The 72089-nt window shown below is 46.2% G+C and overlaps 1 protein-coding gene across 2 annotated transcripts; it reads left to right on the top strand.

Moving 5' to 3' along the window:
- The first annotated feature begins 12554 nt into the window (after positions 1 to 12554).
- Positions 12555 to 67224, top strand: CERS1 (ceramide synthase 1). Of its 2 annotated transcripts, none has more exons than XM_088460294.1 (7): positions 12555 to 13416; positions 49340 to 49499; positions 53314 to 53494; positions 60986 to 61147; positions 61265 to 61412; positions 64645 to 64787; positions 66913 to 67224. In XM_088460294.1, exons 1-7 carry the CDS (start codon positions 13171 to 13173, stop codon positions 66953 to 66955), a joined length of 1083 nt encoding a protein of 360 aa, XP_088316420.1. In that variant the 5' UTR covers positions 12555 to 13170; the 3' UTR covers positions 66956 to 67224. The 2 variants fall into 2 exon arrangements, with proteins under 2 accessions (XP_088316420.1, XP_088316421.1); XM_088460295.1 differs by lacking the exon at positions 12555 to 13416 and adding an exon at positions 45327 to 45669 and having other exon boundaries at positions 66913 to 67220.
- The last annotated feature ends 4865 nt before the right edge of the window (positions 67225 to 72089 follow it).

Here is a 72089-nt window from a genome sequence, read left to right as displayed (position 1 = left end):
AAGCAAGCTAACCTGCGGGCCTGCTCACCCAAGTATGAGACACTCAACCCTAACTAAACCCAGCATAAATCAGCCATTTTCAGTTGCAAGCCCTAATGAGCCTGCTACCAGGCTGAAAGGCCCAACACCTGGAGTGGCCTGTGGATGGAGCCCTCCCTCTCCTCACATCCACACCCCCAGGACCCATTCTGGCTTTTCACAGAAGCTGACATTACTAGTCTGCTTTATCCAACAGACTTCTCCTGGGGATTTTATAAGACATAAGACAGGAATCTGGGACAGAAATAGAAGCCATTCCACACTTCTCCAGTGCTTCTATCCCAATATATATATATATATATATATATATATATATATATCCTCGACCCAGCACTCAGAAGGTAAACAGCAAAGTTGCTAGCCCGGGTGCCCTCCACAGAAGTACTTTCACAACAAGCACTCTGATCCATATACACACCAGTGGAAGCACTCCGGATAAATGATGTAACTACCACACGGCTATGTTGGCAATGTTTCAGTGCCTTTATTAAGCGCTTTTATCAAGCCTATATCAAATAACAAACATGCACTTACCACATTTATAGGGCAAATACCAACAAGAACGCTGGCCGCCAGTTCACGTGTCCGACGCCCGTAGGCAGTCACGCCGGAAAGAGCGTCAGCTAACAACCCCCCGTAACCATGGTGATAAACAACAAACACACAAATATATTACAAACAACAAATAATGACAGGGAAACAACTGAGATGTTACATATATACAACCTGACAAAGATGCAGGTAATGGCATATTAATGTCAAACATTCAAATGGTATACTAATGCTATAACTCATGTCTCATTGTATAGCCACCGTCGTAACATCTTCAGAATATGTCATATCATAAAACATTTAAAAAGACATATATAATAGCAGCTCCAATACATGGCAATAAACATCAATCGTTAAATCAACTTATGTTGCAGCATAAAAATAGAAAACTATGTATATGTAGTTATAATTAGTCAGTGCTGATTGTAGAATCATAGAGGGATAGGTAACCATGTTACATGATCCTACAAATAATGAAAATATAGAGGAAAGAAAGTTGGCACAAGGCTACATTAATAAAGCGATAGAACACCACTCTATTTAGACACAACTAGTGTAGCTGGACTAAAAAAACTTTCTTGTTGGTATTTGCCCTATAAATGTGGTAAGTGCATGTTTGTTATTTGATATAGGCTTGATAAAAGCGCTGAAACATTGCTAACATAGCCGTGTGGTAGTTACATCATTTATCCGGAGTGCCACCATTGGTGTGTATATATATATATCCAATTGTAAAGCACAATGGAATATGCTGCGCTATATAAGAAACTGTTAATAAATAAATTATATATATATATATATATATATATATATATATACACGGTATACATAAAATTAAAAATTACCCTTAACTCGCGCTAAAGTTAGAAGCACCTAACCTCAAAGCGGAACCTCTGTTAGTAGGATCCAAACAAATGATTATTACCACAATAAAAGCTTGAGGTCGCTAGGATGTGAAATATAATTATAATTATATTATAATATATATAATTATAATAATAAGTCAATCATCATTTGCATAAATACATTGGTATAAACAATAATTCTTATCGGAAGTATAGATGGTTCTTAAAGTCTCTTTAATAATAATAATAATAAATTTATTTTTATAGCGCTTTCCTCCCGTAGGACTCAAAGTCACTTTACAGATATCAGAAAACATGGTACATTGTACAAGGATTTGGTTTTGCAAAAAATAGAAAACCACACAGAGATAATTAAAATCAACCGAAACCTAGAGAGCACAATTAGCATATTGCAGGGTTGGTGCAGACCTTTTGGGAATTAACTTCCATGGGTTATATATTCCACCCACAAAAGGTACCAAAAGAGTCAGCCGTCTTGGGCGCACTACGTAGGATTACCCTGGGTGGAATAGGTTATGCCTAGAAGAGATGATACAAAATGGGTGTGGTTGCAGCATCCTGATGCTAGGAGTAGATCATACTTGCCGACATTATTAGTGAGATTTCCGGGAGCAGCAGGAGGGAATCTGCTGCTCTCCTCTTTGGGGGGGTGGGGCCAGACGTTAGACAACATTAAGCCCCGCCCCTTTACAGAAAACCCCCATGATTCAGGGGTCCGTGAGGAGGGGCGGGGCTAAATGACGCAATTTGCGCCATTTAGCTTCACCCCTTCCCTACGGACCCAAAAATTTAAAGTAAAATCTCCCCATCCTGCCCACTTCACTAGGAAGTGGGGGGGATGTGGGAGATATGCCTACTCTTCCGGGGGTGCGGGGGGTTACCCGAAAAATCGGGAAACTCCCTCGATTCCCGGGAGAGTAGGCATGTATGGAGTAGGGTCCCTCCACAATAGTCAGGTCCATGTATTTTTCATCCCATCCGCGAGTGTACCAGGTGAGGCAGCCATGGTGGGTGCACTACGAAGGTTGCCCTGTGGGAGATAAGCCATACAAGGACCCAAAGCATATATGGGAAAACTGACACATGTGGCAGTATGATATACCCTGTGTGCAGGGGCTGGCTGGCAACTTTTAGCCTGGGGGGCAAATGCATGCAGGCGGCCCTGGCAGAGGAGTAGCGTGTAGCCAGGGTGTCTGAAGAATATGCGTGCTACGGCGCCCCCCCCTCAAGTGTTCCAGGGAGGAGGCGGGTCCATATGGGATTAATGTAAGGTCAAAATAAAGATTAGGGCAGCCCCCTGTCGAAGTGCCCATATGCAGTGCCCCCGTGTGCCACAGGAGAGAACACCATTAAGCAGGCCTCCAGTAGTGCCCCCAGTAGCAGTCCCCCCTTGTAGTGCCCCCAGTAGTAGTAGTCCCCCCCTTTGCAGTGCCCCCAGTAGTAGTAGTCCCCCCCTTTGTAGTGCCCCCATTAGTAGTAGTCCCCCCCTTGTAGTGCCCCCAGTAGTAGTAGTAGTCCCCTTGTAGTGCCCCCAGTAGTAGTAGTCCCCAGTAGTAGTAGTCCCCCCCTTGTAGTGCCCCCAGTAGTAGTAGTCCCCAGTAGTAGTAGTCCCCCCCTTGTAGTGTCCCCAGTAGTAGTCCCCCACCCCCCTTGTAGTGCCCTCAGCAGTAGTAGTAGTCCCCTTATAGTGCCCCCAGTAGTAGTAGTCCCCTCCCCCTTGTAGTGCCCCCAGTAGTAGTAGTCCCCCACCTCCCTTGTAATGCCCCCAGTAGTAGTAGTCTCCCCCTTTGTAGTGACCCCAGTAGTGCCAGACCCCCCCCCCCCAGTAGACACACATAATATGAAAAACAAAATAAAAAAACCCACTAACCTGAATCCCCGCTCCCGCCGCCGCCATCTGCTCCTCCGTCTGTCCTCCCAGGCCGGGCCGCTCTGCATTATGGGAGAGACGTCATATGACATCATGACGTCTCTCCCATTGCCCACTGCGGGAGCCGGAAGATGGAGCGGCTCCCGCAGTGGGCGCAGCAGCAGCAGCTAATGAGAGTCTGACAGACTCTCATTAGCTGCTGCTTACAACAAACACACAGCTGCCAGAGCCGGCTGCTGTGTGTTTGTCAGTGTAGCGCTGACCGAACTCCGTACGGTCAGCGCTACACACGCGGTGCAGTCTGTGTCACAGTGACACAGACTGCACCGGCCCCCGGCCCGCATGACGCTGCGGCCCGGGGGGCACATGGCACCCTGCCCCCTGGCCCAGCCCGCCACTGCCTGTGTGAATAGATCCACGTTCAGTGGAGGTATAGCATACCAGTATATCATACAGTGGGGTGGAAGTACACTTTACAAAACAGGGAATAGTAACTACAGCAAACAGTGCTGCAGATCGGGCATGACATATATGGGTGACTGAAACATTTGAAATATGAAATGCACTGAATTAATAGATCCACGTGTTTGTTCATCCTGCCCAAGAAAGAACCCAACTGAGCCAGCCATCTGGGATGCACTGTGTAGGTTACATCTGTCAGGGTGTGCAAGTAGCGGAAGTATAACGTCTAGGTGGAGAAAAAATAAATAATTAAATGCTGACCGCATTATATGTTAAACTTAATCAGACATTAATAAATGATAGAGTGTTCTGCAAAAGGCCACAGCATCTCCTTCGCTCGAGTGTGTGGTCTTGTAGCATCCAGCAGTTTGTGGAGTTCTATTTGGCTGCAGCATGAGATGGCACCTGAACCCAGTCTCAGGGGAGTTGAAATGAAGGTGGAGTGGCAGCATTCCTGTGCTGCTGTGTTTGGGAAATGGTTTAATTTTTGGTTAGAAAGTAGTCAAAAGTCCAAATCCAGTTCAAACTCCGGTTCTAACTCCATGCTTCAGATGGCATGCTTAAGATGACATGCTTAAGATGCAGGCTATCAATTCGTAATTTTTCTCTTCACATGTCGGATCGAAGAATCAAGTATTAAGGTATTCTGGAAAATACACCCACTCACCAATAAAATCACACCAGAGAGACGGCCAAATGGCCCTTCTTTAGTAGATTTAAAAAAATATTTATTTTTAATAAAATATGCACAGAGGATCCACAGGGCAACAACCACCATAGATAGAGGTACCAATGGTATTGTGAGTAGTGAGTCTCAGAGTAGGTCAGGCGCTGCAATGCTGAGTAAAAACAGTATAATACAGGTCAGGCATAAGGTAAAAAATATATATAAAAAAGGATAGCACCAATGGGCCTATCCCAGACCCAAAAGACACGTCACTTCTGGATAAATATAAAAAGCTATTTATTGTGTTATAAAACTCAGATGTAAATAGAAATCTGAATGAGCAATCAATGAACAAAATTGCAAGGTATATACATTGCAAAGTACAGTATATGAATAATCTTATAATTAACTCATATAAAAACAGACTAGAGGTGATAAATCAGATTTCTCAAATAAACAATGTACAGTCTTATCCAGGATTATATATAAGGAGGACCAGCTGTGTGTTCCAATAATATATAATTGAAGTTGTTTTTAAGTATCAGTCAATCTTTGAGTATAAAAAATATAAAAGTAGCATTTGCATATGATAATGTGTCAATGTATCACTTTCACTGGTGTAATATTGCCAGCTCTGACCCACTTTTTATAATTCCTTAAAGGGATTCCAATTATTGATTTAATATTTATAACTCAGCTGCTGCTTCACAAAGAATTCAAGCGAATGCAAGTGTATAAGAGATGGTTGAATAAATAGATTTCATATCTCTGGGCTCGATTCAGACCCGGACGCTAAGAAGCGTCTGCTAGTAGCTGCAGATGGTTTGCGTTGTGCACATGCATTGCAGTGCGCGTGCGCGTGCGCGAACCACTGCGAAAGATCGGTAAGCGTTCGCTCGCCCAGCATAGACAGCCTAGCTGAATGAGTGACAGGTCAAGCCATTTGTGGGTGGTAACTGCGGCTGGCCACTAGAAACGGGGGAGTGGAGGTGTGAACGCAGGCGTGTCTGAGAGTCAACGCCGTTGCAGTGGCGTGCATAATTAAGACGGAGCGTCATAGTACACGTCACCTGGTTGAATTTGACACTGAAGTGCTCACATTGCTTGCGGTAGGGTATAGTCAACCTCAAGCACTGCAAATGCTCTTGATGGTACACGATGTACCAATGGTTACATACAATTCCTGGAGATGACGTGCGCAAGTGGGCGTCTTAAGACAGGCTGGTGGGTGTCTGCATACACAAAGCGATCACACACCGAGACATAGTGGGCGTGCTTATGCCTTGCCGTGCGTTCGCCTACCTTGCAGTCACTTATCAAAATTTGCATAATCTGAGAACGTGCTTACGCATCTAGCGACCGGGACTGAATTGCCCTCTGTGCACTGATTGTGAGAGGGGAGAGGGACACAAAAAATGGACTTATAGGTCACCATCATGACCGCTTTTGTTAGCAATAACCAGGCAGTGTGTACAGTTGTACTGCTCACCTGGTGTCAGTCCTCGGCCCTCCAGAGTTAAGTCCCCCCGCTTCACCTTCGTGTGTGAGGATGACTGCACACGATAACAGCAGTACCCTGGGTGAGGGCGGCAGGAGGTAAATGCCGGGTTCCAGCTGCTGCGAACGATGTAGCAGTCCTCTTATTCATGGCGGCAGGCAGTTAATGCTGGATCCTGGTCATAGATAATGATCGCACTGCTATGGGCACTCGTCAAGGCAAACAGCTTCAGAGAGCCGACAGCGGTAACAAGATGTTCAGGACAGCAGGCAGTTATTGCCGGATCCCGGCCATAGCTGATGATCGCACTTCTAGGGGCATGTCAGGTTTGGCATTCTGGAATCCCCTACTGAGGGATTGTGATCTTGAGCTCGGAGGAATTCGGAGTGAGAGGCCTGGATATCAGAACTCCTCATCCACAGGTCTTGGATGTTTACGAGACCAAGGTGCGGAGTCTAACCTGCAGGGAGGTGTTCGCCAGTGACCCCTCCAAGCGAGATATGGGCTTAGCTGTACCCTGCAGGCAAGTCGCGGTCCTTTGACCAGGTATCCAAGCCCTGTGGGAATAGAGACTCAAATATCAGTGGCCCAGAGGAAGTGCCTAGCAAAGGCACTACTACACAAGGGGTTATACCAGGATCTGATACTTTGAGAGATGCTTTGGAATTGGCACTTGAGAGGTACAATAGAATTAGTACTTGAGAGGCATACTAGAATTGGTACTTGAGAGAGACACAAGAATTGGTACTTGAGAGAGACACAGGGAATTTGTACTTGAGAGAGACACAGGGAATTGGTACTTGAGAGAGACACAGGGAATAGTGTGACAACGCATCTTTGCACCACGGGGTGGCATTTGAGGGGAACACAGGTAATGGCGTGCAGATGTACTTTTGCACAACGAGGTGGCAATCGAGGAGATCACAGGTAATGGCATACAGACGCACTTTTGCACAACGAGGTGCCACTCGAGGGAATCACAGGTAATGGCGTGCAGACGCACTTTTGCACACTGAGGTGGCACTCGAGGGAATCACAGGTAATGGCGTGTAGGCGCACTTTTGCACAACGAGGTGCACTCAAGGGAATCACAGGTAATGGTGTGCAGATGCACTTTTGCACAACGAGGTGGCACTCGAGGGAAGCACAGGCAATGGTGTGCGGACGCACTTTTGCACAACGAGGTGGCACAGACAGTGCACACTGGTAGAGTTGTAATAGCACTGTCGCTGGAGGTAAAGCACTCAGGCAGAAGATGTTTAGTCGCACTGTTGCTCCAGGAGACACTGGCAATAATACACAGGCAGAGATGTAAACGCACTGTGGCTCAAAGGAAACACTGGAGACTCTGGAAACAAACGAGAGAACCAAGGGAACCTGGAACAAGACTCTACTAGCACACTAGGAGTAACAATTGTTGATCAGGCAACTTCCTGGAGTTCTGGAGCCGGATATATACCCAGGGGTAGCAGATGATTGGAGCACAGCATCAGCTGACCGAGATCATGCTACCATTGGTTGGAAGGCTGTCACATGATAGGAACTGTCTTGGCGGCATCCATGCTAGGAACTCCGCCCATGCTAACACACACAACCGACCATGGAAGTTCACAAGCACCTAAGGCAGAATGCTCAGCACTTCGCCCATCACTGCACCAGACGTCTGACCGAATGAGAAGTCAGGGGAAGCCGGCGCAGAGGTGAGAGATAGCCGATCCTAGGCTGAACCCTGACAGGGCACTTGTCCAGGCAAGCAGCTTCAGAGAGCCGGCAGCAGCAAATAGATGTTCCGTCTCCCCTATGTGGATACAAAAATGAAGCAAGTGCAGCTACAATCCAGAGGGGTTTGCAAAAGGATAAAAAGGGTCAAGAGTGCAGGAATAATCCGGGAACACCTTAACGCGTTTCTTTCTCATTTGAGAATTTCTTCAGGCATAAACTGAAGTGCATTTGAAACTGAAATGAACAGGAGAGATGTACTGAGAGGATTTACTAGTAGATGAGGTCACTGTGGCAGAAGACTTCACAGTGGAAGCACTAGGAGAGTCTTGAGGTGCCCAGGAGACTTCAGAATACAAGTAGGATGGAATTGAAGAATAATTTGAAGACTTGCACTGTAGATGAACCAGATCAGTAAAGGAGGTTGCAGACGTGGAATCTAAATGGAACTGGAGACTTGAACCAGACTGAGATTGGAGGGAGCAGCAGCCAGCCTGAGTAGAACTACAGGCTTGAACCAGACTGGAATGGGAGGTAACAGCAGAGTAGCCAGAGTGGAACCAAAGGTTTATACCAGACTGGAAAAGGAGGTAACAGTATAGTAGCCAGAGCAGAATCAAAGGCTTGTACCAGACTGGGACCGGAGGTAACTGCAGAGGAGCCTGAATGGAATCGGAGGCTTGTACTGAACTGGGACTGGAGGTAACTGCAGAGTATCCAGAATGGAACCGGAGGCTTATACTGGGCTGGAACCGGAGGTAACTGCAGAGTAACCTGAGTGAAACCGGTGGCTTTTCCTGGCTTGGGACCGGAGGTAACTGCAGAGTAGCTTGAGTGGAATGAGAGGCTTGTACCAGACTGGGACTGGAGGTAATTGCAGAGTAGCCTGAGTGGAACTGGAGGCTTGTACTGGGCTGGAACCAAGGTAACTGCAGAGTAGCCGAAGTGGAACCGAAGGCTTATACTGGGATGGGACCGGAGACAGCAGCAGCCAGCCCGAGTGGAACCACAGGCTTATTTTATATACCATTGGATCAGCAAATACATATGAGGGTTGCATTAGACACCAGAACAAATACGTTCCTCCCAATATGTTCTAAGTCCCTAGAGATTTGCAGTCGGCATGTGTCTGGTTCCCCTGATGACCATGAAGTGCTTGCGGTCCATTACTCCAGGTTGATACATTCCTCCGGGATGACTACTTCCGTTCTGGATCGAATGCTCTATATTACTGGCGTCACATCATGGCGCATGGTTATTGTGCGACGTAAGAAGAACGGAACTTTCAGGACTTAATACTCCGGGGAAGATTAACCAGAAGCACATACTTCCAATTCCCGATATTATAATAGAGTCGGAGGGACTCTGAATATATGTACTGGACTTTCCAGATAATTCCGGCTAATAGTAGGGTTAATTTAAAGGGGGAAGGAATGTTCCGGTGTTTTATAGTTATTCTCATATTAAATTTTTTCTGCATTGAGAGGATCTTTGTAATTTTATGGATTTATGTGTAATAATACTAATAATCATAATATGTTGTACCATTGAATGTCTTACTTACTGGCATATGGATGTTTTTGTTTGTTTAGGGTTAACTGTGGAGTCACTCTATAATTAGAGTGATCATTAGGAGTTCATTATTGGATCATTGATAGGGATATAAATTTATCTTCCTGTGCAAGTCTGACCACATCCTGAGGAAGGACTGAGGTCCGAAATGCATTGATGGTGGATGACTGCAGATGTGGCTGATGGATTGATCTTCCTTATATCTGGTTTACTTCTAAGCTTTTTACTCCCAGTGATCCAGAGTTTTAGCAAAAGAGTTCAGCTTGCGGTACATAGGACCCAGTGGAAAACGCAGGATTTCTAGAAGGGGGTTTCCAAATGCTTGATTTTAGAGCGAGTGTGGCCAGTCCATGAAGAGGGCAGAATTAGTACTGAACCAGTTTTAATATGCGTCATACAAAGTGTATTGTATATCCAGCATATACAGGACCAGTGATCACAATAAGCCATTAGATGCGCCAGTAGTGCCATCCTGCCTGAGCTGAACGTATTTATTTATGATGTGGGCACCATTCAAGACTATTGGAGCAAGTCCGGGAGCCTGGAGTAGCAGCAGAAGAACCTAGCACTGCCCTGGATATATATGTACATAATGGGCTCTATAGTAGTGCATCCCTAATAGTGCATGTTTTCCAGATCTCCTAGTTGGTGCACAGGTTATTTATTACTGTCTGATACATGTTAAAAGATCCATAGGTGGTGCTAATTATTTAATTTGTGATACTTAGAAGAACATGCAGCACTAGTAACAATCTATTATATTACTATTTCTATTGTGGTCATGTGTGTGCTGGGGAGGGGGATTTCCAGGCAGACGGAAATTCCCCCTGCGTTCGCCTATGGGACCATCCATCTGCCTTTTATTGACTGTTTGTGGATTTTATTGGTGTCGTTTTTATGGAAGTGCCTTCTGGTAGATGAATAAGGATACTACTGATCATACTTATCCTCAAAGATACCTTTATGTGAACGGTTTATGAATTTTGAGGTGAGACTGGTTCCATAAGACAAGTTATTGAGAGGGATTGAATGGATACTGATTTGGTGTTATAAAGAAATCTTTCAGTGAACATATTTTTATCTATTTGGTGAGTGGTATCCATATTATACATCTCATGTGTTTGAAGGGACCAAACTACCCAGTACCAAGATAAAGCTCAAGGTGTTGTCTTGCAAAAGAGAAATTTGTGAACATCCACTAGACATTATTGTTCATTATATTAGAAAGGGTTTGGGATAACTCCATACATTTTTATTATTACAATTTAGGAGTGGTGTCCCTAGGAGTAAGACCAAGCTGTAACCTATAGGCGCGAGTTACTTCCGATCTTGTCATTATTGTACCGGAGTGAGACCGGAGGTAGCAGCAACCAGCCGGAGTGGGACCGCAGGCTTGGACCAGAGAGAGCAGCAGCTAGTCGGAGTGGAACTGCAGAATTGAAGAGGAGTGGGACCGGGAATAACAGAAGCCAGCCGAAGTGGGACTGGAGATAGTAGCAGCCAGTTGGAGTGGGATCGCAGGCTTGGACCAGAGTAAGACCGGTGAAAGTATCAGTAGTAGAGTTGGACTGGAACCGGTACTTGAACATAGGCTAGTAGGTGCAGGCTTGGAAGCAGCATGAAGCACAGGACTGCGGAGTTAATGTAATAACTCAGAGACAGCAGCTTGCAGAAATCCAGCAGCGCAGGTTCAGGTAGTGGATGAGAGTGAGCACTTACTTACTAGTGAGTAAGATTACTGGGAGGAAAAGAACCACATTGTTCTGACAAGGTGCTAATGTCAGGTGCAGACTTAAATAGGGCGCTCTTGTCAGAGATACACTGAAGGGTCTAAATACTCTTGTTCCCTGCTGCCATTTAATCAATGACTTGTGATACAAGGTAAATCACTCTCATATATTATATTATATATACACCAACAATTGTTTTCTTATTGTATGCTGATTGCAACATTTACGTTGTTTACGTTTGTTCACTACATGTATTTGTTTTACATGTGAGTTACCTAACTGAATTTATCCTCGTGTATATAAACTGAGTGCTTTCCTTAGTCTTGATTGTAACATCTGTGCTCTTTATCCATGTTTATACATAATTCTTACTGGCAGCGGATTTACACTGATTGATGTACTTGGCACATATAGGGTCTAAATAATCTTGTTCCCTGCTGCCATTCAATCAATGACTTGTGATACAAGGTAAATCACTCTAAGATATTATATTATATATACCAATAATTGTTTTCTTACTGTATGCTGATTGCAACATTTATGTTGTTTACATTTGTTCACTATATGTATTTGTAATTTTCATTACATTTCTTTTATAAGAGTGCCCCAACAAAGGCTTATTTGTCTTTTTTCTATTTTTTGCTATCTATTGTAACAATGAGTTAAGCTGCATACACACGCAACGATTTTGTTACCAATGATTTTCTGAACGATTTTCTAAACAATTTTCTGTCAGATTTTTTAAAGTGTAATGAACGATTTTTTTGAACTACAAACGATTTTTGCATATTCCCTTAATGAAAATCATTCAGTTGACAAGTCTGACTGAACTACAAACGTGAACGCACATGAACGATAATCGTTCATCGTTTGACTCAGACAGTGAACGATTTTTTCAAACGATTATCGTTAAACTATATTGTTTAACGATAATCGTTCAAAAAATCGTTGTGTATGTATGTAGCTTTAGGGTTAGGCACTAGGGAGAGGGTTAGGGTTAAAAATAACAAAAAAGTCAACCTTTTCTGTGTTGACCCTTTGGCCCTGTTGATCATTTTACCCTGTCAACCTTAATTCATGTCGACAATTTAGCAGTCATCCATTTGACCATGTCGACCATTTGATCCTTTCGACCTATTGCCTTTAGACCTTGTGACTGTCTATCTATACACTGTCGAACTTTTATACCACACCAAATAATAATATACATTAGAACAATAAAATGATAAGCAGGCAGGAACAATAAAAGGGATGGATGGGGCTGTGGGGGATACATTACTTCTACATGCAAAAACATCAAGGAAAACACATCCCATCTACAAATATACATAGTACTCATGTCTTCTCAGTAGGCAAATATGATCTGACAGTTACACATTCTCTTTACTGAATACAGCTGACCCATTCAGACGAGCTACTTAAAGGATCTGACATCACACAGGCTCTCTCCCCTTCTCTTGCTCTCTAATGGAAGCGATTGGTTGCAGGACAATCCTTCTCTTTTCTCCCTCCCCTCCATTCAAACGCGTTCTGAATACATATATAGGCTGGCTGTATTTTCCTGATAAGCAGTCTGTCTGACTGGAAACACCGTTTTCTCCAGTGCTGGGTTCTTGTGCTGTGCCAAGCTATCCTGTCTGCTCAGATATGCTATATAGGATCTGATTGCCTACTGTCTGCTTATTGAACTAGCAGCCGCAGCAGCCTCTCCTAGTCCTCCCTCCTAGAACCTGCCTTGCTACACTGGATCCTTCCAATCAGGAAAAGGGAGAGTCACTGCACCACCTGCCCCCTCCTCACCCCAACAAGAGAAAGAAGACACAGGGGATGCTGAGACTCTTCCTCCCATATGCATCACCCCTTCTACAGTTTGCTGTGTCCCGTTTACCTCTAATTATATTATGCATCACTTCTGCTGCCATTAGATTTGAAGAAGATAAGGTCAGGAAAGAGGGGGCCTTAGACCTGCCTACCTCTCTGCATCATTTACTGTACTCTGCATGAGGTGTCAAATGGACCAAGCTTGTAACAGGTAACTTATGTCAGTGCACCTCTGTCAGCTGTGTGCAAGAGTAGGTTTTTATGGAGAACTTGCTTTATATGTTCACGTCCTTCCAATCCAATAAAGTGTTGCGATCCAATTTGTACTCTAGACACATTTAAGGAGAACAAAGTCCTACATTTCCTCTTGCGTCATGGAACAAGAACATAGAATACAAAATCTTGAGATCCCATCACCTTTGGGGTACATGGACCTCATGATTCAAAGTGGAAGACAATTCCTGGGTACCCTAAAAGAATGCAAAGACTGTGGCTTGGTATCATCATACGCCACATTACAAGCACATGCCAAGTTTACCTGGATGGAGTTGTTGTGCATTGTATTGTGTTCTCTGGGACTGACTGGGCTTCGAATGACAACTACTACATGGATCTTCCAGGTCAGTGACACTCCCCTATATGTGTACACTGGGCCATATGCACAGGAGCAGAGTGGGAATGGATGAGGAAAGGACTAGTTGTAAGACACAGAGCACTTGTCACTGCAAAACAAATAGATAAAAAAATCAGTTTCTCTCATCCCCTAATACAGAGGAATCAAATGCACTCTCTTCTTACCTGTTCATAATAATATGAACTCATTCTAATACACAGACCTACAGTATGATCATGTAAATTTAAAAAAAGGCATATAAATAGTAATACACAGACAAAAGCATTAATAATCCATATGGTAAGCAGACTTCAGTAGTTAATTATTCTTGATATACAGTGATAAAGATGCATACTTTAAATACACAGATATCAGGAAACAACCTCCTTCTAATACAAATGAGAACTTTATGACATGATACATGAAAACTCTAACTTCCTCATAAAACACAGAAATGCAATGCATCCCATCTCATCCTAATATAAAGACAACATGACATGCCCATCCACTTCCTAATACACAGGCAGCAGCACACATATATATCTCACCTCCTAATATACAGACATCAGGACACATATATCTCACCTCCTCCTAATACAGAGACATCAGGATACATACATCACACCTCCTCCTAATACAGAGACATCAGGATACATATAACTCACCTCCTCCTAATATACAGACACCAGGACACATATATCACACCTCCTCCTAATATACAGACAACAGGACACATCCATCTATCTGCTCCTAATGTAGAGACATCATGAGACATTTATCCCACCTCCTCTTAATATACAGACATCAGGACACATCCACCTACCTCCTCCTATTATAGAAACATTCGGACCATATCTCACCTCTTCCTAATATACAGACATCAGGACACATCCACCTACATCCTCCTAATACACAGACGTAAGTATACATATATCACACCTCCTCCTAATACAGAGACATCAGGATACATACACACCTCCTATTCAGACATCAGGATACATACAGTACATCACACCTCCTCCTAAAACACAGACATCAGGATACATACATCACATCTCCTCCTAATACAGATACATCAGGATACATACATCACACCTCCTTCTAATACAGAGACATCAGGATACATATAACTCACCTCCTCCTAATATACAGACAACAGGACACATCCATCTATCTGCTCCTAATGTAGAGACATCATGAGACATTTATCCCACCTCCTCTTAATATACAGACATCAGGACACATCCACCTACATCCTCCTAATACAGAGAGATCAGGATACATACATCATACCTCCTCCTAATACAGAGACATCAAGATACATACATCACACCTCCTCCTAATACACAGACATCAGGATACATACATCACACCTCCTCCTAATACACAGAGATCAAGATACATCCATCTACCTCCTCTTAATATAGAGAGATACAGGGGCCTATTCATCAAACGATAAATGCCCAGTAACCATGCGGAAACGCTAGTTTCCGCATATTTAAGTTACCGGGCCATTCATCATAAGGGGTCCAATAGGACCCCCTTGGTATTCAGCAAACTCTGAAAACTGAAAGTTTTTGGAGTTTGCTGCCGAGAACAAGCGCCATCTTCAGACGGCGCTTGCTCTCGTAGCCCTGCTCCTTCCTATTAGAAGGAGTTCCGGGGATGCGCCGCCTCCTCACTACCTCCACGGCGGCTGTGCGCATGTGTGACCCGAGGTCACGCATGCGTAGCCGGGATGACAGGGAGCAGGTAAGTAACACAGCTACATTTGTAGCTGCGATAATAACTGAGGGGACAGCTGCTTTTCGGAGCAGTTGTCCCCTACCTGGAGCAATGATGAATTACTCCGGTGTAATCTATCCCAGCTGCGAGTTGGATACTTAAGTAACCCTCGCAACGAATTCAATACTTTATCATACTTACCGACTTTTAACTCCCCCTTTCCGGAAGGGAGCTGTCGGTCTTTCACACCAGGGAAAGGGGGGGGAGGGGTGTCGCAGCAAAAGAGGGTGATTAACAGCAATGTAAAGCAGGGGGCAGGGCCACGCTGATGCGATTCAGTGCAAATTGCGTCATGAGTCCCCCCCTGCTGCCGGGGTTTATCATGGAACCGCGGAGAGGTGGGGAAGGTCGCCAGGGCCTGGAGGCTTGCCTGCCTTTCCCGGGTGCTGGGAGCTGCACCCGATTTTCCGGAGGCTTCCGGCCGAATTGGGAGGGTAGGCAAGTATGTACTTCATCATCGGAGGCCATACGGCCTTCGATGATGAATAAGTCACATATCCCACCTCCTTCTAATACACAGACATCAGGACACATATATCCCACCTCCTCCCAATGTAGAGACATCAGGTCATATGCATACTACCTTCTCTGTCCTAATATACATACATTAGGATACAAACATCATACCACCTTCACAAAGACATCAGGATACATACATATTTTACACCACCTCCTAATACAGAGACATCAGATACATACATCACATCACCTCACCTCCTAATACACAGACATCAGGATACATACATCACATCTCATCCTAATACACATACATTAGGCATGCTTGCCGACTATCTGGCTGCCCCTTCCGGGAGGGAGCAGCCAGATCGGCTTTACTGGGGGGGGGTGGCCAGCAAATGGGCGGGGCCGGCCAGACTAAAAGAGTATGTGGGCGGAGCGTGGGCGGAGCCACCTGATCGCGTCTCTTTGGCCCCGCCCCCGCTACACACTGCCGATATTACAGGCAGCGTGAAGCAGGGGGCGGGGCCAAAATGACGCGATTCGACGTGAATCGCGTCACAGGCCCCCCGCTGCCGAGGATTTTGCTGTAATTGCGGTGGGGGGCAGGAGGGGTTTGCAGCCGCCGGGAGACTTGCCTGCCTTCCCAGGAGGTCGGGAGCGGCACCCGATTTTCGGGAGGCTTCCGACCAAATCGGGAGGGTAGGCAAGTATGACATTAGGGCACATATATCCCACCTCCTCCCAATGTAGAGACATCAGGTCATATACATCCCACTTCTTCGGTCCTAATACACAGACATCAGGATACATACATCACATCACCTTCTAATACACAGACATCAGGATAAATACATACATCACATAGGCAAATGCAGGGGGTTTCCAGTTGCCTGGAAACCCCCCTCCCCAGCCCACACCATGACCACAAATAGAAATAGTAATATAATAGAATTTTACTAGCACTACATGTTTGTCTCAGTATCACAAATTAAATAATTAGCACCACCTGTGGATCTTTTAACATGTGTCAGCCAGTAATAAGGCCCTCATTCAGAGGCGGTCGGAGGATGCAAGTGGTCGCTCAGAAACTGGGCGGCCGCTTGCATCCTGACCGCCCGCCTCTGTTTCGGTCGTTAGGCTGTGGGTTTACACCCACAGCTCTAACGACCACTAGGGTGATGGTCGCGATGGTGATAGACCATCGCGACCATCGGCGCTTACGACGAGACCCTAGGGTAGGGTCTCACTTGTCGTAAGCCCCGGAGAGCTTCTGGCTCTGTCAGAGCCAGAAGCTCTCCACTGACATCAGTGGATGTCAGTGGGGCCTCCCCCAAACGGCAGACGTTCCCATGGGAACGCCTCCGTTTGGGCTGCGGCCCGCCTTCCAAATGGGGCGAGCTGTCAATCAACATCGACAGCTCGCCCCCTTTGGAAAGAGACCGACAGCACCGGTCGTAGCGGGTCTCACGCATGCGCACGAAGGAGCCGGCTCCCTCGTGCGCATGCGCACTGGACAAACATTGAGGCGGCCGTGCGGTCGTAGACCGTACGGCCGCCTCTGAATAAAGCCCTAAATACACCTATGTACCAACTAGGAGATCTGTAAAACATGCACTGTTAGGGGTGCACTCCTGTAAACCATCTATAGGCTTAATTATTTATTTATACTGGATAATAATACACTATCCAGTGCATAACAAGACCAATATTTACATATATGTCCATGGCAGTGCTAGGTTCTTTTGCTGCTCCCCCAGACTGGTGACCACATCTGAAATTAAAACTTGCAGCTCAGACAGGATGGTCCTACTGCCGCATGTAATGGCTTGCTGTGATCGCTGGTCCTGTATGTGCTGTAATTATGATACATAATACACTTTGTATGACGCAAAGATGGATAAGTCCTAATTATGCCCTCTTCATGGACTGGTCACACTCACTCTAAAATCAAGCATTTGGAAACCCCCCTCAAGAAATCCTGCGTTTGCCACTGCGATCACATCTCCTCCTAATACACACACATCAGGGCACATATATCCCACCTCCTCCCAATGTAGAGGCATCAGGTCATATGCATCCCACCTATTCTGTCCTAATACACAGACATCAGGATACATACATCATACCACCTCCCAATACAAAGACATCAGGATACATACATCATACCACTTCCTGATACACACAGACATCAGGATACATACATCACACCCCCTCCTAATACAGAGACATCAGAATACATACGTACATTACACCACCTCATACACAGACATCAGGATACATACATCATACCACCTCCTAATACAGAGACATCAAGATACATACATAACACCTCCTCCTGATACACAGACATCAGGATACATACATTACACCTCCTCCTAATATACAGACATCAGGATACATACATTACACCTCCTCCTAATATACAGACATCAGGATACATACATCACACCACCCCGATACACAGATGGAATCGGTATGTAATGCCACCAGACTATACCGATGCTGGAAGCCCGAACTGTCAGGATCCCAACCGGGGCTGGTAAGTACCCTAACCCTCCCCTCTCCCCTACCTATCCCTAACCCTCCCTTAGTGGTGCCTAACGTCAGTATTTAGTACAGAGTCGGGCTTCCAGCGTTGGGATTCTGACGTCCGGCATTCCGGACGCCAGTAAATAAACTGCATCCCACACAGACATCAGGATACATACATTACACCTCCTCTTAATACACAGACATCAGAATAGATACATTACACCTCCTCTTAATACACAGACATCAGGATACATTTATCACACCTCCTCCTAATACACAGACATCAGGATACAAACATCACACCTCCTCTTAATACAGAGACATCAGGATACATACAGTCAGGTGCATAAATATTGGGACATTGACAGAATTTTCATATTTTGGCCTCTATTCACCACCACAATGGCTTTGAAATGAAACACACAAGATGTGCTTTAACTGCAGACTTTCCGATTTAATTTGAGGGTAATTACATCGAAATCAGGTGAAAGGTGTAGGAATTAAAAAGGTTTCTATATGTGCCTCCCACTTTTTAAAGGGCCAAAAGTAATGGGACAAACTAAACAATCCTAAATCTAACTTTCACTGTTTAATACTTTGAGGGGTATTCAATATGAAAGGTTAACTTCCCTGGCGAAGTTAACGTTTCATATCGGAGTTTTTTCTGCGTAAAGGTATGGTGCGCGCTCCCGCTTATCCCCGTATTCATAATAAAATTAACGAAAACGGGAAACTCTGAAGTTGGATTTGCGTAAAGTTACGAATTTTTCCTTAAAATAATTGTAAGACCCCCCTAAAGTTGTAAAGACATGGGGGAACACTATGGATACCCCCGTTTTAGACTTTAATTGAAAGTCGGGGATTTAAATAGCCGCAGCAGGTGCTTTTTTCCCCGACATTGAAGAAGTGATGCAGAAGAGCACTTAGGTTATTTTTTTCATTTTTTTAAGTGGTCCCATCAAATTTGGGGTACATGAAAATGGGTACTAGCATATTTTTAAGTCCCTAAAGTCAGTTTTTAAAAATTCTGCATTTGTGCACCTGCCGCTATAATTCTATTCTAGAAAACACCTGCCACATACATGCAGAATAGCCCTGAACCTATTTCCCTATTGTTTAACAATTTTTTCCCATTTTTTTTTACACCCCAATTTTTTTATTAATTTTTTGGGGTGTCCCTATTTTTTTTTTTTTACTTTTTTTGAAACAGTTCTTTTTTAAATGTCAATCTCAGGGGTGCAGGCTATTTTTTTTAAGCCTGCACCCCTAAACCCCAATTCTGCACTTTTTTTCGACACCTATTCAATGGTGAAAAGTTATCACCGTTTTTTATCAAAGACTTTTCAAAACTGCGATAAGTCTTTGAAATTGAATACGGTGTAAAACTAAAACAAGTGATATTAACGCAAAACCGTTAAAAAGTGCGATATTAACGCAAAAAACGATGTTATCGCACCCATATTGAATACCCCTATTTGTTGCAAATCCTTTGCAGGCAATTACAGCCTGAAGTCTGGAACGCATAGACATCACCAGACGCTGGGTTTCATCCCTGTGATGCTCTGCCAGGCCTCTACTGCAAATGTCTTCAGTTCCTGCTTGTTGTTGGGGCATTTTCCCTCCAGTTTTGTCTTCATCAAGTGAAATGCATGCTCAATCGGATTCAAGTCAGGATATTGACTTGGCCATTGTATAACATTCCACTTTTTAGCCTTAAAAACTCTTTGGTTGCTTTTGCAGTATGCTTCGGGTCATTGTCCATCTGCACTGTGAAGCGCCGTCCAATGAGTTCTGAAGCATTTGACTGAATATGAGCATATAATATTGCCCGAAACACTTCAGAATTCATTCTGCTGCTTTTGTCAGCACTCACATCATCAATAAATACAAGGGAACAAGTTCCATTGGCAGCCATACATGCCCATGCCATGACACTACCACCACCATGCTTCAATGATGAGGTGGTATGTTTTGGATCATGAGCAGTTCCTTTCCTTCTCCATACTCTTCTCTTCCCATCACTCTGGTACAAGTTGATCTTTGTCTCATCTGTCCATAGGATGTTGTTCCAGAACTGTAATGGCTTTTTTAGATGTTGTTTGGCAAACTCTAATCTGGTCTTCCTGTTTTTGTGGCTCACCAATGGTTTACATCTTGTGGTGAACCCTCTATATTCACTCTTGTGAAGTCTTCTCTTGATTGTTGACTTTGACACATATACACCTACCTCCTGGAGAGTGGTCTTGATTTGGCCAACTGTTGTGAAGGGGTTTTTCTTCACCAGGGAAATAATTCTTCTGTCATCCACCACAGTTATTTTCCGTGGTCTTCCGGGTCTTTTGGTGTTGCTAAGCTCTCCGGTGCGTTCTTTCTTTTTAAGAATGTTCCAAACAGTTGATTTGGCCACACCTAATGTTTTTGCTATCTCTCTGATGGGTTTGGTTTGATTTTTCAGCCTAATGATGGCTTGCTTCACTGATAGTGACAGCTCTTTGGATCTCATATTGAGAGTCGACAGCAACTAATTCCAAATGCAAATGTCACATCTAGAATCAACTCCAGACCTTTTACCTGCTTAATTGATAATGAAATAACGAGGGAATAGCCCACACTTGTCCATGAAATAGCTTTTGAGTTGATAGTCCCATTACTTTTGTCCCCTTAAAAAGTGGGATGCACATATAGAAACCACCTCCTCCCAATGTAGAGGCATCAGGTCATATGCATCCCACCTATTCTGTCCTAATACACAGACATCAGGATACATACATCATACCACCTCCCAATATAAAGACATCAGGATACATACATCATACCACTTCCTGATACACAGACATCAGGATACATACATCACACCCCCTCCTAATACAGAGATATCAGAATACATACGTACATTACACCACCACATACACAGACATCAGGATACATACAACAAACCTCCTCTTTATACACAGACATCAGGATACATATATCACACCTCCTCCTAATACAGAGACAGCAGGATACATACATCACACCAACTTCTAATACAGAGACATCAGGATACATACATCACATCATCTCACCTCCTAATACACAGACATCAGGATACATACATCACACCTCCTCTTAATACACAGACATCAGGATACATTTATCCCACCTCCTCTTAATATACAGACATAAGGACACATCCACCTACATCCTTCTATTATAGAAACATTAGGACCATATCTCACCTCCTCCTAATATACAGACATCAGGACACATCCACCTACATCCTCCTAATACACAGACGTAATGTAAGGATACATATATCACACCTCCTAATACAGAGACATCAGGATACATACAGTACATCACACCTCCTCCTAATACACAGACATCAGGATACATACATCACACCTCCTCTTAATACACATACATCAGGATACATATATCTCACCTCCTCCTAATATACAGACATCAGGACACATTCATCTATCTGCTCCTAATATAGAGACATCATGAGACATTTATCCCACCTCCTCTTAATATACAAACATCAGGACACATCCACCTACATCCTCCTAATACACAAACATCAGGATACATACATCACACCTCCTTTTAATACACAGACATCAGGATACATATATCACACCTCCTCCTAATGCACAGACATCAGGATACATTGGCCCTCATTCAGAGCCGCTCGCTATTTGCGGTCGTTCGTTCACAAACAAGGGGTGGCTATTCAAATGATCCATTCGCTCATTGCGGTCTGTTCACGCCTCTAAGTCTGAACGAGCGAGCAAAACTTGCGGTTGTAATTTTGAAAAATACACCCCCTTGCCGCTCGCACCATACGTCATGTCCGCTATTTATTAGATTAATCGAGTACATCGAACAGCGTATGAACTGCTCGCTATTCTTGTGGTTGGTTTTTTCAACCGCTATTTTGCGAGCAGTTCTGAGTAAAAAAAAACCAAGTGACGTGGTCAATGACGCTGCTGGATTAATTATGCACTCCCTTAAAACGCCCGTTTTGACCTTTAAGCACGCCTGCGATCTGATTTCCACTCCCCGTTTTCAAGCACCTTCCCCTGTTACCACCCACATACGCCTCCTCCTGTCACTCAAAGTAGCAGGCATTCGCTATTTAGCGAACAAACGATTTTCGGCCGCACTGACTGGTTCGCGCATGCGTATTACAATCCGTACGCATGCGCAGATGAGCGAACATCGCTCATAACGAACGAGCGGCCGCTTACGAGCGGCTCTGAATGAGGGCCATACATCACACCTCCTCTTAATACACAGACATCAGGATACATATATCTCACCTCATGATACACAATACACTTTGTATGACGCAAAGATGGATAAGTCCTAATTATGCCCTCTTCATGGACTGGCCACACTCCCTCTAAAATCAAGCCTTTGGAAACCCCCCTTAAGAAATCCTGCGTTTGCCACTGCGATCACATCTCCTCCTAATACACACACATCAGGGCACATATATCCCACCTCCTCCCAATGTAGAGGCATCAGGTCATATGCATCCCACCTATTCTGTCCTAATACACAGACATCAGGATACATACATCATACCACCTCCCAATATAAAGACATCAGGATACATACATCATACCACTTCCTGATACACAGACATCAGGATACATACATCACACCCCCTCCTAATACAGAGACATCAGAATACATACGTACATTACACCACCACATACACAGACATCAGGATACATACAACAAACCTTCTCTTTATACACAGACATCAGGATACATACATCATACCACCTCCTAATACAGAGACATCAGGATAAATACATAACACCTCCTCCTGATACACAGACATCAGGATACATACATTACACCTCCTCCTAATACACAGACATCAGGATACATACATCACACCACCCCCTGATACACAGATGGAATCGGTATGTAATGCCACCAGACTAAATACCGATGCTGGAAGCCCGAACTGTCAGGATCCCGACTGGGGCTGGTAAGTACCCTAACCCTCCGCTCTCCCCTACCTATCCCTAACCCTCCCTTAGTGGTGCCTAACGCATACTTGCCTACCTTTCAGAATCTCTTCCCGGGAGAAGCCCGGGTAAGAGAAGCAGCAGGGGGCCAATGGGGGCGGGGCCTAACGAAGCGCGTCATTAAGCCCCGCCCCCTCATGGTAAAACTGCCGCGATTGGGTGAAATTTACATAGGGGGCGGGGCCAAATGCTGTGATTCATGCCGAATCACATCTTAAGCCCCGCCCCCTTCATGGAGACCCACGAATGCCGCGGGTATTCTGCTCATTCTGCCCACTTCACTAGGAAGTGGGCAGAATGCGGGAGAAATGCCTACCCTTCCGGGGGTGCGGGGGGTTACCCGAAAAATCGTGAGCCTCCCGCGAAAACCGGGAGGGTAGGCATGTATGGCCTAACGTCAGTATTTAGACGCCTATCTTTAGTACAGAGTCGGGCTTCCAGCGTTGAGGTTCTGACGTCCGGCATTGCGGACGCCAGTAAATAAACTGCATCCCACACAGACATCAGGATACATACATTATACCTCCTCTTAATACACAGACATCAGGATACATACATTATACCTCCTCTTAATACACAGACATCAGGATACATTTATCACACCTCCTCCTAATACACAGACATCAGGATACAGTTATCACACCTCCTCCTAATACACAGACATCGGGATACATACATCACACCTCCTCTTAATACAGAGACATCAGGATACATATATCACACCTCCTCCTAATACACTGACATCACAATACATTTATCACACCTCCTCCTAATACACAGACATCAAGATACATACATTACACCTCCTCGTAATACACAGACATCAGGATACACACATTACACCTCCTCGTAATACACAGACATCAGGATACAAACATCACACCTCCTCTTAATACAGAGACATCAGGATACATATATCACACCTCCTCCTAGTGCACAGACATCAGGATACATACAACAAACCTCCTCTTTATACACAGACATCAGGATACATACATCACACCTCCTAATACAGAGACATCAGGATACATACATCACATCATCTCACCTCCTAATACACAGACATCAGGATACATACATCACACCTCCTCTTAATACACAGACATCAGGATACATTTATCCCACCTCCTCTTAATATACAGACATAAGGACACATCCACCTACATCCTCCTATTATAGAAACATTCGGACCATATCTCACCTCCTCCTAATATACAGACATCAGGACACATCCACCTACATCCTCCTAATACACAGACGTAATGTAAGGATACATATATCACACCTCCTCCTAATACAGAGACATCAGGATACATACATCACACCAACTTCTAATACAGAGACATCAGGATACATACATCACATGACCTCCTAATACAGAGACATCAGGATACATACATCACACCCAGTGGCGTAACTAGGGTATTTGGAGCCCAGGGCAAATTTGAAAATGGAGCCCTCTAGCCCCCCATGTGCGCGCGCGTCAAAAAATGGGCGTGGTCACTTAAAAATGGGGCGTGTCAACATGACACACCCCTTTATTTTCAAACTGAACATTTCTATCCATATGCACCTTAACCCCAGTAGTACCCCTTATACAGTACCCCCAGTATGCAGTTGTGGTCCCTCTCATGCAGGCCCATAGTAGTGCCCCTTATACAGTATCCCCAGTAGTGGTCCCTCTTATACAGCCCCCAATTAGTTCCCCTTACTCAGTACCCCCAGTAGTGACCCCCCAAATGCAGTGCCCCACGTAGTGTTCCCCCTTATGCAGTGCCCCCAGTAGCAGTCCCCACAATGCAGTGCGCCCAGTAGCGGTATCCCCTTATGCAGTGCCCTTTTATATAGTGCCCCCAGCAGTAGTCCCCCCCATGCAGTTTTCCCAGTAGTGGTCCCCTTATGCAGGCACCCTGTAGTGATCCCCCCTATCTAGTGCCCCCTGTAGTGGTCCCCGCAGTGCCCCTAGCAGTAAGCCCCTTATATAGTGCCCCCAGCAGTAGTGTCCCCCCCTCCCATGCAGTGCCCCCAGTAGTGGTCCCCCTGATGCAGGCTCCCAGTAGTGACCCCCCCCTATCCAGTGGTCCCTGTAGTGGCCCTTCCTATTATTGCCCCCAGTAGTGGTCCCCCGAGTGCAGTGCCTCTAGTAATACTAGGCCCCTTTTAGAATGCCCCCAGTGGTAGTCCCCACCCAAGTAGTAGTCCCCATTAGAGTAGCCCCCCCCAGTAGAGGTCCTCCCAATGGCACCCCCAGTAGATGTCCCCCCCAGTAGTAGCCAACCCCTCCCCCGTTGTGCAGATAGGTTTAAAAATAAATAAATATATATAAAAATACATTTACCTGATTCCACGCTGCTCCTGCTCCTGTCCGCGATGCCGCTCCCGCCCTCCAGTCCGCCCGGGCTGGCGCGTTCAGCATTATGGGACTGACGTCATGAAGTCAGTCCCATTACCCACTGCAGGAGCCGGACGGAAGTCCGGCTCTTGCAGTGGGTGCTGCAGCAGTCAATGAGAGTCTATCTGACTCTCATTGGCTGCTGTTTAACACACGCATCGCCGCCAGCGCTGGCGGCGATGCGTGTGTTATGCACAGCCTGAGCCCGCCTCCTGGCGCTATTGGGCAAGCGCTCAGGGGGAGGGAACGGGCTCAGGCGTGCAGCACAGGACCGGCGCTGGAAGCCTAGAGCCGGTCCTGTGCAAATGTGTAGCGCTGACCGCACTCATTGCAGTCGGCGCTACACTGGCTATCTAGGGCGGGCGGGCCGGTACCGTACCCAGGGCACGAACCCCGCTCGCCCTGCCCTAGTTACGCCACTGATCACACCTCCTCTTAATACACATACATCAGGATACATATATCTCACCTCCTCCTAATATACAGACATCAGGACACATTCATCTATCTGCTCCTAATGTAGAGACATCATGAGACATTTATCCCACCTCCTCTATATATACACCGACATCAGGACACATCCACCTACATCCTCCTAATACACAAACATCAGGATACATACATAACACCTCCTCTTAATACACAAACATCAGGATACATATATCACACCTCCTCCTAATGCACAGACATCACGATACATACATCACACCTCCTCCTAATACTTAGACATCAGGATACAAATATCACACCTCCTCTTAATACACAGACATCAGGATACATATATCACACATCCTCCTAATGCACAGCATCAGGATACATACATCACACCTCCTAATACAGAGACATCAGGATACAAATATCACACCTCCTCCTAATACACAGACATCAGGATACATACATCACATCTCCTAATACACAGACATCAGGATACATACATCAGGTCATGTGCATCCCATCTCTTCTGTCCTAATACACAGACATCAGGATACATACATCCAGGGCCGCCATCAGGGGGGGACGGCCGGGACTGGAGTCCCGGGCCTGGACACCTGGCAGAAAGGGGAGGGCCCGCTCCACCCCCCCTTTCTGCTGCTGTCTCCGTCAGATTAAAGCTGCCCATCCATTACACGATGCGGGGACGACGGCACGATTACGACGCTGTCGTCTCCCGCGGGGTGAAGTGCATACACTGAACGTTCAGACTTTCAGTGTATGCTGCAGATCAATCATCCCCGAACATGGCAACCTGACGGAGGTCGTCAGGTTGACCGTCATGTTCAGACGATGATTGATGTTAAAAACGACCAGCGGGTGCGCGCATAGCTGGTCGTTTTTAACCTTTTACTGCCCGATTTGCGGGCGATTACCTAGCGATGGAGCAATAATGACCGTCGTTATCGCTCCATCGCTAGGTTTAATCGCCTAGTGGGTGGGCAGCATAAGTTGATCCGGCGGGCACTAGGACCCACTGCGGGTCTAACAGTCTTGCTCTGGCTACCTGGGAACACGTGCAGGCACGACAGTGTTCAGGGGCCAGGATTCAGTAGAGGAGACAGCACAGCAGCAGATGGTGAGTTAAAAGTGCTGTGCTTGTGAAAGCGGAGGAGAGGGGGACTGGCTGGACACACACAGAAGAGGGGGCTGGCTGGACACATAAGGGGGACTGGCTGGACACACACAGAAGAAGGGGCTGGCTGGACACATACAGAAAGGGGTCCGGTGGACACATAAGGGGGCCTGGCTGGACACACACTCAAGGGGGGCTGGTTGGACACATAAGGGGGCCTGGCTGGACACACATAGAAAGGGGGCTGGTCGGACACATAAGGGGAGCTGGCTGTACACATAATGGGGGCTCGCTGGACACATAAGGGGGGCTGGCTGGACACACACAGAAGGGGGGCTGGTTGGATACATGAGGGGGGCTGGTTGGAGACATAAGGGGGGCTGGCTGGACACACAGAAGGGGGACTGGTTGGACATATGAGGGGGGCTGGTTGGAGACATAAGGGGGGCCAGGCTGGACACACACATAAAGGGGGGCTGGCTGTATGTACACAAGAGGGGACTGGCTGGACGCACATAAGGGGTGTCTTGCTGGATGACCATAAGGGGGGCTGGCTGGACGCACAGAAAAGGGGCTGGCTGGACGCATCATAAGAGGGCAGGCTTGATATTTTTTGGCCAAATTTTTTTGGTAGGAATAAGGTAGTGGGGGAAGGGGGGCCCTGCCAATTTTGTCAGCCCTGGGCCCCACAATTTCTGACGGCAGCCCTGCATACATCATACCACCTCCTAATACAGAGACATCAGGATACATACATACATTACACCACCACCTAATACAGAGACATCAGGATACATACATCAGGATACACACCTCCTCCTAATACACAGACATCAGGATACATACATCACACCCCCTCCTAATACAGAGACATCAGGATACATTTATCCCTCCTCCTAATACACAGACATCAGGATGCATACATCACACCTCCTCCTAATACAGAGACATTAGGATACATACCTCACACCTCCTCCTAATTAGAGATGTGCGCGACCCCCGTGTTTTGGTTTTGGATCTGTATCTCCCCTGGTTTTGGATTTGGATTGGTTTTGCCAAAACCTCCCTTCCGTGTTTTTTTTGGGGGGGTTTTGGATCTGGATTTTTTCTTAAAAAAATCATAAACACTTGCTAAAATCATATAAAGTGGGCCTGTTTTTGTTCCTACAGTATTATTAACCTCAATAACATTTATTTCCACTCGTTTCCAGTCAATTTTGACCACCTGACAGCTCACAATATTGATTTTTTTTCATCTTGTTAAGGGCCAAAAGGTTGCATCCAGCTAGCTGGCTGTCAGGATTCCTAGGCAGAATCAAAACTGAGTGATAAATAGAGTTGAGGACTGTGCAAAGATGATGGTTGGGGTACCCCTTGAGGATTGAATAACTGATAATTGATACAGCCACTGGCTGAAGTAAGAATTGATAGTTGATAGTAGGCGCAGCCACTGGCTGAAGTAAGAAGAGTTGATACTTGATAATTGGTGCAGCCACTGGCTGAAGTAAGAAGAGTTGATACTTGATAATTGGTGCAGCCATAGGCTGAAGTAAGAAGAGTTGATACTTGATAATTGGTGCAGCCATAGGCTGAACATTTATAGTTGGCGCAGCCACTGGCTGAAGTAAGAAGAGTTGATACTTGATAATTGGTGCAGCCACTGGCTGAAGTAAGAAGAGTTGATACTTGATAATTGGTGCAGCCACTGGCTGAAGTAAGAAGAGTTGATACTTGATAATTGGTGCAGCCACTGGCTGAAGTAAGAAGAGTTGATACTTGATAATTGGTGCAGCCATAGGCTGAAAATTGATAGTTGGCGCAGCCACTGGCTGAAGTAAGAAGAGTTGATACTTGATAATTGGCGCAGCCACTGGCTGAAGTAAGAAGAGTTGATACTTGATAAATGGTGCAGCCACTGGCTGAAGTAAGAAGAGTTGATACTTGATAATTGGTGCAGCTACTGGCTGAAGTAAGAAGAGTTGATACTTGATAATTGGTGCAGCCATAGGCTGAAAATTGATAGTTGGCGCAGCCACTGGCTGAAGTAAGAAGAGTTGATACTTGATAGTTGGCGCAGTCACTGGCTGAAGTAAGAAGAGTTGATACTTGATAAATGGTGCAGCCATAGGCTGAAGTAAGAAGAGTTGATACTTGATAATTGGTGCAGCCATAGGCTGAAAATTGATAGTTGGCGCAGCCACTGGCTGAAGTAAGAAGAGTTGATACTTGATAATTGGTGCAGCTACTGGCTGAAGTAAGAAGAGTTGATACTTAATAATTGGTGCAGCCATAGGCTGAAAATTGATAGTTGGCGCAGCCACTGGCTGAAGTAAGAAGAGTTGATACTTGATAGTTGGCGCAGCCACTGGCTGAAGTAAGAAGAGTTGATACTTGATAATTGGTACAGCCATAGGCTGAAGTAAGAAGAGTTGATACTTGATAATTGGTGCAGTCATAGGCTGAAAATTGATAGTTGGCGCATCCACTGGCTGAAGTAAGAAGAGTTGATACTTGATAATTGGTGCAGCCACAGGCAGCACACCCTGCACAGCTACGCTGCTGGTGATAAGTGTGGCTAACGCGCACACACACACAGAAATATATATATTTTTTGCACATGGTGGGGAGAGCCCCCTGAATGAGGCAGCAGCCCCTTGATAAACGACACAGGCAGCACCCCTGCGCAGCTTTGCTGCTGGTGATAATTGTGGCTAACGCGCACACACACACAAAAAAACACATTGATTCATTCATTAATTTTTTTTGGCACTCGGGGGGCGCCGCTGGCCACGGTCCAGCACTACACACAGTAACAAATAGACAGCCGCCAGCCGCCGGCTGTGTGTTTGTTTTAATTAGCAGCAGGACCGGCGCTAGGCTTCCATGTGCCCAGCGCCGTCCTGTGCTGCATGGCTGCACCCCTTCCCTCCCCCTGAGCGCTTACTCATTAGGGCTAGCGGGAGAGTAGAGGGCGGGCTCACGCAGGGAGCAGGGCTGCACTCCGGGCAACGGACCTCCTAGTCCGTGCCGGTGCCCGCCACTGATTAGCAGTCAATGAGATCAGACAGGATCTCATTGACTGCTGCGCCGACTGCTGGAGCTGGGCTGGAGCTCACTCATGAGCTCCGTCTTCCAGCTCCTGCAGTGGGTGATGGGAGAGACGTCATGATGTCTCTCCCATAATGCAGAGCGGGCCGGCCCGGGAGGACAGAGGAGCTGATGGCTGCGACAGGAGCAAGAGCGGGGATTCACACCTCCTCCTAATTAGAGATGTGCGCGACCCCTGTGTTTTGATTTTGGATCTGTATCTCCCCTGGTTTGGGATCTGGATTGGTTTTGCCAAAACCTCCTTTCCGTGTTTTTTTTGGGGGGGTTTTGGATCTGGAGTTTTTCTTAAAAAAATCATAAAAACTTGCTAAAATCATATAAAGTGGGCCTGTTTTTGTTCCTACAGTATTATTAACCTCAATAACATTTATTTCCACTTGTTTCCAGTCAATTTTGACCACCTGACAGCTCACAATATTGATTTTTTTTCATCTTGTTAAGGGCCAAAAGGTTGCATCCAGCTAGCTGGCTGTCAGGATTCCTAGGCAGAATCAAAACTGAGTGATAAATAGAGTTGAGGACTGTGCAAAGATGATGGTTGGGGTACCCCTTGAGGATTGAATAACTGATAATTGATACAGCCACTGGCTGAAGTAAGAATTGATAGTTGATAGTAGGCGCAGCCACTGGCTGAAGTAAGAAGAGTTGATACTTGATAATTGGTGCAGCCCCTGGCTGAAGTAAGAAGAGTTGATACTTGATAATTGGTGCAGCCATAGGCTGAAGTAAGAAGAGTTGATACTTGATAATTGGTGCAGCCATAGGCTGAAGTAAGAAGAGTTGATACTTGATAATTGGTGCAGCCATAGGCTGAAAATTTATAGTTGGCGCAGCCACTGGCTGAAGTAAGAAGAGTTGATACTTGATAATTGGTGCAGCCACTGGCTGAAGTAAGAAGAGTTGATACTTGATAATTGGTGCAGCCATAGGCTGAAGTAAGAAGAGTTGATACTTGATAATTGGTGCAGCCATAGGCTGAAAATTGATAGTTGGCGCAGCCACTGGCTGAAGTAAGAAGAATTGATACTTGATAATTGGTGCAGCTACTGGCTGAAGTAAGAAGAGTTGATACTTGATAATTGGTGCAGCCACTGGCTGAAGTAAGAAGAGTTGATACTTGATAGTTGGCGCAGCTACTGGCTGAAGTAAGAAGAGTTGATACTTGATAATTGGTGCAGCCATAGGCTGAAAATTGATAGTTGGCGCAGCCACTGGCTGAAGTAAGAAGAGTTGATACTTGATAGTTGGCGCAGCCACTGGCTGAAGTAAGAAGAGTTGATACTTGATAAATGGTGCAGCCATAGGCTGAAGTAAGAAGAGTTGATACTTGATAATTGGTGCAGCCATAGGCTGAAAATTGATAATTGGTGCAGCTACTGGCTGAAGTAAGAAGAGTTGATACTTGATAATTGGTGCAGCCATAGGCTGAAAATTGATAGTTGGCGCAGCCACTGGCTGAAGTAAGAAGAGTTGATACTTGATAATTGGTACAGCCATAGGCTGAAGTAAGAAGAGTTGATACTTGATAATTGGTGCAGCCATAGGCTGAAGTAAGAAGAGTTGATACTTGATAATTGGTGCAGCCATAGGCTGAAGTAAGAAGAGTTGATACTTGATAATTGGTGCAGCCATAGGCTGAAAATTTATAGTTGGCGCAGCCACTGGCTGAAGTAAGAAGAGTTGATACTTGATAATTGGTGCAGCCACTGGCTGAAGTAAGAAGAGTTGATACTTGATAATTGGTGCAGCCATAGGCTGAAGTAAGAAGAGTTGATACTTGATAATTGGTGCAGCCATAGGCTGAAAATTGATAGTTGGCGCAGCCACTGGCTGAAGTAAGAAGAATTGATACTTGATAATTGGTGCAGCTACTGGCTGAAGTAAGAAGAGTTGATACTTGATAATTGGTGCAGCCACTGGCTGAAGTAAGAAGAGTTGATACTTGATAATTGGTGCAGCTACTGGCTGAAGTAAGAAGAGTTGATACTTGATAATTGGTGCAGCCATAGGCTGAAAATTGATAGTTGGCGCAGCCACTGGCTGAAGTAAGAAGAGTTGATACTTGATAGTTGGCGCAGCTACTGGCTGAAGTAAGAAGAGTTGATACTTGATAATTGGTGCAGCCATAGGCTGAAAATTGATAGTTGGCGCAGCCACTGGCTGAAGTAAGAAGAGTTGATACTTGATAGTTGGCGCAGCCACTGGCTGAAGTAAGAAGAGTTGATACTTGATAAATGGTGCAGCCATAGGCTGAAGTAAGAAGAGTTGATACTTGATAATTGGTGCAGCCATAGGCTGAAAATTGATAATTGGCGCAGCCACTGGCTGAAGTAAGAAGAGTTGATACTTGATAATTGGTGCAGCTACTGGCTGAAGTAAGAAGAGTTGATACTTGATAATTGGTGCAGCCATAGGCTGAAAATTGATAGTTGGCGCAGCCACTGGCTGAAGTAAGAAGAGTTGATACTTGATAATTGGTACAGCCATAGGCTGAAGTAAGAAGAGTTGATACTTGATAATTGGTGCAGCCATAGGCTGAAGTAAGAAGAGTTGATACTTGATAATTGGTACAGCCATAGGCTGAAGTAAGAAGAGTTGATACTTGATAATTGGTGCAGCTACTGGCTGAAGTAAGAAGAGTTGATACTTGATAATTGGTGCAGCCATAGGCTGAAAATTGATAGTTGGCGCTGCCACTGGCTGAAGTAAGAAGAGTTGATACTTGATAATTGGTGCAGCCACAGGCAGCACACCCTGCACAGCTACGCTGCTGGTGATAAGTGTGGCTAACGCGCACACACACACAGAAATATATATATTTTTTGCACTTGGTGGGGAGAGCCCCCTGAATGAGGCAGCAGCCCCTTGATAAACGACACAGGCAGCACCCCTGCGCAGCTTTGCTGCTGGTGATAATTGTGGCTAACGCGCACACACACACAAAAAAACACACTGATTCATTCATTAATTTTTTTTTGGCACTCGGGGGGCGCCGCTGGCCACGGTCCAGCACTACACACAGTAACAAATAGACAGCCGCCAGCCGTGTGTTTGTTTTAATTAGCAGCAGGACCGGCGCTAGGCTTCCATGTGCCCAGCGCCGTCCTGTGCTGCATGGCTGCACCCCTTCCCTCCCCCTGAGCGCTTACTCAATAGGGCTAGCGGGAGAGTAGAGGGCGGGCTCAGGCAGGGAGCAGGGCTGCACTCCGGGCAACGGACCTCCTAGTCCGTGCCGGTGCCCGCCACTGATTAGCAGTCAATGAGATCAGACAGGATCTCATTGACTGCTGCGCCGACTGCCGAAGCCGGGCTGGAGCTCACTCATGAGCTCCATCTTCCAGCTCCTGCAGTGGGTGATGGGAGAGACGTCATGATATCTCTCCCATAATGCAGAGCGGGCCGGCCCGGGAGGACAGAGGAGCTGATGGCTGCGACAGGAGCAGGAGCGGGGATTCAAGTAAGTGTTTTTTTTTCTTCTTTTTTTTTTTTATGTGTGTGTCTGCTGGTAGGGGGAGGCACCACTACTGGCTACTGTGGGCGCTGCATCGCAGGGGGGGGTGTGAACCACTACTGGTGACTACTACTAAGGAGGGGACTACAAATGGGGGCACTGCTTCGGGGGGGACTACTACTGGTGGCACTGCACTGGGGGGGGACTACTACTGGGGTCACTGCATTGGGGGGACAACTACTGGGGACTACTACTTGGGGCACTGCATCATGGGGTCCACTACTGGGGGGGACTACTACTGGGAGCACTGCATCGAGGGGGACTACTACCGGGGGAACTATATAAAGAACACTGTAAAGGGGGTAACTACTACTGGGGACACTATATAAGGAGCTTATTACTGGGGGCACTGCACAGGAGGGACCACTACAGGGGACACTGAAAAGGGGGAACCACTACAGGGGGCACTGTATAGGGGGGAGAACTACTGGGGACCTGCATAAGGGGGACAACTACTGGTGTCTTGCATAAGGGGGAATCACTCCTGGGGGCACTGTGTAAGGGGCACTGCATATGAGGGATCACTATTGGGGCCTACATAAGGGGGACCACTACTGGGGGTAATATATAAGGGGCAGTACTGGGGGCCTGCATAAGAAGGACCACTACTGGGGGCATTGCATACTGGGGCTACTGTATAAGGGCACTACTGGGGCCTGCATAAGAGGGACCACTACTAGGGGTACTGCATAGGGGAGACTGCATTAAGGTGCATATGGAAAGAAATGTTCCCAGTGACAAGAAAGGGGTGTGTCATGTTGCCACGCCCCATTTTTCAGTGGCCACGCCCCTTGTGACCATAGAGGGGGGGCTCCATTTTTCTATTTGCCCTGGGTTCCAAATACTCTAGTTACGCCACTGATAAACAATTTAATTATCTGTCCATTAGTTACAGAAAAATAATAAAAATATCTAATTTTATTTTTTATTATTTAGTAGTCCATTTAAAAGTAGGGCATGTCAATTCCCTTTTGCTACTTCTATGGATTTTCTGAATACAAAAAAAAATTGTTAGTTCCTGTCTTCTCTGCAGAATTTCTATGTACAGCAGCAGAACACGATTTTAACCTCCAGCCAAAATGAGAGGCGGTGGGGATGAATTTCAAAAGAGGAAACTGGAAAAGAAGAGGGTGGGAGGATACTGAATGGTTGCAGCTGCAGAACGGTTTCCCATAGCAACATGAGCATTATTCTGTGTCTCCATAGCAACTCTTAGCTGTGCAGAGTTGTTTTTTTGTACAAAGGAGTGGGCATTACAAATAAAATAGTATCCGTATAATCTTTGGTAAAGCCTCATAGAATGCTATTATATCATTAGTGATGTATGTCCTAGTCGGGATGCAGTTAAAAGATCGACAGTATCAACATTCATAATATCAACACGACAATGGCCCTCATTCAGAGCCGCTCGTTAGCGGCAGTACGCTCGTTCCGAGCGATGTTCGCACATCTGCGCATGCGTACGGTTTTTAGTACGCATGCGCGAACCAGTCAGTGCGGCCGAAAATCGTTTGTACGCTATATAGCGAGTGCCTGCTATTTTGAGTGACAGAATGAGGCGTATGTGGGTGGTAACAAGGGAAGGTGCTTGAAAACGGGGGAGTGGAATTCGAACGCAGGCGTGCTTAAAGGTCAAAACGGGCGTCTTAAGGGTGTGCATAATTAATCCAGCAGCGTCATTGACCACGTCACTTGGTTTTTTTAAACTCAGAACTGCTCGCAAAATAGCGGTTGAAAAAACCAACCACAAGAATAGCGAGCAGTTCATACGCTGTACGATGTACTCGATTAATCAAATAAATAGCGGACATGACGTATGGTGCGAGCGGCAAGGGGGCGTTTTTATCAAATAAACGAGCGTATGTTTTGCTCGCTCGTTCAGACTTAGAGGTGTGAACAGACTGCAATTTGCGAACGGATCATTTGAATAGCCACTCCTTGTTTTTGAACGAACGACCGCAAATAGCGAACGGCTCTGAATGAGGGCCAATGTCGACAATTATTATATCGACATTGTTAAACATAGATCTTCATCACCTCTTTGTGCTGTGAACCTCAAGTTTGGTCACTTGCCTACTCTGCCAGAACGTCTGGGAAACTCTAGAATTTAGGTGAGTATTCCTGGACTCCCCTAGATAGTCCACGCTTCCAGATCCTGTCCATATCCCCATTCAAATGGGTAGGATGGGGACATGATGTAGCGATGTGAGTTGAATGACATCTGCCCCTACCCCTGCTGCTTGGTGATGTGATTCATGGCACTTTGAAGCAGGGAGCTGTGCTGTGATAGTACAAATCATGCCACCTCCCCTAAAGGATCTCCTGGATGTTTGTCCTTTAAGGTAGGCAAGTAAGGTATAGATCAATAGATATAAAGCATGCAGGTAGATGCATAGTGCAGTGTTAGCCTGAACAAATGTAATGTATTATATAACTCCTCAGCCCATGCAATCAGCCACTTCCCACATACTCTGGATAGCTTTGTAATGGGATATAGGTCAAAAGTTTGACAGTAAAAGTATAACCCAAACTAAAAGAAAAAGTTCTGGGAGGAATTAATGTGATAAGCAAAAGAAGAAAATCTTATCTGCTTTGCTCAAATCATGGTAAATATTGAGCTGGAAATATTCTCTCCTGCACAGTGCTGGCTTTTTCAAACAGTATGGTTGGTCTACACTAAAATGGAAGACCGTCAATAGGTTGGCAGGGTTAAAAGGTTGACATTCAAAAGGGTGACAAAAAAAAGGTTGACACATGGTTTTGCATGATTTTTAGGGTTAGGTTTAGGCTTAGGGTTAGGCTAAATCATGTGTCGAAATTTTTTGAGTCAACCATTTGAATGTCAATCTTTTAACCCTGTTGACCTTTTAACTAAATCCATACCTCATAACTGTCCTGCATCAAGCGGGCCAGTCCCGTTTTTCTGGGACTGTCCCGCTGTCCCACCCGCGGGCCTAAGTGTATCGCGGTGGGGGGGAAGTTGTGGGGAGAACATAGCAGAGCAGTGGGTAAGCAGGAGGAGAATAGATGCCGTGCACATGCGCACAACATCTGTTTAGTGTTCACCAGTGTACGGAGAGCCTGGGGGCTGCCCAGCATCTCAGAGAGTGCTGGGCATGCCCCGTAGTGACGTAAATGGGGGAAGCAGCGGGACTCCGCCCCATTTTCCAGAGACTCCGCCCCTTTCAACAAATACCTGTCCCCTTTTTAGGGGGCCAAAATGTTAGGAGGTATACTAAATCATTGTCGACCAATTACCTGGCAATCTTGTAACCCTGTCGACCCACTGACTGTCGACCTTCTGGTGTTGATCTAATGACTGTCTAAAGGCCCCTATACATCTGCAATGGATAGGGGTACAATTCCTCATTTTGCAGATGACTGGGGAAATACACAAATCGCCGATTTGACCAAAAAGTTATTGGAATCAGTAAATCAGCTTATCCAAAGTTGGAATTCACCGTAACGATCAGCCGATTTGCCGGCAATTACTAGTGAAATGATTGGCAGATCTGTGTTTCCTGAAAATGATCTGCAAATCACTGAAAAATATCTGTAATGCAGTGACCTGCAGTGAGGTCAATGGCTGGGGAGACACACATGGAGATGGGTCTGAGTGCTGGGAGCCTCTCTCACCCCCTACTCACTGTAATATCACTTTTATACCGAAATTCCGGAGATTGGAACAGGGTTCCAATCTGGATCAGAACCGGAATTTACCCGGCGCCGATCCAGGATATTTCCCGAGTCGGCGCCGACCCGGCAATCCAACCCTTTTCCCTTTTACATCAAGGTACTGCAGGGGTTAACCCTGCATTAACCCGGGTTTTAGCTCTGGTGTAAAAGGGGTTTAACTCTCCCCTTACTACACTAAGCTTCAGGGGCCTATTCATCATATCCCATATTGAAAATACAACTTGACTAATGTGATAGGGTGAGAGTTTACTGCTAAACTCTCACATTTTCTAAACTCTCACCCTATGGGGCCTATTCATCAACACTTAAATGACGTTTTTAAGGACATTTCCTTAATTACCGTTATTTTAGTATTCATGAAGACACTTAACACAAGAGATAACACTGATATCTCCTGGTTAAGTCCGCCTGTGTTAATTTCCACACTCCCCATACATTAGTATGGAGATATGGAAAATAGGCTATTCGTCAAATTCCGAAAATTATGTATTTTCAGAATTTGATGGTGTAACTATACGCCACTCTCGGGTGGCGTATAGCCCCCAATAGTGTACACAAACTGCCGTCTACACAGTAGCTTGTGCAGGAAAGGGATCTTTTCAGATCCCTTTCTGGTGCCTACACCTCTCCATACCATACACTTTAGCGCTGGTGATAAAGTGTATGGAGCAGACCCGCTCGCTTACCTTTAGGAATAAAGTTGATGGAGTGGCGGTGGAGGGGTAAACCGAGTACATCGTAGGGTGTGGGGCCACTGGGGAAGTGGGACAGATCCCGGCCTGATGACTGCTGCACGTTGCCCCTGCAAACTTAGAGTAGACGGCCGGCAGAATCACTGTGCAGGGAGCCCAGGTGGAAGGCAGCATGATGCATCAGGCAGACTTGCGGGTAGCGCGGGGTGGAAGAGGTATCAGACAGCAGCGCGGGGGAGGCAGCCGTCTGTCAAGCGGGTTGCCGTGGGAAGGGAATGGGGGAGGCAGCTGTCAACCAAACGGGTAGCCGAGGGAACGGGGGAGGCAGCCGTTAACTGTTCGGGGGTGGGGCGGGGGGAAGGCAGCCGTTAGCTGTGCGGGTAGCCGGTGGAATGGGGGAGGCAGCCGTCAGCTGTCAGATCAGCAGTCAGCTGTGAAAGGGATCCCGGCGGATAGGCTTCACAATCTGGCTTTTACACTACAGCTTTTGTGGGAAAGGGATTTTTGGTCCAGAGCTCAGGGGCCAGAGTCTGCAGCCCCCTCTGCACAGCTCCTGCCCGCAGTATGCAGCCTCCATCCTGCAACACGTATATGACAGCCGGGCAAAGGGGGGTGGGGGCAGGGCCAGATTAACAATGGGGCGGATGGAGCTACAGCTCCAGGCCTCCACATAAAAATAGGCCCATAGTCATGACAACATGATGTTGATTCTCAATCTGCTCTCCACACAGTCGGCCATAAATCATAAGTAGTAAAATTGTATTTCTATTTACCTCACAAAATGAAGGATTTTTTTCCTTTTACATATTTAGGGAGACATTGGAGCAGAGAGTATAGGGGGTACACGCCCACATGGCACTGGCCACACCCACACAGCACTGGTCACGCCTCCTCTGCTTCTCATAATAGGCCCTTTGGTCATTTTCAGCTCCAGGCCCATGTGGCCATCAATCCGGCCCTGGGTGGGGGTGTTAGTGGGGTGCTGGGATCAAAGGATGTGGGTGGCACATTGGATCGAGTGAGCAGCGAGGGGAGCCGGCCTGACCCACTGGCAGGGGACAGACCTGGACGGGAAGGTGTCTCTGAGGAGCAGGGACACAGGATGCAGGGGGGCAGGAGCCATCACTGGCAGATCAGCAGCAGAAGCATCTCTATGACAGCCGGGCCGACTGACGGATGGGGATTGGTTGTTCCTGAGGTGCAGTCAGCTGTGTGGGGAACGAGGGGGCTGGAAAGAACAGCAGTCAACTGTGCGGGGAGCCCAGGGCTGCAGGAGAATAGTATCTCTTTTCCAAAAAACTGTCTACGCAGAAACGACAGTTTTTTGGGTAGAGATACTTTTGTACATGAACCACGATGAATTGCTCCGTTAATTAGGTAGAACTCAATGCGAGTTCTAAACCTAATTACCACTGCATAAATTTTAGTTTTGATGAATAGACTCCTCAGTGTCCATTTATTCTCCTACCTGGATCACTGACTTCTCTTGCTTCTGCTGACTGAGCTCTGATCTCTAGACACTGCAGTGCACTTCCTGGTCACATGACACATCCAAGGTGTCCATCAGTATTCAAGGCAACCCCCCACACATACAGCTGCTCCGAAAAGCAGTTGTCCACGCGTTTAGTACCTCTTTTACTTACCACGCGTTTACTTACCTGTCCCTGTCGCTGGCTTGTGCGCATGTGTAACCGAAGGTCGTGCATGCACATAGCCGCTGGGGAGGCAGTGAGGAGGCAGCAGAAGGAACCGCACGGATCCCTCTTCGCAACCCCAGAATTCCTTAGCATAGGAAGGAGTGGGGCTCCAAGAACAAGCGTCATCTGAAGATTGCGTTCTCACAGGCAAACTCCATTTTCAGAGTTTGCTGAATATCAGGTGGTCCTATCAGACCCCTGATGATGAATGGCCAATTACCTTAAATATGCAGAAACTAGCGTTTCTGCATGTGCAGCGGGAAATTAAGGGATGATAAGTGGACCCCTATGACATATAAACCCAACTTGCTGATGGCCTTCGATGGATAGCAACCATCGATGGTGGAGAATGGATGTTTCTCCACCTTTGATGCTGCAATGTTTTTGTTCCCCAACTACATGGTGCTTATCCCTATCCCCTGATTGCACCGCTTAACCCGCCTTCCTCCCTGTAAAGCCCACCGTATTCACCTGCCCCATGGTAGTGTTGGCAACAATGGTTTAAATCATTAATAGTTTTCCATTGATGGATTTCTGACATCAATGTAAAGCACCAATGGCACAATCCATTCGATGGCTGTCCTTAACCCTACTTCCTCCTAATTCAAAGGACACATACTGTACACCCCACTCATGTATACACATAGACATCAGGCCATATATATCCCACCTCCTCCTTATACACACATCAAATTTCATAAATCCTAACTTATACTAATACACAGACACTAGGACACATACGTCCTGGGCCTGATTCAGAGGTACATGCTTAGTCGATGCTGCAAGATAGTGGCTGATGTTTTCAGTCTGTGCATGTGTCAGGATGCGGTCTGGGATTGGTGGCTTCTCACGTCTGCACAGGCGTCCTTGGGCTTAGGTGTTCAGTTGCTAGGAGTGGAAGTGAGTGGTGGCTAAGTATTCTCCACAGGGTCTGCTAGGGCTTCTGGGCCTGATTCAGACCCGCAAGCCGTCATTATGGGTCTCGCACCAAAGGGGGCGTGCTGTCGATGTTGATTGACAGCACGCCCCCTTTGGTGGGCGTGGCTGCCCAGACGGAGGCGTCCCCATGGGAACGCCTACCGTCTGGGGCCGGCCCCACTGACTTCACTAGTGATGTCAGTGGGAGTGCTTTTGGCTCTGATAGAGCCAAAAGCACTCCAGGGCTTGCGGCAGCGAGAGCCTGCCGCACGGTCTCGTCGCAAGCCCAATGGTCGCGATGGTCTTGACCATCGCGACCATCATTTTGGCCGCTCGCTATAGCTGTGGGTGGTCACCCACAGCTATGCGAGCGGCCAGGAGGCCGCTCCACATAGTAAGGGGGCCGGCCCTGATTCAGAGCGAGCGCTCTGTCAGAGCGTCCGGCTCTGAATCAGGGCCTCTGTGCGTGCGTCCTGGTTCCTGTGGTGGCGGTCATGGGCATAGCCATGTTGATCCATATCACCTGACTAATCTCTCCCAATGGTAGTCCTGTGGTCACTCAGCTGATCCAATGACCAGTTACCTAAGGGTATTTATCCTGACTTCAGGAACAGGAAGCTGCTGTTCAACTTGGCTTCTCCAGTGACTGTGTTTACTAGCTGTTGCAGCTTTCCAAGTTCCACGTTCTTTTCCTACCAGTATTATTTCCCAGCATCTGGAGTCGCTTCTAGCTTTATTCTGTTTTTATTTTTCCAGTAATTCTTCCAGTGTTTCCCAGGATCAGACTTCTCCAGTGATTTCTTCTATACTTGTCTCAGTGCTGAAACTCCAGCACTACTCAGTATCTAATTCTCCTGTGTACATGTCAGCGCCTGGCTCTGTGTGGAAACACCAGTTTAACTATTTCAGCACTAATCAGCATCTACTCTCCTGTGTACATGTCAGCGTCTGGCTCTGTGCTGAAACTCCAGTTTTACCTCAAGTTTTGCTTCAGTTAATCCTTTTGTGTTTACCCAGCTCTGGCTCATTTACCAAGTTTTCTGTATCTCCTCCCGTACCATTCCCAAGCATTAGTTTCAGTTCTCTGTGTCTGGATTCACAAAGCACCTTCCGTTATTCCCCTGATTGTTTCTACAGTGTAACAAGTTCACTCACCTGCGTCTGAGTTCCCTGCAGTTATTATCCTCCGTGCTGGTTTCTACAGTGTATCAAGTTCACTCACCTGTGTCTGAGTTAATTGTGTTCCGTGTCTGGATCTACAATACAACCCTGTGTCTACATTCCCTGTGTTTCTCAGAGCAAGTCTGCGTCTGGATCTCCAGTACTTTTCAGTGCACCCCTGTGTCTACTTTCCCTGTGTTTCTCGGAGCAAGCCTGCATCTGAATCATCTCCAGCAACCATCTCATTTCTAGTATTTCCCAGTGTCAATACATTTCTAGGGTTCCCAGTGCTAACTCCAGTGGTGTAAGTAGGGTATTTGGAGCCCAGGGCAAATTTGAAAAAGGAGCCCCCCCCCCCCCACTATGTGCACGCGCGGTGAAAAATGGGCGTGGTCACAAGGAGCGTGGCCACTGAGAAATGGGGCGTGTCAACATGACACACCCCTTTCTTGTCACTGGGAACATTTCTTTCCATTTGCACCTTAATGCAGTGGCCCTTATACAGTCCCACCTATGCAGTGCCCCTAGTAGTCGTCCCCCTTATGGAAGCCCCCAGTAGTACCTCTTATATACAGTAGTACCCCCAATATACAATGCCCCCAGTAGTGGTCCCTCTTATGCAAACCCCCAGTAGTGCCCCTTATACAGTACCCCCAGTAGTGGTCCCCCTTATGCAGCCCCCGATTAGTTCCCCTTATACAGGCCCCAATAGTGATCCACCATATACAGTCCCCCTTACACAGTTCCCCCTGTAGTAGTCCCCCCTTATGCAGCCCGCCATTAGTTCCCCTTATACAGTGCCCCCAGTAATGATCCCCCATATTCAGCCCCCCAGTAGTGATCCCCATATATTTTCCCTGTGTTTGCGTGGGTTTGCTCCGGTTTCCTCCCACACTCCAAAAATATACTGGTAGGTTAATTGGCTCCCAACAAAATTAACCCTCTTGTGTGTGTGAGCATGTGACTGGGACAGGGACTGATGTGATTGGGCAAATATTCTCTGTAAAACGCTGCGGAATATGTGTGCGCTATATAAATAACTGGTAATAAATAAAGAACACATACATCTATCTCCTACTAATACTGACATTGAAGGAATAAAACTGAATTTTTTTTGCTTTTGTGTCTTGTCACGGTAATAACAAGTTACTCTGTGTATTTAAACTGTGATATTCATAGCTGTACAATTTACTATTTTGACCAGTGGCGGATTTTACTTATGGGCTGCGGGACTGCAGCCCCCACCAGTATAATCAGCCACTTCACTGGCTACACTGTGACTGGAGGTGGCTTCCCATTGGAAGCGCCACCTGCCAGTCACACACAGGACATGCAGCCCCAGGGCAGATGTCTTCTCCCCCTGGGACTGCCAGTCCGGGCTGCGTTTAGCAGAGGGCGGCTTCCACTGCTCTGCCTTTCGGGCAGCCCTACATGGCTTCTCAGGTCTGCAGTCAATGCAGCCCCCAGAAGCTAGTGTTATGTGCATGTGCAGCGCCACCGCCGCTTATGCGCATGTGCTGGTCCCTGCGCCTGCCAGACCTATAGCACAGGTGCCGGGTACCTGGCCAGCCAGCGGCAGCACCCCTCAGGTAAGAGGGCAGGAGCTGCTGCTGATTTTGTCCATCTGTTCTTCAGGAGGGATGTATTATTAATATACTGTCTGTAACTGTTGCAAATGTTGGCTCTTTGCAGCAAAGAATGCTGGATTATTTTCTATAATCCTTACTACTATATGAAAATGAAACATTTTATGTTTGTTGCTTAATCACAGACAAAAAAGGGGGGGGTAGAGCACACTAATCAATGAATATACATAGGCAATATAGTAAAAATAGATGAAATAATCTATAGCTGCTATCAAAAATAGGTATATGCTCTAGACCTATAAACAAACAATAAAAAACAGAAGCTAGACAGCGCTACCAGATAATTATTTTAATAATGACAATAAATAAAAATCAATACATGAAAAATCAACAGTCGGCCGATGTTGAAAAAAATATAAAAAAATAGTCCCAAGAGAATAAAAAAATAAGACTCAATATCGATATTGTAATTTTCAGCATACGGTATAGAAATTAATCAGTATCCAATTTTGTTCCTTCTGTTTCTTAGATATATGCCAAGTAGATCTCCAACAGCAATGTTTATAATACATTATAAACATGTCAGTTAAGCAGAGAACAGAAAGGATTCATTAGGCTTGGTTTAAAAATTGCTTATATATATAGTGAAATAAGCAAGCAATCAGAACAGGCAAAGAGACAGCAGTTTTAAATGCATGCAAACAGGATTCCAGCGGTAAGATAAGCAGCTCAAATTGTCAGCTGGAGGTAAGTGCAGTCATAAGCTCGTCAGTTGTTAGTTTGTGTCCGCATGGTTAGTTGAAAAGGTAATGAGTCACATGCAGCAAATACCTTGCTCCACAGCAGTGCACATATGAGCGCTGACAGAAAACTGCTCCGCTGTAGATTTTAAAGCCTGTACTTACAATGCTCCTGGAAGTATATTAAATAGATTAATACTGACCAGTTGATTCAATTGTTGTGCAGTCCCTTAACTCGTTTCTCCGCCTTCTTAATCCTCAGCATATAGCTAAGAAACAGAAGGAACAAAATTGTCTATATAGGCAAAGGACACTGATTAATTTCTATACCCTATGCTGAAAATTACAATATCGATATTGAGTCTTATTTTTTTATTCTCTTGGGACTATTTTTTTCAACATCGGCCGACTGTTGATTTTTCATGTATTGTTTTTTATTTATTGTCATTATTAAAATAATTATCTGTTAGCGCTATCTAGCTTCTGTTTTTTAATCACAGACAAACCTTTGAATCGATTGACTTGGCAATTCGGATAAGAATAGTTTACAGACCGGGCTTGAACATAAGCTATGTATTTTCCCATACCTCCCACTCATATTTACGTTTTTTAAGTACCAGAGTACCAACTCCAACACGCATATGCAGCAAGGAACTCGCCATGCAGAACACATAATATGGATATCTGTAGTGCTGCTAGTCGCGTGACATAGAATAGTTTATTTTAAATAAAATACATTTCTGCACATGTCGCAGCTGCAATATCGCGCACCTCTGACTCAGGCCCTCAGTATGTGAGTCTTTGGTGCATCGGGGTGAAAGCAGTGGTGGCGACCAGGCCCGGCGACAGGGGGACACACCCATACCAGGCCCCAAGGATCAGAGGTGCCCCGAGAATCAGGACCACAAAAAACAGAGCAGCAGTACCTCTTAAAACAGATGCTGTGTTGCCTGTGACAGCAGCCGTCCAGCCGAAGCCCCGCCCACTGACAATCTTTCCCAGTCAAACACTGGCTCACGTGACACGCAGGAGCCAGTGCTCCTCCTCCTCCTGGGTCCCTCCTGCTTCCTTCCTCTTCCTCTCCTCTCCCATCATCCCCTGTTGTTCAACTACTCCCTCGCAGCATCCCCGACCCCTCCACCCCTCATGGCACCTCCAACCACCTCCTTCGCGGCACCTCCGACCTCTCCCCCATGCGGCACCTCCGACCCCTCCCCCACATGCAACCTCCAACCCCCTCCCTCGCGGCACCTCCGACCTCTCCCCCACATGCAACCTCCGACCCCTCCCTCCTCTCTCAGCACCTCTGCGCCCCCTCCCCCCCTCGCGGCACACTCCTCCTCCTTAGTGGTCCAGCTGAAGAGTGTATGTCCAAGCCTTAAGATGAAGGTAAGTGACTATGTTATTGTAATTTTTAATATGTGTGTGTGTATGTATGTATATATATATATATATATATATATATATATATACAGTGATCGCGGTGAGCCAAAAAAAATGTGGGTCCCAGGGACCCCTCACTTTATTAAATTGGGGTCCTACCTGACCTTTTCTGGGTCCGATCGGAATGATGATATATATTCAAAGAGCCCATTTATAGGAAGCAGAGGCTGCACATCAATGGGGGCAACCCATGGGACTTCCCCCACTACTGCCAGCACCACTAACAACCCCCCCTTCTCCACTACTCCCAGCATCACTAACATCCCCCCACTACACCCAGCATCACTAACCCCCCCACTACTCCCAGCATCACTAACATCCCCCCACTACTCCCAGCATTAATAACACCCCCCCACTACTCCCAGCATCACTAACATCCCCCCACTACTCCCAGCATCACTAACCCCCCACTACTCCCAGCATTAATAACACTCCCCTCACTACTCCCAGCATTACTAACATCCCCCCCACTACTCCCTGCATTAATAACAACCCCCTGACTACTCCCTGCATTAATAACAACCCCCCTCCACTCCCTGCATTAATAACAAACCCGCACTACTCCCTGCATTAATAACAACCCCCCCACTACTCCCAGCATCACTAGCATCCCCCTCACTACTCCCAGCATCACTAACAACTCCCTCCACTACTCCCAGCATCACTAACCCCCCCACTACTCCCAGCATCACTAGCATCCCCACTACTCCCAGCATCACTAACAACCCCCCCCACTACTCCCAGCATCACTAACCCCCCCACTACTCCCAGCATCACTAGCATCCCCCTCACTACTCCCAGCATCACTAACCCTCCCACTACTCCCAGCATTAATAACATCGCCCCACGACTCCCAGCATTAATAACACCCCCCCACTACTCCCAGCATCACTAACATCCCCCCACTACTCCCCGCATCACTAACCCCCCCACTACTCCCAGCATTAATAACACTCCCCTCACTACTCCCAGCATTACTAACATCCCCCCCACTACTCCCTGCATTAATAACAACCCCCTGACTACTCCCTGCATTAATAACAACCCCCGCACTACTCCCTGCATTAATAACAACCCCCCCACTACTCCCTGTATTAACAACAACCCCTCCCTGCATCATTAACAAAAAGAAGTACCTTCAAATCTGGGGGCCGGAGAGTTCACGCCGGGGTTAGGCGCAGTATTCGATCTAGGTGGGCCTCCAGGTCCAGGCGCAGTGTTCATGCGGGAGGCCGCTGGGACCAGTCCTCACGCAGGGGGGGGCGCCAGGACCAGTCCTCACGCAGGGGGGGGGGCGCTGGGACCAGTCCTCATGCAGGGGGGGGGGGGGGGGCGCCGGGACCAGTCCTCACGCAGGGGGGGGGGGGGCACCGGGACCAGTCCTCACGCAAGGGGTGGGCGCCGGGAACAGTTCTCACGCCAGGGGCCCGGCACATTCCTCCTCACTTTTTGCCCCCCGCATCAGCAGGCAGCCGCACCAGCCCACGGCACTCAGAGCAGCTGTCATACAAACCTGGCGCCGCGCGTGAGCAAATCAGAGCTCGCGGACCGGTAGCCACTGCTGATTGGCTGCCGGTCTGCGAGCTCCAATTGGCTCACGACCAGCGCCTATTTGATTGACAGCGGTGCTTTTAGCTATGTGTGCAGGGTGACTGGGTCGTGTCTCCGGAGACGCGCTGTGCCGCGGCCAATCCCTGACAGCCTGACGGGGATTGACAGCGGCATAGCGCGTCCCCGGGGACCCACCTCTTTTATAAAAGTGAGTCCCCAGTCCTTAAAACCGGGTAAAATACGCGCTATAGCGCGTATTTGCGAACACTATATATATATATATATGTCCTTAAAACCGTTATTTTAGTGTTGATGAATAGGCCCCATAGGGTGAGAGTTTAGAAAATGTGAGAGTTAAATAGCAGTAAACTCTCACCCTATCACACTGGTCAAGTTGTATTTTCAAAATGGGAAAACATCTGGATCAGAGTTTAAATCATGAGAGTTTTTTGAGTTTAAAAACATGCGAGTTTGCATGTTCTCGGATTCTATTACATTGGCCGGGTTTTTTTTGGCCCAATGTGTTACTTTTGATGTATTTTTTTATTATTATTGTATTATTTTGTTAACTTACAACTTTACCACCAAACATTTAGAAATATTTAAAATATATTTCTGGAAACATGAATATGTTTATTTTACTTTGATTCTTTTTTTTCCAATACTCTTTCTATTTTTAACATACAACAACTACTAAACAGTGTTAGGCCTAATGTATTGATTCACAAGCACCACATTAGCCAGCAGGTCTTATATCAGCATGACCAATAAGTATGTTCTATTATTCTCAATGTATAAATATATATTTATTTGTGTAATTTACTATGTCAGCAATATGGGATAGGTTACAGAAAGCACATTACTTACTGTAGCATGAGGCCTTTTCTGTAATGTATGTACTGTGGTTGGTAAGTTCCATGTTTATTATTATATCCCCTAGTAGCTGAAGCCTAATTTTAGACATTGGTCAAAGAGCAGCACAGGAAAATTGCCGAGGGATACAGGAGGTACGATTACCTCTCATTCTAAACATAGAAAGCTAACAGTGGAGTAATGATGTTCTTTTATTCATACTGTTTTCAGTGAGGTGGTGTTTTTATTCTAAAACATTTAATGGGAGTGTTGGCAGTGTTATTCACATATTCAATGAAATGTCACTGTATCATCCATTCCAGATCAGTTGGGTATACAGCTGCGTTCACATAATTTGGCACAGTGCAGATTACTTCCATCATAGTAAATTCTCTGATGGCTGCTTCCATCCATTTGTGCAGTACTCCTCCTAATGATTTAACATTTTATGAAGCCTCTTGTGTACAGTGGTCTTCAGAGCCAGCAGGGAGGGAAGCAATCGGGAAGCCGACTGCCTAAATACCGGCAGCCGGCTTCCCGACTGTCTTATCCCGGCATGGGTGAAATGCTGGGCGTCTAGATGTAGACGCCCGCATTTCCCCGACGCCGTGAGACCGGCGCCCGGCATCACGATCGTAGTGGTTCCTGGGGGGCGCCGCAAGCGGACAGCCACGGGGGGAGGGTTAGGTTTAGGGCTCTTGGGGGGGACTTAGGGTTAGGCACCCCCCGGGAGGGTTAGGCTAGGGGGAGGGAGGGTTAGGGTTAGGCACCCCCGGGGGGAACTTAGGGTTAGGCACCCCCCCGGGGGACTTAGGTTTAGGCAGCGGGGAAGGGGGTGGTTAGGGTTAGGCACTTAGAGGGGGGATTAGGGTTAGGCACTTGGGGGGGAAGTTAGGGTTAGGCACCCCTAAGGAGGGTTAGGGTTAGGGAGGTTAGGTTAGTACATACTTACCTATCCACGATCGGGATTTTCAGCGCTGTCAGGCTTCCGCTGCTTCACACTCTGCTCCTGTCGGGCTGCCGCTGACGGGAATCGAACCGCCGGCCATGCGGCGGTATATCATACCCATTCCAGCAGGGATCCTCCTATCCCATTCCATCATTGAGCTCACACAGAAAGTGTATTATAATATATAATAAACACATATGCAATCCATACCCTGAGCCTCCACTCAGATAAATACATTGACAAGGTTTCTGCTTTTATCTACAGCCATTTAGTAAATGGTGCAGACTGCGGCCAAGAGAAGCAGAAAAGGTTCCAGAGAGTGCCTGGAAATGTATCTTCTACAGCTTATCGTGGACTTACTGCTCTTACCTACTCTTCTTCACTGAGTACAACTTCTTTTATGATCCACCCTCCGCCTTCCATGGTAGGTTTATGGATGCTTTATACATGGATCTTTGTACTAACCCATATGGCAGCAAAAATTCACATCATCAAGTGGGTAAGAGCAGATCTAGGGTTGGTGCAGTAGAGCAGCACCAGCGAACACATCCCCATTCTCTGTAATAATATAAAAGCAGATCCTAGATCAGGGGGGGCGGCTAAGGGGGCATATGCCCCGGGTGCCGCATTTGAAGAGGTGCTGAGGAGTGGCCCGGGTGGCATCAGGTGTGGATTTGGAGCCACAACCCCCCACCGGTAGGCAGCCGCCCGCAGCTCTTGAGAGACACAGCGATGCCGTCATTCTAAGGTGGCGCTGGTCGAGACCCAATCGGAGCTCGCGGATCAGCAGCAGATGCCAGTCTACGAGCTCTGACTGGCTTGCGACCAGCGCCACATTAGAGTGACGTGGCGCTGTGTGTCTCAAGGGTCAAGGGCTATGGACAGCTGCCTGCCGGTGCAGGCATGGACATAGCAAAAACTGGTACAAGTATGCCTGTGTAGGTGCAGTGAGGACGGAAGTGAGGTTCCATGTCCATAAAGTCCACCTAGAGAAGAAACTTGTCCCCTCGCGGGCCCAGCTTCACACGCCACGTTTTGGGCACGGTGGCTCGCTATGCTCGCCACAAAATTATATTCCCCCACTATGTCCACGTGGATGGTAGGGAATGACGTTGGATAGTAATTCATGATGTCAGGGTCCTCTCTGCGAAGGGAATCTAAACACTAACCTGCTTGCTGTGGGTGACTGGATAATGTGTCTCCTTAGTGCAGCCACCACAGCTATACCCAATAATGCCGCCAATTAGTACCCGGGTGCAGGTACTGACAGCGGCATTACTGTGTGTGGCATAATGTTATTAGGGGCATTACTGTGTGTGGAATAATGGTAAAAGAGGCATTACTGTGTATGGCATAATGTCGTAATGGGCTTGACATCAAGGGCCAGATTCAGAGTTGGGAATAGAGAGAGATATTTCTTGGTGAAACCATGCTGCACTGCAGGTGGGGCAGATTTAATATGTGCAGAAAGATTTAGATTTGGGAGGGAGGTGTCCAAACTAAAGTGCAGTGTAATAATCAAGCTGTGCAGTATTTGTGAGCTACATACAAAAGCAGCCAGTATTTACCCTACATGCAAAAAAATATATATATATTTACACCCCTTGCATTAAGTACACAGTTAAGTGCTATCTCTCTCTCTATTCTCAACTCAGAATCAGGCCCCATGTGCGCTGAAGAACAGGGGATATGCCTCTGCTTCTGGGAGAATTGGCCACTCTCCTAGGAGTTCAGTGGGATTCTATCTAATATAGGAGTCTCCTGGACTTTATAGTGACATTATACATTAATAATCAGGGTTGAAAGCACATATTATATGTTCAGGTTTTATTTTTTAACACCTCCAGTTCTTTAAGAATAATGCATCAGAGCCATGGAGACATGATGGTTGGGACCAGCTATTTGTGAGAAATACAATTACCTACTTCTCCTTAGCAGTCAGTTTGGCCAAAAGAGGCAGTTTTTCCTTGTATTGACAGTTGTTTGGATAGGGTCAAAACACTTTAATTTCAAACTTGAGATTTGCCCAGCAAGCATGTGTAGTTTGGATACCTGTGAATTTTGTGCAGGTTCCAGCCCCTCCATGGTTCTGAAGGGGGTGGGGGAGTGGGGCGGAGGTTAGAGAGGAGGGGTGGTATGCTTACATTCTTTCTGCATCAATTGACTATATGTGAACTTAATTACTGCATCAAAAAAGTACTAGACAAACTCCATTTTAATCATGTCCTACGGTCATGTTATGCTATAATAAGACAAACTGTATTATGGGAAGCAGTCGGGAAGCCGACGGATGAAATCCCGACCGCCGGCTTTCCGACTGTCCAATCCCGGCAAGGAACAAATGACAGGCGTCGAAATCCCGACGCCTGTCATTAGACCTACGCCGGGAGCGCCACACCCGGCTTACCGATCGACGGTAAGCCGAGCGCGGACAGCCGCGGAAGGGTGGGAGGGTTAAGTTAGGGGCTCCCTGGGGGCACTTAGGTTTAGGCACCCCCCCGGGAGGTTAGGGTTAGGCTAGGGGAAGGGTGGTTTAGCTTTAGACACCCACTCCCGGGAGACTTAGGGTTAGGCTGCAGGGAAGGGGGGATTAGGTTTAGGCACTTAGAGGGGGGTTAGGCACTCCTAAAGGAGGGTTAGGGTTAGAGGGTAAAAAAAAGGTTAGTTTATACTTACCTTTTGTAGCTTCGGAATCTTCACCCCTGCCGGGGTTCCGCTGTTGGGAATAGATCCGCCAGCCATGCGGCCGGCGGTAAATCATACTGATTCCATACTGACTGCCTTGAAGTCATTTGTATGTTATATACATAGATAAATCTATCCCATGTAATTGTTTTCAAATGTAGGTGCTTATGAGTAGGTGATCTTCTTATCTGTATATTGAATATTGGATAATGTCTGATTGTACTCTCAAGAGAACAGCTTCATCTGTCCTTTCTCAGGATATGTTAGGGATTGTTGTAAAAATACAAAAAATAATTGCAAAAAGTGTAGTTACTTCACAATTCCATATGACTATGGAGTTCTGAAATTGTGGGTATATTGTTGGAAGCAGTGCACTCCTGTGCTGCCTCCCTCCAGCATCTGACAGGTAGAACAGAGCTGTCGGTCACTAGGACCTGCTGTACCTCAGTCAGACAGGCCTGACCTCTGACATGCACTGCTGCGTATATGCGGCATCTCTACACATCTTTACTCTAAGGCATTCCATGAGGACTCGGTATAGAGCCACCCAGAGCCGCATAGCGAAGTACGTAACTATACCACCAACGTTATTGTGCAGGGCATCCCTGCTATCAATCGCTGGTGTATTAGTTACTAACATGACCCGTCGCACTACAAGGCCCAGCAATACCCTGAGCTCCAGGCTGCCTATATATATAATCTGTATACCGCTGTTACACCTGTGACATCCCTGTGTCAGTTGTCAATTGTTGTTCTACCTGATCCAATAAATGTAAGAGCTGGTTAAGCTGTACCATGTGTGGACTAACTACCACCAGCTCCAACAACTGCGTTACATACCTAACACCACATGCATCTTTGCTAAGCACATTATACCCTGATTTAACTGGTGTCTGGAGGACTACTCCTCCCAGCACAATCCACTAGCTCATTATAGTGACAGTCTATAAGGTCATACAAAGCCTGCTGTCACCCGATACTTTGCTAATAAATATTAACTCCAGTCTTTAACGCTTTCTTAAATGCCCCCACTGCGTTCATTCTGCCCTCGGTAAATGAAGCAACCCAAGATTTATAAACATCTGAGACTGGTGGTGGCCGTACTTTGTACTGAAAGCATATTTCCAACATAAATATGTTCAGCAAACACACCGCTTCCACCCAACTGGCAGGAATCTAGGGATTCTATGGCAGGGACTCCTGCTGTTCAGTTATGACCACTGGTGCTCCAATCTTTCTTTTTCCTTCATTGGCAGCTAGGAGAAGGTGAGTTTTAAAATAAAGGCTCTGCCCAGTCAGCTTCCATCCTAGATCGTAGGACATGACTGTTTAAATTGTCCTTGGTAGTCCATGCAGGAATAAGAAGCTTTTGCTATACTAATATAATTTAGTTACAATTATTAATTGAAGACCACCTTTTGAAACTACCCAATATGTTAGCTGTTATTACAATCTTTTTAGTCCCATTAGTGATTTATGTTTGCTTTTCACATTGTTGATGTGCATGTACTGAAAGTGTTATATCATGTTGTTATATCTTTGGTGGAGTTTAGGTTGGAAGTCAGGAGAAGATGTTCCCAGGAATATTGCCCTTATATATCTCATTCAAGGCAGTTTTTATGCACACTCTACGTATGCCACTTTGTATATGGATGTATGGAGAAAGGACTCTGTTGTAATGATCGTGCACCATGTGGTCACTTTCTGTCTTATTATGTTCTCCTATGCTTTCCGGTGAGTCATATATTCTTAGACACACGCTGGCTTGCACGCATGTAGAATAATGACTGACTGAAATGCAAAATACTATGAATGAATACTAAGCATTCAGTAATGACACACACACGCACACTGGCCGCATAGCCTCACACACACACTGGCCGCATAGCCTCACACACAAGCACTGTCCCCACAGCCTCACGCACAAGCACTGCCCCATAGCCTCACTCAAACACACACACTGACCCCATAGCCTTTCTCTCTCACACACACACAAACACTCACACACACAAACACACTGACCTGATAGCCTCACACACATTGCCCCATAGTCTCACACACACTCACTGCTCCCATAGCCTTTCTCTCTCACACACACAAGCACTCCCACACGCACTCACCCCATAGCCTCACACACATACACACTGACCCGATAGCCTCACACACATTGCCCCATAGTCTCACATACACTCACTGCCCCCATAGCCTCACACACACACATTGCCACCATAACCTCACACACACACAGGGCGGCATGTACTAACTACTAAGCATCGCATCCGCAATGTGGTACATTCCTGCCTCTCTTCGGGTACTAACCACCGATGATTACCACGGTATGTACCTAGAATATCACAAAGGACATCTCTCCCTCTGGGCTCTATTTACTACAATCCGCATATTGAATGCGGATTGTAGTGTGATATTACCGAGTGAATTCGCATTGCGAATTCAGGCAATATCACAGGGATTTACTATAAATCCCTTGCAGGGACAGAGCTTGCGATAAAGCTCTGTCCCTGCGGATTCCATCCGCAATCTAGTCGCGGTATTTTCGGAAAAAATACCGCGACTAAGAGCCCGCGCATGCGCTAAGCCCCGCCCCCACGATCGCAGACCCCCGCGACCCCCCCTCCCTTCATTACACTTACCTGCATCCTCCTGGCCTCCGGTGATCTTCTCCGGGCTTCCCGATCAGGTGATCTCCCATACTGCACCGGGGCCCGATCACCTGATGTCCAGGCCCCAGTGTACTATGGGAGACCAGCTGACCGGAGAGGAGCCATCACCGAAGGCCCGATCACCGGTCCCTGGAGTCAGGTAAGTAAAAAAAAAATGTTTAATTTTTTTTTTCTTTTTTTTACAGCAATCAGCTTGCGGTCTGCTTAGACCACATAGCTGATTACTGGTACCAGCTCCCGCCTCTGCTCTCCCCGTTAGAGCAGAGTGGGAGCCCGGTAACCGGGGGAGACCCTGGATAACGCCACCTCCAGGTGGCGTTATTATCACAGGCCTCCCCCCGGTATTTTTTTACAATTTATTTTTAGTAACTCTGGTCGGATCACATTTCCCATTACAATTATGGGAAATGCGATCTGCTTTACTAAAAATAAGTGATACTGGGGGTTGGAGTAGAATTTTACTAATTCTACTCCAATTGCCCTGTAATAACTACAGGTGATACTAAAATAATGTGAAAAGGGTGTGAAAACACCCTTTTTCACTTTATTTTAGTAAAAATAATGTTAATAAATAGTCCAATAAGAGCTGTCCTTTGCGATGCTCCCAGACAGAGGGAATTCCGGGTTTAACACCCAGAAGTCCCTCTGGCGTCCTTCTGCGCCGCGGAAGGTGATGGGTCCAATTTGATCCCTCTCAGGGGGATTATCCCGGAAAGAAGCCCTGAAGGTGGCGTTATCCACCGGAAAGCATTCCGGCGTTAGCACCGGAAAGCATTTCCGATGCTTTGCACATATGGGGTATGCGGTAAAACCCCCAAAATTAGCATTTTCAGGTGTTTTACTGCATTTACCCTATTAGTACATCCCTCCCACACACACTGCTCCCATAGTCCCACGCTCAGGTGCCTCCTCCTGCAGCTGCTTCTGCCTCTGAGTGCTCAAGCTGTTCTGTATGGGGAGCCGCAGTGCTGAGGAGGAAGATTCTAGCCATAGGGCAGGCTAGGAGTGGCAGAGACGGCGGCCGGTCCCCATCCCTGGCACACCTCCGAATGTTATTGCAGCCCACACAGGGGACCAGGTGCCCGGAGGCGAGATAGTGGTCGTCATCCACACACTAACACCCCAACCTTTGTAGCACCCAGAGACACACTTCCCCACTTACCAACACCCCAACCCCTGCAGCATCCAGAGACACACTTCCTCCACCTACCAACACCCCAACATCAGCTGCACCCTAAGACACAGTCCTCCACCTGCCAACACCCCAACCTCAGCTTCACCCACAGACATATAGTCCCCCCACCTACCTATCACCCCCTCATCTGCACCCAGAGACACACAGTCCCCCATCTACCATAACCTCAACCTCAGCTGCACCCAGAAACAAACAGCCCCCCACCTACCATCACACCAAAATCAGCTGCACCTAAATGCACTTCCCCCCATCTACTATCACCCCAACCTCAGCTGCACCCAGAAACAAACAGCCCCCCACCTACCATCACACCAAAATCAGCTGCACCTAAATGCACTTCCCCCCATCTACTATCACCCCAACCTCAGCTGCACCCAGAAACAAACAGCCCCTCGCCTACCATTACCCCAAAATCTGCTGCATCCAAATGCACTTCCCCCACCTACCAACACCCCAACCTCAGCTACCCCCAGAGACACACAGTCCCACATCTAACATCACCCCAACCTCAGCTGCACCCAGAAACAAACAGCCCCCCACCTACCATCATCCCAAGCTCAGCTGCACCAAGATGCACTTCCCCCCAACTACCATGACCCCAACCTCAGCTGCATCCAGACACACACACTCCCTACCCCTACCAACACACTAACCTCAGCTGTGTACAGAGACGCTTCCCCGACCCTCCAACACCCCAACCTCAGCAGCACCCCGAGACACCCCCCTTCCTTTACCAACACCCTAACCTCATCTGCACCAAGAAATGTAGAAGTATACTTCTTAAAAAAAGGTCTCTCATCTGATGCTGTTCTGGTCTTATGGCCTTGCTATATGTTGCTGCCAGCCTCCTAATGCTGGGAATAAAAGGGGGTAAGGGTCATGCACCCCAGCCTGCGCACTCGTCCCTGTTTTGTGCTCAAAAGACCACCTCCATTGTCTTCCACCACGGAGCCCAGGAAATGTATACACTCTGGGAATCAACCGCAGTGATGGTCCATCAGAGTTGATTAGCCTTCCTGTGGCGTGGGTCACCCGTGCGGCTGCTCCTATTTAATGCCCTTGAGCCAGCCCTACCAGTGTGGCCCAGACCATTAGTTTCGCTGTTGGCAGGGCTGCGCCCTTCAAGGCTACGGCGCTCCAGACGACAGCCCTGTATCTGAGTCCCGTGCATTACGCAGAGTTTTTAAAAATTCCAGAAGGAACAGTTACTGTAGTGCCAATTTTTCTGGTGTATATTTTCTAACAACTAAATATTTAAGACTTGAACACCAGAAAAATAAAATAATTTGTGGTATAGATAGAAACAGTTCACATTCTAGAATGTAGGTAAATGTCCCATGAGTCACATAGAAAATCTCCCATAGGTGTTTGCTCACTCAGTACTGGGTGATGGTAATCCTTACATCCAAATGGCCAGATGAATATCCTGATAACATCTCTTGGTGAAAGGTTCCTACCTATTTACAGGATCCACCTAATCAGGGAGATTTGTGACACAAGAGCATGTTTGTGAAAGGGTGAATAGTTATATTGCCGGTGAAAACAAAAGTTTTTGCTTGGGACAGAGCTAATTTTCTCTATGCCCCTTGTTGAAAAGGGCTTACCAGTCATAATAACATTGTTATCGTTGGTGATATCCCTGCCAATGGCACCACCAGATACTTGTTCTGCTATCACTATCTCAGGAAAATGAAGCATTTTGTAAGGTATAAACAGTGTTGGCACCAAGGTTAGTGACACCTGGGGCGGGATATACTAAACTGAAAAATGCCGTAAAACCCCCCAAAATTCAGTTTTTTTTCCCGGCATTCCCCATATATTCTAAGCACTGGAATGCGCTTCATCCCGATGGATAACGCCACCTCTGAGATGGATCCAATCGGATCCCCCCATTTCCCCCCACAGCCTGCGACCATCTGCGAATGCGCAGAAGGACACCAGAGGGACTTCTGGGTATTAAACCTGGAAGTGCCTCTTTACAAAGCTATCGCAAAGGACAGCTCTTTTCGAGAGAGCTGTCCTTTGCGATTTTAATCACATTTCTTAGTACATACCGGGGTAATTAACCCTGGTATATACTCGATAAGAGACGGGATGTACCACATTGCGAATGCGATGCTTGGTACATCCCAATACTGGTGCGGTAAATAGCCTCCCAACCAGCGTCTCTGTAGTAAGCTGTCAAAAATGGGCGTCGCCTCGTGGGAAGGAGCGTGGTCCTGCTGGAAGGCAGTGTCTTCTTCAAACCAGGGGCGTGGCTTTGCTGGAAGCCTCCGTTTACATCACTCTCTGCCGTCTCTGGGAGTTCCCAGCAGTAGCAGGAGCCGGGTGCTGAACGATAATGTCACAGTGCATCACCCAGCTCCTTGTCACTGAGGAGAAGCCAGCATTTTGGTGTCACCGTCTTGAAGGATGATACCTGGGTGTGGTCCACATTCCCCTCTGTGTATAAAGGGTTATCAATATTTTTTATATTTCGTAAATAAATTATATATATTTTCTTTTAAGCTGTTTTTTTATTTTTTATTTTGTTAAAGAACATACAACTGTACAAAAGAGAACAAAAACACAGGAATACACTGGGTGGAATGCATCAACGCAAAAAATGTGGACAAACACCCGAATATGCAATTTTCAGGGATTAGCCCGCATTTCCATATGCACCAAGGAACCCGATAGATGGCATCTATAGATGTAGTTGCCTAATAGAAGCCTGTGGGCTTCTTTTCGGGAGACTTCCCTGAAAGGGATCGCCCGTGGCTTGCACATGCACTGCCCGTAGGTCCCAGCACCGCAAAGGACAGCTCTTATCGGGAGAACTGTCCTTTGCTAAAATCATCATGCATACAGCGCTACTAAATGTCGGTGTGCATGTGATGATTGGTGGGATGCATCGATGCATCCCGCAAAATATCTGTAAATTAAAATATAGAAAGGTGATGCCATAGGTAGTAGCTGTCCTCCTGTAGTAAGCATGCTGAACATAAACATATACAGTAAGCAACAAGGTAAATTAAAAAGAATCAGAAAATCATCAGGCTGAGATTGGACTTTATAAGTTGGATTGATTTTTATTTTCAGGTTTTTTTTTCTAACTAATACCGCTTTTATATCTAAATTCCAGGTCTGACCCGGAGGTTCCAAACCGGATCAGCGCCGGAGTCGGCGCTGTTCACATTGGAGCCGGGTCTGCAGTGACACGGATCTTCTGGCGTGGAAGTGGACGCTTGGAGATGATATCTCCTAGCGCCACTGAAGCCGGCATGCGACGCACTCCAGGTCATCGTGACCCAGATTGCGGAGTTTACACTCCAGGGTTTCACGGGTCACTCGACCCGGGATTCCAACCCTGTCCCCTTTTACACCAAGGAGCTCCCGTGTTAACCCTGCAATAACCTGGGTTTTACCTCTGGGATATAAGGGGTATAAGTGAAACTGAAATCCCACTGCACATACATGAGCTGTCAAGCCAGCCCACATATGCGCACAACTACAGAGACTGACCCAGCAAAGCAGTGAATTAACTCTTCCCACTTCAGGCCAGTATTGTCATACTCACATTTTCTTCAGAAATTCTGAGCATAAATGATGTAAAGCAGCATATAGAGCCAATAAAAAATCTTGATTATAACTAGCAAGCGCTCTCGACTACTGGAAATGCTTCTTTTTATAACAATTAATTAATTGATTAAGTCCAGGTTAATTTAGTCAGTAATTAATGTAATACCAGACCAAAGACATTTCTCTCTGGGTGATGTTGGGCTTTACTTATACTTGAGATATACAGAACTTTGCAAAAGTTTTAGGCAGGTGTTGAAGAAATGCTGCAAAGTAAGAATGCTTTAAAAAATATAAATGTTAATAGTTTATTTTTATCAATTAACAAAATGCAAAGTGAATGAACAGAAGATAAATATAAATCAAATCAATATTTGGTGTGACCACCATTTGCCTTCAAAACAGCTTCAATACTTCTAGGTACACTTGCACACAGTTTTTGAAGAAACTCAGTGGGAAGGTTGTTCCAAACATTTTGGAGAACCACAGATCTTCTGTGGATGTAGGCTTGCTCAAATCCTTCTGTCTCTTCATGTAATCCCAGACAGACTCGATGATGATCAGGGCTCTGTGGGGGCCATATCATCACTTTCAGGACTCCTTGTTCTTCTTTATGCTAAAGATAGTTCTTAATGACATTGACTGTATGTTTGGGGTCGTTGTCCTGCTGCAGAATAAATTTGGAGCCAATTGGACTCCTCTGTGATGGTATTGCATGTTGGATAAGTACCTGTCTGTATTTCTCAGTATTGAGGACAATATTAATCCTGACCAAATCCCCAACTCCATTTGCTGAAATGCAGCCCCAAACTTGCAAGGAACCTCCACCATGCTTCACTGTTGCCTGCAGACCCTCATTATCGTACAGCTCTCCAGCCATTCGATGAACAAACTGTCTTCTGTTCGCTTGGCCTTGTTTCCACGTTGAAGGTATTACTTTTTGGCTGCAATTCTTCCATGAAGACCACTTCTGGCCAGACTTCTCTGAACAGTAGATGGGTGTACCTGGTTTCTGCCAGTTCTATGCTGATGGCACTTCTGGATATCTTTCAATTTCGAAGGGAAGTAAGCATGATGTGTCTTTCATCTGATGCACTAAGTTTCCTTGGTCGACTACTGCGTCTACGGTCCTCAACGTTACCTGTTTCTCTGTGCTTTTTCAAAAGAGCTTGAACAGCACATCTTGAAACCCCAGTCTGCTTTGAAAGCTTTGCCTGGGAGAGACCTTGCTGATGCAGTATAACTACCTTGTGTCTTGTTGCTGTGCTCAGTCTTGCCATGGTGTATAACCTGTGACATGAATCTGTCTTCTACAACCTCATCTTTGTAGCAGAGTTTGACTGTTCCTCACCCAGTTTTAAGCCTCCTACACAGCTGTTTCTGTTTCAGTTAATGACTGTGTTTCAACCTACATATGAAAATGATGATCATTATCAACTGTTTGGTATGATTGGTTAATCATGCACCTGACTATAATCCTACAAAATCCCTGACTTTGTGCAAGTGTACCTAGAAGAATTGATGCTGTTTTGAAGGCAAAGGGTGGTCACATCAAATATTGATTTGATTTAGATTTCTCTTTTGTTTATTCACTTTGCATTTTGTTCATTGATAAAAACAGTTTTATTTTTTAAAGCATTCTTACTTTGCAGCATTTTGTCCACACCTGCCTAATACTTTTGCACACTATTGTACATTAAAATAATAATTTCACAACAGTTTGAACCTTTGATATTAATTTACATATTCAGATTGTAAGATCCTATAATCTATCATATGTATCCCTTCCAGATACCACAACATTGGAATTCTTGTACTCTTCCTTCATGACTTTAACGACATTCTTCTAGAATTCACCAAACTCAATATCTACTTCAAAACTCGAGGTGGAGCTTACCACAAAGTTAATAGCATAATTACAGATATTGGATCTGTACTGTTTAGCATGAGCTGGTAAGTTTATACTTAATCATATGTTGACACTTGACACCTATAAATAATTAAATGACTGTCCTAAAATTGTGTGTCCGTACAGTACTTCTAGGCCTTGTCATCTTCCTGTCCCTGCAGGTTCTGGTTCCGTCTCTACTGGTTTCCTATAAAAGTCCTCTATGTCACATGTTGTTCCAGCCTCCAGTCTAATCCAAACATCCCGTTTTATTTTTTCTTCAATGTTCTCCTTTTTGCATTGACACTTATGAATATCTATTGGTTTTTGGTGAGTACTTACGTATATACAGTGTATAATGTATATATACAGTATATATATATATATATTTATATATATTTATATATGTGTGTTTGCGTGTGTATATACTGTGTGTGTGCGTGTGTATATACTGTATATATACATACATATACATTCTGTGATGTCATATATAACAACTCAAATTCTTTGTTCGTGAAAGTGAAAATAAGTTTTACAATTCCCTCCTTATATACCTCCACAAAGCTACAGCTCTGGGGAGCCATGTATTTTTGAAATCATTATATTAAATTTGTCCACTGTACAGGGCAGCCATGACGTCATGGTCACACCATTCCGGTGCCATCCACAGAAGAGCCAATAGGGTTATGTGTGCACCATCTTGTGGGGCAATTTTATGCTCCCTTGGCCATTTGGGCCTACAGAGAGGAGCGGATAGTTTGTACAAGACCCCACTCCTCTCTAGGCACTGCTGCTCCTGTGCAGACATTAAAGAGGGACCATTCTACCACTTAGATTGATGATCGAAGAATGTAAGAAGAGATTATCAACAGGAGCAGATTCATTGTCTCTCCCCTACAAAGTTGCAATAATATATTCTATTTAGTCTGTTGGCCGTAGATTCAGTGGGTATTTACAATAGGAGGAGTCCGTGCAAGTTTAGTAAGAGAACTGGAAAGATCATAAAAAAACAGTTAAATAGTCCAACGTCTAATATTGAAACAGTGTTGTTTTATATGCCACTGTGGTACACCAATACCATGAGAGAATCTGGTGACCAGCAGATCCACAATTGATATTTACAAAATACAGACCTATATATGCAGAGGTTAAAGGAACTTGTTAGAACTGAAACTATTTGAGACAATACTGTGATTCACGGTGACATTTTATCAATGCACATCCCATTAACAATGCTTGTTATGTTATCTGGCTGCCAACACTGAATGGTGCATTTATTACATGGGTGAACAAACCTTAGAGTAGTGTGTAGGATGACTAATCTGTATGAATTTGCTTTAGTCATTTCTCCATATGCATTCATAACATAGCACCATTTCAGATCATCAGATATGGACACTAAAGGAATGTTAATTGACATTGCTAGTAAATAATGCATAGTTTTTTATAAAGCTAACAATGCATGTCTGTTTCGACATTATTCTTCCATTTTTACCAGAGATTTCATGGTCTATTATCATAATATAGAAGTTTTTCTATCATCTTAGTGCAATGATAAAAATCTTCTATAGACACTATTTATCGTGAAACATTGGGGACCAGATTCAGAGGTGCACCCTAACTGCACGCAATGCAGATGTCCATGTAGTAAGCGATTATTTGGTACTGCACATGCCTATGAACCCCTATGACCCATTTGTTACATACAAATGCGCTAGCAGCAACACTGGTGTGGGAAAACTATGGGTGTCCTGGGTGGTCACTGCTGGGGGGACCACCGGCATTGTTGTAGTATGCATTGATAAAGTGGGCATCGCTGGGTTTGCACGAGGCTGAAACCAGCATTTGCATGTTATCACCTCCGCTGCAACACAAAAGGCACAGCTGCAGCGGCAACTGTGTGCACCTCTGAATCAAGCCCTGAACGATACTCAGTTCCCCGGTGGTACAGTCTGGAAGGGGTAAGCAGAGGCTTAGGCCCTCATTCAGAGTCGGTCTTTAGATGCAAGCGGTCGCTCTGAATGAGGGTGGCCGCTTGCATCTTGAAGTGCGGCCTACTGGTCGCTAGCTAAGCTGTGGGTTACCACCCACAGCTTAGCGACTGACCAGGGTGATGGTCGCAATGGTCAAGACCATCGCGACCATCGGGGCTTGCTGATCGAGCAGGAAGCTCCCCACTGACATCATTGTTGATGTCAGTGGGGCCGCCCCCAAACGGCAAGCGTTCCATCGGGAGTGTCTCCGTTTGGCCGGCCACCCTCCCTGCCTGCCTCCCAAATGGGGTGAGCTGCCATTCAACATCGACAGCTCGCCCCCTTTGATGCGAGACCTGTAGCGACAGTGCGCCTGTCGCTAGCCGGCTCCGACGTGCGCATGCCCAGTGGGTCAACATCGACCCGGTTGCGAGCGCTCAGCGCTTGCGGCCGGGTCTGAATGAGACCCTTACTGCTTTGCAGGACCACCCGGGTCTCTATGGCAAGTGTGAGAGCCACCATTGCTGGGTCATACTTTCGCGTTGCACTTGACGTCCAGACTTAGGCTAATAGACATAAAGAAGTGGGAAAATAACAAACATTAAAACTGGAAAAGAATAATGATATTTAAATAAATTTCAATAAAAAAAAATGCTTTATTTAATTATATAAAACATTTTTGGTCTTTTTTTGCCCTTTGCTGTTGCCATCCTGACGCTGCCCTATATCTGGTGGAAAAAAACCCTTTGTCGCTGGATTTAGGGCTCTACTCTTATTGTGAATAGATGTCTTAGTAGTGATGACAGATTAATATATCAATTATTAAATGCTTTGCCCTTATCATGTATTGGCAAAATTACGTTTTCTGAGGTTTGGCCGCTTACCACATATGCACCAAGCTCTGCACATGCACCAAAAATGCGATACATTCCGGAACTTGGACCCGGTTGGTAACGCCATCTTTAGATAGCGGTACCCAATAGAAGCCTATGGGCTTCTATTCAGAACTCCCCAAGAGTGATCCATTTAAATCCCTCCCAGCACTCCCATAGGTGCGCGTTTCCTTCTACGCATGGGGACATCTGGGTCATTAACCTGGAAGTCCCTCTATCACAAGGACAGGTCTTATTGGGAGCGTTGTCCTTTGTGATTTTTTTTAGCTACATACTGGCGATATTCTCACCAGTATTTACCCGATAAGTGGTGGAATATACAGCATTGCAGATACGATGCTTAGTACATCTCACCCTTAGTATGAACAGTTAACATCAGTCTTTCTATTTTCTGCGCCTACTACTTCATTCTAGAGCAGACTTGTCAAACTAATGTTTTGGTGGTCAGTACTTCCTAATAAATAGTAAAACAACAAATAAAAAAAAAACAGATAGTCTACCATATCCTGGTTAGTAACATCAATAATATCTAGTAGTCCCATGTGGTGGATTTTAGTTATACTTATGTGTTGAATTTATGTTTGTTTTGATTAAATAAATGAGAAATAAAATAAGTTGACTGTTTTCCAACCTTACTGGCAGTATGCTGACACTTTCCTTTCTCTCCACTTACCATATTTTTGGTTTTCCTCTTAGTACATTGTGATGTTTGTTGTGAAAGTGTTAACGGGCCAGGTTAAAGAAGTGAATGATGTCCGGGAATATGATATTTGTAAAGATCAGAAAATAGATGACCAAGATAATACCAAGAAACCCAGGCACAAGGACACCATAAACAAGTAAGAACAAAGGCCATGTTCTGATGAGTGGTGATACTTACAATGGTCTGTCAATATCTGTTTATTTTTTTAATATAACAACTGAAAAGAGATATGGAAAAAGTACAATACACAAAAACTATTTAGAAACAATTCAAAGGTTCAACTATGTTTAAGCTGTTTGACTATGTCTGAATCAGCGCAAACACATTTTTATGCCTACTACCAACTACAAATAGCAAGTCACAGATTTCGAACCACAAAATCGGTTCGGGGTCCACCTATGGCATTTTGAACCAGTTTCAAATTTGCAAGTATCTTAGGTGGTCCTTGGCAGGAAGTGCTCTTGTCCTTGGTTTCATTTAGGAATAAAGTTGCACATTGGGCCTCGTGTAGAGATAAGCTGGGCACACACTGGCTTAAACTTGGGCCGTTTTTCCATTTTGTAACGACAAATCACCTACATCACTCAATGTGTACTGGCGATTGCATGCTCCCGTGGTTGCTAGGTCTTGATGTGCTGCACATCAAGCCAAGTGATATCGCTAGTGACATGTAGTAAGTTAATGAAGGACGGAACAGTGATCATTCTGTCGTTCATTGACTCGTTCAAGTGTGGATGCTCAATCCCCGTTCAAGGGCATTCGTTTTCCATGTCGGAACGAATGCCAATCGCTTCAGTGTGTACCCAGCTTTAGCTTCAGTTGAGCCCCAAAACACAGGCAAAATTTATGTTCACTAAAAAATACACAATTTTGTGTATCTGCAAAGCTGCAACAATCGCAAGATATGTGCAGGCCAGTGCATCAGCATATGTAGTACACCCAGACATTGGACCTCATTCAGAGGCGGTCGCTCGGGAGCGATTGGCAGCACCCAAAGTGATCGAGAATATGCAAAACGAGCGCTCGGTCGCAACGCACATCGTAAGCGCAGAAACACCCACAACAATGAAAGCACACCTCCTATCTCTACGGCCTAATTCAGAGTCGGTCGCAGGCGGCAACCTACGTCAGCACAATTAACACCTGTTACAGTGTTAATTGCCTACAAACATCGGTTGAGGCAGAAACCATCGCCTGCACTCGCACTGCTTAAGGTAGACCCTGGGCTACCCTTAGCTCTGCGAGCAGTAGCATCGTTATTGCAACGAGATGACGTGTGTGATGACTCGCTCAGTAATATATGCACACCCTTAAAACGCCCTTTTTAAGGTCAACCACTCCTGCGTCCGCACCACCACACCCCCATTCACAAGCACCTTCCCCTGTAACCAACCACAAACGGCACGAAATGTCAATCTCAGCTACGACCTCGTAGTGACTAACGAGCAAGAGGATTGCGGTCGGAAAGACAGGCTTGCGCACGCGCACTGCCATGTACACGCATGCGCAGTTGAAAAAAACATCGCTCACTACGACCAATCGCTCCGTGCGACCACCTCTGAATGAGGTCCATATACCCATGTTTTAGCCATTTGTTTTGTTTTTTAAATACACATTCGCTATAAAGCATCAATTAAGCTTCATATACTTCTCTAATACAATAGAAAGAATTCCCCATATCATACACGACAAAATAAAATAAAATATTGCTTAAACACAGAAGCATAATGTATACCTATGCAATGATGAATTCTCCAATCAGCATCAGCTGTCAATTCGCAAGCAGCCAATCACAAGCAGTTCTTTGGATTGTCATCATCATCTTCATCAAGGCATTTTCAAGATGGTGCAGGGACTGGCTGCGCTCCTGGAAATGGGTGTGTGCTGTCCCCGTTTTCCGGGAGTGGCGAGGCCAGGGTCCTGGCCTCGCTGGCTGCCGGAATCTGGGCAGGCTGCGGTATGCTTCAGAATTCACAGCCTGCGCAAAGGTGCAACCATTGTAATCATCAGTCACGATGGTTGTGATGGTGATCCCAGGCTGCGACCTTGGTCGCAGCGCTGGGATCGCAGATGCAGCAAGGAGGTGTCAGACACCTCCTGCTTCATGTGCATTTTAGCAGACGGAATTGCACAGCCGCTTGTGTGCAGCTTTGCAATTCCGTCCTCTGCTAAATCAGGCTCTCTGTACTTTAAGTTGGTTGTTTCATTCCTTTAAACCTCATATACTATAACAACATTTTTTTTTATCCTGTTTTATTTAGGCAATCCATCACAAACGGATTTGTGAAGAAGAAGAGAGTATAGTGATGGCATACTAGATCACATGTCTTCATGTCTTATCTCCGCCAGAGAAGGGTCTTCTTGTCAAGTATTTCCGCAATGTGTTCCAACAATCTGAATTTTTTTTTTTATTTGGCTTCTGTATTATAAGATCCAAAATATATATTTCCTCATCCTGAAACTAAAGTATTTAATATGTCATCGTTCCTCATTTATGTTTGTTTTTTTAGGTTTTCAGTTGATGCTGAGTGTAACAAAAAATATATTATAACATTTCTTAATACAATAAAACTAAAAAGAATTTGTTGTTTATTTTACCTTTTTATGTGATAGGTAAGGTAGGATAATGAATATTGGTTAGGGAAGTTTCATATATAAATATGTACCTGCCATATTGTGGGCTGATCTAATATTCAGTCTCCCACAACACATTGCCTTGATGTCACACTTGACACCGCCTTCTGCTGTATACTTTACATCCAGTCTTGCCATCTTCACCTTGGAAATATTGTCACAATATGTCTTTTGCTAACCCAATATGCTACCAAACCTCTTTTCCATGCTGTCATAGGGCCTAATTCTGAGTCCGCTGTCAGAGGCAGTGGAACATTTTTTTTTCTTCTTTTGCGCATGCATCCGGATAGGGGGAGCACAGAGTTGTGATTAAGCCACACGGGAGACTCACACTCTCAGAAATGAGTTGAAAATGTATGTGACGTTCCGGGGTGGTGACAGAAAGTAGGCTTAGCAGTTGGGAGTGTCATGGGATTGTCGGTGAAAGTGGTTGGACACACGACTGCTCACATAGGGGGAAATGTGCTATGTGATTAAGAGGAGAGAGATAAAGTACTAATCAGTCAGCTTCTTACTGTCATTTTTCAAAACACAGCCTGTTACATGACAGTTAGGAGCTGATTGGTTGGTGCTTTATCTCTCTCCACTTTATCACTTTCCAAGGCTTAGTACATCTCCCCGATAGGAGGCCATACTCGGACGGAGAATTGCATCTGCAATAAGGCTAGTGAAAACATTGATTGTGCGACCGATGGAACATCTTAAGATGCGCTTATCTTAAGACAGTGGGCATCTCAGTCATTGCATATTTGGACGCATGGATGTACAGCAGGGAAGGGCTTTGCGGCAGCTTTTGCATATAGTCGCAGACAGGGCCAATTCTAGGGTGTTCGGCGCCCCCATGCAAACTATAAATTTGCGCTCTCCCTCCCAGTGCGTAATAAAAAAGGGGCATGGTCTCCCAAGAAAGGAGCATGGCCACACAATATTACCCCCAATTCAAATTATGCCACACAGTAGCACAATCTTATTCACATTACACCGTGTATAGTGCCCATGATTCACATTACACCACATTGTAGTGTCCCTTATTCACACTACAACACATAGTAGTGCCCCTTATTCACAATGCCCACAGTAATGCCCCTTATACACATAATGCCCACAGTAGTAGTGCCCCTTACACGCACTGCCCACAGTAGTAGTATCACTTATGCAATGCTCATAGTAGTAGTGCCCTTTACACAAAATTCCTACTGTAGTAGTGCCCCTTACAAGCAATGCCCATAGTAGTATGGCCCCTTATACAATGCCCACAGTAGTAGTGCCCCTATACAATACCCACAGTAGTAGTGCCCCCTATACAATGCCCACAGTAATAGCGCCCCTTACACATAAAGACACACCTACAACACTGTACTTACCTGAATCCTTGTTCCTGCACCCGCCGCCATCTGACAACTACTCACGCTCTGCATTGTGGGAGAGACATCATGACGTCTCTCCCTACGCCCACTGCAGGAGCCGGAAGGCAGAGCTCAGAAATGAGCTCAGCCTTCAGCTGCAGGTAAGGAGCCACCAGATGCCCGCTGGTATCAAAATCTCAGCAGGCTCCCAACAAATGCAGAAGGAGGTGGTGGCACCTCTCCAGCTCGGCGCATCCCTGCTGTGCAGGGCCAGCTGAGCATATCGCGCCAACCCTGGTTGCAGACAGCAACTGGCAATATATGCAGACAGGGGTGGATTGGGAATTTAAAGTGGCCCTGGAAAATGCCTGAAAGTGGCCCTATGTAGGCATGGCCAAAAGCAAACTGGTGAGGTCAGCATAGTACTGACAGCATCCCAGTGAATGCCACACAGCATACCTCCGAAATTTCTAGTAGTGGAGATTAGGACTGTTGTGCACGCCGAAGGCATGCCCCCAGTGTCTCTCCAGTAAATAGACACCATGTGAATGGGAATCAGTATTTTCTTACCTATATGATTTCTCTGCAGTGGGGAACCTCTTAAAAAATGTATCCTTCCTTGAGAGCTGGTGTCTTGAGTTGGTATTCACTATTCAGTCATCATCATGCAACAGAGGTTCAACCAGATCATACATAGTAATAGAAGTTTTGGGCCAGAGTAAAATGTGAATTTCCCTGAGTAAACAATTTTATATTATTAAAATATGTTTGCTAATTTGGTACCATATGTATCAGTTATATGGTTTCTTTAGAATTAATCTCCAACACCAGCCCCTTGTGTCTCTCTAGCACCATCCCCATGTCTCTTTAAAACCATCCCACTGTGTTGTTTTCTCACCCAGTGCCATCGCCGTGTCCCCAGCTCCCTCTTCTCCCCAGCACCATCTCCTGTATCCTCCATCTCCTCTCCCCCAGAGCAATCTCCTGTGTCCCCAACTCCATCTCCTTCCCCCCATCGCCATCTTCTGTGTCGCCAGCTCCATGTTCTCTCTCCCAATGCTATCTCCTGTGGTCAAGGAGAGGCTGGGGCAGGGTCACAGAGAGGAGACAATGATACAAAGTATTTCCATGGTTCCTGCAGCAGTGATTGGCCCCTGGAGTGTGAGACAGTGTGTGACTGGTCCCATGACAGTGTATGTGGCCCCTGGTCAGTTGACAGTGTGTGTGGCCCCTGGTTAGTGTGACAGTGTGTGTGTGCGGCCCCTGGTTAGTGTGACAGTATATGTGTGTTAGACCCCTGGTCATTGTGACCATGTGTGAGTGGCCCTTGGTCAGTATGACAGTGTGTGAGTGGCCCCTGGTCAGTGTGGCAGTGCATAAATGGACCGGACAGTGTGACAGTGTCTGTGTGGCCCCATGTTAGTGAGGCAGTGTGTGAGTGGCCAGGTCAGTGTAACAGTGTGTGAATGCACCCTAGTCAGTGTGACAGTGTATGTATGAACCCTGGTCAGTGTGGCAGAGTGTGAGTGGCTCCTGGTCAGTGTTACAGTGTGTGAGTGATCCCTGGACAGTGTGTGAGTGGACCTTGGTCAATGTGACAGTGTGTGAATGGACCTTAGTCAATGTGAAAGTGTGTGAGTGGACCCTGGTCAGCATGTGAGTGGACCCTTTTCAGTGTGGCAGTGTGTGAGAGGACCCTTGTCAGTGTGGCAGTGTGTGAGAGGACCCTGGTCAGTGTGACAATGTGTGAGAGGACCCTGGTCAGTGTGGCAGTGTGTGAGAGGACCCTGGTCAGTGTGACAGTGTGTGAACGGCCCTAGGAGTAGTGGTTGAAGTGGGAATTATGAAGTGGAGGTATGGAAAATCTAAGGTTTTAATTATGACGCATCGTGAAATGGGGCCTAGCCATTTAAAAGTAGTATCCCTTATTCACGCTATGACACATAGTAGTGCCCCCCTTATTCACAATGCCCACAGTAATGCCCCTTATTATACACATAATGCCCACAGTAGTAGTGCCCCTTACATCCACTGCCCACAGTAGTAGTACCACTTATGCAGTGCCCACAGGAGTAGTGCCTCTTATGCAATGCTCACAGTAGTAGTGCCCTTTACACAAAATTCCTACAGTAGTAGTGCCCCTTACAAGCAATGCCCACAGTAGTTCCCTTACACATTATGCCACACAATAGTAGTGCCCCTTATACAAAGCCCACAGTAGTAGTCCCCCCTATTCAATGCCCACAGTAGTAGTGCCCCTTATTTAATACCCACAGTAGAAGTGCCCCTATACAATACCCAGAGTAGTAGTGCCCCTTATGCAATGGCCACAGTAGTAGTGCCCCTTATACAATGTCCACAGTAGTTGTGCACCCTATGCAAAGCCCACAGTAGTAGTGCCCCCTATACAATGCCCACAGTAGTAGTGCCCCTATACATTGCCCACAATAGTAGTAGTGCCCCTTGTAGTAGTGCCTCCTATGCATTGCCCACAATAGTAGTAGTACCCCTTATAGTAGTGCCTCCTATACATTGCCCACAATAGTAGTAGTGCCCCTTGTAGTAGTGCCCCCTATACATTGCCCACAGTAGTAGTAGTGCCCCCTATTCATTGCCAACAATAGTAGTAGTGACCCTTGTAGTAGTGCCCCTTACACATTATGACATACAAACAAACAGTACTTACCTGGAGCCCCGCTCCTGCACCCGCCGCCGTCTGACCATTCCTCACTCTGCACTGTGGAAGAGACGTCATGATGTCTCTCCCAACACCTATTGCGGGAGCCAGAAGGCGAAGCTCAAGAGTGAGCTCGGGCATCCGGCTGCAGGGAGGGAGTCGCCGGGCGCCTGCTGGTAACAAAATCAGCGGTGGCGCCTTCTCCATATGCCGGTGCCTCTCCAGATGCTCCGGTAGGTGACTTAATGCTTGAAGTGCCGGTATTCCATACCGTTGTATACCGGCACACTTCGAGCACTGCCTAGGAGTGTAAGACAGTGTGTGAGTGTCCCCAGGCTGTTGTGATCCTGTAAGTGTCCCTGGGCTGGTAGAGCCGAGATGTTGCTGTAAGCTCCGGCAACCATGACTCCCCTCTCCCTGTCCTGGTTGTGCACATCTCCCCACCGATGGACTTGTTGCTGGGGTCCGTGTCACCTGCTGCCTGGCCAATGTGCTGACGAATCCACTTCAGGCGTTGAAGCTGCAGCTGTAAGGAGAGCTCTGTATTCCACAGGTTGTGCTGGCCATGGGACGAGCGGACAGGCTGCAGAAGGGTCTGCTATCCAGCTGCTGTAACGGGGGCTGGTGATGCACAGCATCTACCAGGAGAGAAGGCAAGTAGGATATCAGGAAGGATGGGTGGGCTAATAGGCTGGGCTGATCTGCTAAGCACAGCCATAGATGGCTGGCTGGTCCCTGGGGAGGGATCAGCTCCATCGACATATCAACAGCCTGGGGAGGC

The sequence above is a fragment of the Taudactylus pleione genome, unplaced genomic scaffold (genome assembly GCF_031769625.1).
Source record: "Taudactylus pleione unplaced genomic scaffold, aTauple2 ptg000044l, whole genome shotgun sequence".
Taxonomy (NCBI): Eukaryota; Metazoa; Chordata; class Amphibia; order Anura; family Myobatrachidae; genus Taudactylus; species Taudactylus pleione.
This window is presented reverse-complemented; position numbering and strand designations above follow the sequence as displayed.

What these genes read in the sequence shown, in the direction of transcription:
- CERS1 (XM_088460294.1), top strand. Translation starts at nt 13,171, where the DNA reads ATGGAACAAGAACATAGAATACAAAATCTTGAGATCCCATCACCTTTG. An exon ending in GTACTGTTTAGCATGAGCTG is followed by an intron (nt 61,148 to 61,264) that starts GTAAGTTTATAC and finishes CTGTCCCTGCAG; the next exon opens with GTTCTGGTTCCGTCTCTACT. An exon ending in TGAATATCTATTGGTTTTTG is followed by an intron (nt 61,413 to 64,644) that starts GTGAGTACTTAC and finishes TTTTCCTCTTAG; the next exon opens with TACATTGTGATGTTTGTTGT.